Source organism: Hippopotamus amphibius, chromosome 1, assembly GCF_030028045.1.
Source record: "Hippopotamus amphibius kiboko isolate mHipAmp2 chromosome 1, mHipAmp2.hap2, whole genome shotgun sequence".
Taxonomy (NCBI): Eukaryota; Metazoa; Chordata; class Mammalia; order Artiodactyla; family Hippopotamidae; genus Hippopotamus; species Hippopotamus amphibius.
The window spans coordinates 96166869-96228088 of NC_080186.1; the positions used below are offsets into that span (position 1 = coordinate 96166869).

Here is a 61220-nt window from a genome sequence, read left to right on the forward strand (position 1 = left end):
CACCAATACAACTGTGGTCCTAGCCCAGGCTTCATCCTGGTGGAGGACAAGCTAGGCAGTGTGTTCGGGACAAGGCAGCAAGGGCAGTGGTCAGACACTTCACTGAGCAAACAACAGAGGTCCTGGAAGGGCAGGTAGATCTGAGCAATTCTAGAGGAAACTGAAGGGAAAAAAATTTTTACATATATAATAATTTTGTATATAAATATATATACATATAAAATTCCCTCCAGAATTGCTTAGATCTACCTGCAGTATTAAAAATAATTATATATAATTATATATTAATAACATAATTACATATTAAATTATATATTACTATATTAAAAGGGTATTATATTGTCCTTTCTGCTGTCATTAAGTTTCAGATATACCCCGCACCCCATTTGTTATTTTACTTTGACTGTTTACGGTGACTTTTTTTTTTTTTCGCCATGCAGAAATGTTTGATTTTCATGTGACTGAATTTATCAACGCTTTCTACTATGGCTTTAGCCCTTTCATACTCTAGGATTATGAAAAGGAAAACAAAAACTCTTTTATGTTTTCTTCTGGTGCTTCTAGGATTTCAGCTTTCAAAGATTAAATATTTCTGATTCATCTTGATTTTATTTTGGTATAAAGGCATAGAGTATGGATCAAATTCATTTTTTCCAAATGGCCAACAGCTGTCCTTGATATAAAAGGACACCTTTATCATATATTAAATTTGCTTATTTATGAAAACTTATCATTGAATCTTTTACCTACAGGGTCTGAGGTTCAGTAGGTCTAAAAAATGATTCATGAAAGGAGAATCATGCAATTGGACAACTAGATTTTGTCCTGCACTGTTATGCACTCTAGAAAGGGCAATGGTGGACAAATAGCAGCCAGTTAAAACACAATTAATACTGCATTTTGTAATAATGTGGTCAAAGTTTCACCTCCTTCATTTTGCCAAGATGTTGTTGGTTATGGAGACATTGTCCCATCTTGACATATTGTGCTTTGAATTAGAGCTTCCTCCTCTGGAGAATATCATAAAATATAAATGTAGCTTGGGATGGCTATTTTTATTTGGCATGGTCTGTGGAATATCCTCAAGCGTGTTTAAAGTGCCAAAAGACTGGCATGAATAGGAAAAAGAAAAAAAAACACATTTAAAAGAAACTGAAACAACCTCTGAAACAACCCTTGGCCTACAGCATCGAGCATTCCTTGTGTACCCCAACACAAGTTTAATGACGTTGAGTTTACCATCTATCCTTCCTGGCTAGACTGTAAGTTTCTTAGGGGCATATATTAGATGGAGACCGGCCTGTGATTAATCCCAGGGCTTAGCCTAAAGCCTGAAACACAGTAGTAGCTTAAAACACGTTTTAAAATAAAGAGCAGGATAATGAACCAACTCAAAGCATTTCCGTTGAAAGCTTTATCTGACACCATCACTGCTCCCTTCAACCTTATCTGGATTCTGGGATCCCACTGTGCCCTTTTATTTAATCATTGATTTTCCCACTTATCCATTAGTCTGTCTTCTCCATGACAGTGTGAACTCTTTTTTTGTTTTTAAATTGAAGTATAGGTGATGTACAATATTGTGTTAGTTTCAGGTGTACATCAAAGTGATTCAGTTATATATATATATACTCTTTTTAGATTATTTTCCATTTATAGATTATTATAAGATATTGAATATAGTTCCCTGTGCTATACAGTCAGTCTTTGTCATTTATCTATTTTATATATAGTAGTGTGTATCTCTTAAACCCAAACTCCTAATTTCTCTCTCCCCCTTGTTCCGCTTTGGTAACCGTAAGTTTGTTTTCTATGTCTTGAGTCTGTCTCTGTTTTGCAAATAAATTCACTAGTATCATTTTTTTAGATTCCACATATAAGTGATAGCATATAATATTTGTCTTTCTATGTCTGACTTTGTTTGGTATGCTAATCTCTAGGTGCATCCATGTTGCTGGAGAGTGTGAACTCTTTAAAGACGTGGACTGTTTTATTCAATTTTATATCCCTAGCACCTAGTGAACACTCACTCAACATTTGTGAAATGAACGAATGAATGAATTGCAGTTACAGAGGCAAATTATTAGAAAAGATCTGAAAGTTATTAAGGGGTAGCTACTGTCTCTGGTCTTCATGTCCAGAAAAGAGACGTCCTCCCAGAAGAGAAAACATGGTTGGGTAGAAAGAGCGCATGCTTCAGAAAAAGACGAGTTCTGATTCCAATTCTGGCACTCTGGGACAAGGCACTTCTTTGCCCTGAGCTTCAGTTCTCTGCACTGTAAACTGGAAATAATTAGGATTGGAGACAAAGTTTGGAAAGTCCTACCACAGGGCACAGCATGCAGTAGGCCCACTATAATAGCTGGGTTGTTGCTATTGCTATTAATATCTACTATTATTGTTATTAAGAGGTGTAAAGGAAATACAGAGGAAGCTGTTAAATTTAGAGTTTAGGTAGCTTTGGAGGAGAATGTTTGGGCATAGAATGGAGTAGGGCAGAGGGGCCTCCAGTAATCATCAAAGAGTGAACACCTACTCTGTCAGGCACTCCACACATGTCATTTCATTAAATCCTTACAACAAACCTTAACATCAGTGGTATCATCCCGACAGTCAAAATGAGGAAACTGAACCACAGAACGTTTCTCTGAGTCCCAAAGTCACAGATCTAGTAAGTGATTGAGCATAACTCTTACCGTATTCTGAATAATCCAGGAGCTGAGACTGTTCTGGGAATAAAACCTAGATTAGAGACCTCAAGAACCTAGATACTGAGTTAAGCTGGGCTAAGGTCTTGAGTAAAATTACAAGGCTACACACGCTCATTTTTTCATTAACCTGAAGCTTATCACTCCTACTGTTATTAAAGATGCCTTAGCATTTTAAATAACTGAGCTTGTGCTGAACCAAATGACTGCATTTGCTGTGGGAAGCTGGTCCTTGGAAAACATCTCCACCTGTAACCATGCCTTTAGCAGCACAAAGTTGCCAGTGGTTTCAGGAAAGCTGCCTTTTAAGGAACTGCCCTGGACCTGGCTTATCACATGAAGAGAGCAGTTCATTGGTTTGCATTTCCCCAGCACACATCAGATGTTTGCCTTAGCATACCATACATTCTCAAAGCACGCAGGACATGGAGACTCAGCCCAGGCATGGCTGTCGCAAAGCATCATCTGGCCGCAGCCTCTTTGACCCCTTCTGCAGTGTAAAGGCTCATCCTGGACAGATACTTCCCTTCAGCATTACAGAACTTAGATTCTGATTCTCAGTTCCCATGCATTGTCTGCCATTGTTGCACAAGCCTTCTTTCTACCAACCAGAAGGTCTTAAATGTGCTCTGACCCCCAACGTTCCCAATAAGTTGCAGAGCACTTGGTAGGTATTCCAAAAATATGCTCTGAATTGAGAGCTTCGCTAAAAAAGAGAACATGAGCAGTATTTCCTCTTGGCATCAGTTTTACGTGGCATCAGTATTCAGGAAGGGTGGAGGGGGTTGTGGAGTAGGGGTGATTTCTTTAAAACCTCTCTGTTTGTATCTATGTCTCCCCCACAGAAAGTCCTGCTGAAAATAAACATAACCTCCCTGTGTGTCTCCACCACAGGAGGGTCATAAGGCATGGATAAGAACTGGATTCTCTGGAGGAACTTTTCCAAAGGATAGTATCTATTTACTCAGCAAATATTTGCTGAGCAAAATGGGAGGAGGAAGGGCATTCCAGGCAGAGGAAACAGCTTGAACAAAGCTAAAGGGGAAGGAAAACCAGGGGTATGTATGTGGTCCAGTGAGTAAAGAAATTCAGATGATAAAATCTGAGAAGGCAGGAGGGAACCAATCAAGGAGAGCTTGGAATGCTTGGCAAAGGAGTTTGGGCTTATTTCAACAGGCAAGAGGGAGTCAAAGAAAGATTTTGCGAGAGAGGTGGATAGAATCAAAACTGCTCATTAGGGAAATCAATTTGACAGTAGTGGCTAAAACGGACTGAAGAATGAAGAATAATCACATAAAGCAGCCAGCAATGATAGAGTACTTACTATGCACCCAGGCACCATGCCAAGCCCGTTATATACATTGTCTATTTCAAAAAAGTAACAGTGCATTTAAGAGTCAGTGCCTGGCACATTGTGTTTTCCAGTCCTCATAATCACCCAGTGAGTTGAGTATTACTACCTCAATTCTATAGACGATGCTTGACCTCAAAGCAAGGATGTTAAGAATATTACATTCAAGGTCAAAGACAGCTAGTGGCAAAGCCAGGATTTAAACTCAGGTCAGTCTGACTTCAAAACTGACTTTTTTTTTTTTGGCCGAACTGCACAACATGCGGGGATCTTAATCTTAGCTCCCTGACCAGGGATCATACCTGTGCCCCCTGGAGTGGAAGTTTGGAGTCTTAACCACTGGACAGCCAGGGAAGTCCCCCAAAGCTGACTCTTAAGGGAGGGAGATGTTAGGGAAAAATTCCTAAAGTCTTAACAAATGGTGATGAACTGAAGGAGGGGCAAGGGAAGGAGGAAATGGACGTACAGCTGAACTCTGAATACATAATAGACATGACATGGCAACTGGCAGACAATTGGAGAGAAAGAGTGGTCAAAGATGGCCCAAGGTTTGGAGCGTGGGTAACCAACAGAGAGGTGGCACTCTAATGAAAATCAAAAACATAGGAGGCAAAGTAAGTCAAAAGGATTTAAAACATGTTGAATCGGTATGTTGATGGCATTATCAAGGACAGACAGCTTGCCAGGATTTGGAAAAATCACCCATTCCGTACACGCTGTTCCTCATTTATAATTTCTTATTCTTTCCTTTTTAAAAAAATTTTATCCTTTAAAATATACATGATAGGGACTTCCCTGATAGCGCAGTGGTTAGGAATCAGCCTGCCAATGCAGGGGATACAGGTTCGATCCCTGGTCCAGGAAGATCCCACATGCTGTGGAACAACTAAGCTCATGTGCCACAATTACTGCGCCTGCGCTCTAGAGAGCACGAGCCACAACTACTGAGCCCTCCCCGCATGCTCCAAGTACTGAAGCCTGTGCACCTAGAGCCCATACTCTGCAACAAGAGAAGCCACCGTAATGAGAAGCCCACACACCGCAATGAAAAATAGCCCCTGCTAGACGCAACTAGAGAAAAGCCCACACGTAGCAATGAAGACCTAATGAAGCCCAAAAACAAATAAAGAAATAATTAAAAATAAATAAATAAAATATACATAATATAAAAGTTACATTTTAATCATTTTAAGAGTCCTTTCTTTTTTTAATTAACATAAAGTTGACTTCTGGTTTCTGGCTGGCACATAAGGAGCTTGGAAGTCATCACTCCATCCTAACACCAAGTAAAAAGCTGGACAAACTGGACTATCAACAACTCTTCTTAGACCCATCAGAGAAGTGAGGTCACAGGGCAAACTGCTGTTGCCCAAACTGGACAGACAGACAGGCAGATACAGCGTATCACTACTTACTTGAGTGGGAATTTCCGTGAAAACCAGTATTGGGGTAGGACAACCTACACTGTAATTAACAAATTACTAGAGTTTCAGTAGGGACAAATCTGAGAGTTTAAAACTCTAGGGGGATCAATCAGGGAGGATCCCCATGCTTTTGTTAGTTTTAGCTATAGGAGCTCTACCGGGTTCTCATAGATAATATCAAAGAAAAATTCCCTCAAGATTCTAGCAGGAGAGGGGAAAAGTGACCATTTTGAAATATGCCAGTGAATTCTTTCTGTTCTTCTTAACAAGGCCTGTTCTCAAGAGAAACTATTTTACCAGAGACTAACTTATTGGGGTTTTATCAGAGCTTAATCAACCTGGGGGAAGGGAAATACCCAATTCCAACCCACTCTAGACATTCTTTTTTTATTTTTATTCTTTTTGGCTGCATTGGGTTTTCATTGCTACGCGTGGGCTGTTTCTAGTTGCGGCGAGTGGGGGCTACTCTTTGTTGTGGTGTGCAGGCTTCTCATTGTGGTGTGTGGGCTTCTCATTGTGGTGGCTTCTCTTGTTGTGGCACATGGGCTCTAGGTGCGCAGGCTTCAGTTGCGGTGCATGGGCTCAGTAGTTGTGGCACACAAGTTTAGTTGCTCCATGGCGTGTGGGATCTTCCTGGACCAGGGGTGGAACCCGTGTCCCCTGCATTGGCAGGCAGACTCTTAACCATATGAAATTCACAGCCCAGGGGCACAGACTCACTTAAAGACCAAGGCCTAATCATGAGACTACAGAATGCTTACCCACCCCTACACCTTACCACCACACCTATTTACCAGAGTTCCTTTTATCCAGTACATCATTTCAGGCTTTTAACCAAAATTTTTAAAAGTTCCAAGGCATAATGAAAAGCAAAAAACAGTTTGAAGAGACAAAGCAAGCACCAAAACCAGATTCAGATATGGCAGGGAAGTTGGAATTATCAGACTGGAAATTTAAAACAACTATGATTAATATGCTAAGTGCTCTAATGGGGAAAGTAGACAGCATGCAATAACAGATGGATAATATAAGCAGAGAGATGGAAAGTCTAAGAAAGAATCAAAAAGAAATGCTAGAGGGACTTCCCTGGTGGTGCAGTGGTTAAGAATCCACCTGCCAACGCAGGGGACATGGGTTTGAGCCCTGGTCCAGGAAGATCCCACATGCCACAGAGCAACTAAGCCTGTGTGCCACAACTACTGAGCCTGTGCTCTAGAGCCTGTGAGCCACAACTATTGAGCCCATGCATGGCAACTACTGAAGCCTGCGCACCTAGAGCCCATGCTCTGCAACAAGAGAAGCCACCACACTGAGAAGCGCACGCACCACAACAAAGAGTAGCCCCCACTTGCCACAACTAGAGAAAGCCTGCACACAGCAATGAAGACCCAAGGCAGATGAAAGAAAGAAAGAAGGAAAGAAAGAAAGAAAGAAAGAAAGAAAGAAAGAAAGAAAGAAAGAAAGAAAGAAAGAAAGGAAGGAAGGAAGGAAGGAAGGAAGGAAGGAAGGAAGGAAGGAAGGAAGGGAGGAAGGAAAGAAAGAAAGAAGGAAAGAAATGCTAGAGAGAGAAGAAAATACAGTAACAGAAGTAAAGAATGCCTTTAATGGGTTTGTTAGTAGACCACATATGGCTGGGAGGAAAAAAAATCTCTGAGTTTGAGGATATGCCAATAGCAACTCCCGAATTGAAAAACAAAGAGAAAATACTGGGGAAAAAAATGGAACAGAATATCTAAGAACTGTGAGACAACTACAAAAGAAGTAACATTTGTACAATGGGAATACTAGAAGAAGAAAAAGTGAAAAGAACAGAAGAAATATTTGTAGCAATTGTGGCTGAAAACTTCCCCCAAATTAATAGCGAGACACCAAACCACAGATCCAGGAAGCTCAGAGAACACAGAACAGAATAAATGCCAAAAACAAACAAACTACACCTAAATCTATTATATTCAAACTGCATAACATCAAAAACGAAGAAAAAAATTGTGAAAGAAGCCAAAGGGGAAAAACACCGTACCTATAGGGGAAAAAGATAAGAATTAATTTGACCTTTCAGAAACCATGGAAACAAGAACAGCAGAGTGAAATATTTAAAGTATTGAGAGAAAAAAAAACATTGACCTAGAATTCTGTACCTTGTGAAATCATCCTTCAAAATGAAGGGAAAATAAAGGCTTTCTCAGACAAACAAGAATTGAGGAAATTTGTTGCTGCTGGTAGATCTGACTTTCAAGATACATTAAGTTCTTCAGAGAGAAGGAAAATTACATAGGTCAGAAACTAAGATCTACATAAGGAAAGGATAAGCAACAAAGAAAAATAAATGGAGGTAAAATTAAAACTTTTATTTTTGCTATTCTTAATTGATCTAATAGATAATTTGTTCAGGGGGAGAAATTAGGAATACTTCGCTGTTAGAAAATACAGCACTATTCCTGCAGTCATATAGTGTTACTTGAAAATGGACTTCGATTAGCGGTAAATGTATGCTGCAAACTCTAGGGCACACTAAAAAAGTTTAAAAGGAAGTATAATTGATATGCTAAGAAAAGAGAGAAAAATGGAATTATTGAGTACAAAAATGGAATTATACTCAATTAAAACTAAAAAAGCCAGGAAAAGAGTAACATATAAAAACAGGAACAAAGAACAAGGATAATAAAGAGAAAATAGTAACAAATATGGTAGAGATTAGTCCAACTATATCAATTATCACTTTCAATGTCAATGATCTACTAAAAGATAGAGATTGTCAGAGTGGATAAAAAACCAAGACCCAATTACATGTTGTCTACAAGAAACCCACTTTAACCATCATATAAATTCTATATAAATATAAATATGATTAAAACTTAAGGGATGGGGAAAGATATACCATGCTAATAATGATCAAAAGAGAGCAGGAGGGACTTCTTTCACTCAGCATAATGCCTGATGTTTCCTATATCAGTAGCTTCTTCCTTTTTAATCCAATGTATGCACGAACCACAGTTTTTAAAATCCATTTACTTATTGAAGGACATTTGGATTGTTTCAGTTTTGGCAGTTATGAATAAAGATGCTATAAATATCCCTGTACAGGTTTTCATAGGAACATACATTTTCATTTCTCTAGGGTAACCACCTATGAGTGCAACTGCTGGGTCATATAGTAATTTGTGTTTCATTTTATAAGAATTTATCCAGTTGTCTTCCGGTGTGGCTGCACCATTTTGCATTCCTACCGCCAATGTATTGGAACAATGTTCCACTGTAGGAGAGCACCCTCATCGGCACTTGGTATTGCCATTATTTTTATTTTAGCCATTCTAACATGTGTTGTGTTATCTCACTGAGGTTTTAATATGTATTTTCCTAATGATTAATGATGCTGAACATCATCTCGTGTGCTTATTTGCTTCATTTATCCTCTTTAGTAAAATGTTTGTCTTTTACTCATTTTTATTGGATTATTTGCCTTCTTACCGTCAAGTAAAAGACTTATGATTTGCAGATATTTTCTCCCAGTATGTAACTTGTCTTTTCATTTTGCTTAGTTGCTTCTTTTACAGCAAATGTTTTAACTTTTTTTTTTCTGGCTGTGTTGGGTCCTAGTCGCAACATGTGAGATCTTTCCTTGCTACAAGTGGGCTTTTCATTGCAGTGCGTGGGCTTCTCCCTAGTTGTGGCGGGTAGGCTCCACAGCACGTGGGCTCAGTAGTTGCTGAATGCGGGCTTAGCTGCCCCGCGGCATGTGGGATCTCAATTCCCCGACCAGGGATCGAACCTGCGTCCCCTGCCTTGGAAGGTAGATTCTTAACCACTGGACCACGCAGGGAAGTCCCAAAAGGTTTTAACTTTGATGAAGTCCAATGTATCCATATTTTTTTTTTTTTTTTGGATCATGCTTTTCGTGTCAGGCATGGGGGCTTGGTTGCAGTATGTGGGATCTTTTTGTTGTGGCGCAGGCTCTTCGTTGTGGCGCTCCTCTCTAGTTGTGGTGTGCAGGTTTTCTCTCTCTAGTTGTGATGAGTGGGCTCCAGGCCACGTGGGCTCTATAGTTTGTGGCACATAGGCTCTCTAGTTGAGGCACAAGAGCTCAGTAGTTATGGCGCATGGGCTTAGTCACCCCACAGCATGTGAGATCTTACGTCTCCCACCAGGGATCAAATCTGTGTCCCCTGCATTGGAAGGCGGATTCTGTACCACTGGACCACCAGCGAAGTCCCTATGTTTACATTTAAATTCATGATCCATTCTGAGTTAATTTTTATACAAGGTGTGAGGTTTCCTTTTCCTCCTAGGAATGTTCAACTGTTACAACACAATTTGTTGGAAAACAAAACAAAACAAAACTATCCTTCCTGCAATGAACTGCCTTTGCACCTTTGTAAAATATTGACTGTATTTGTGTGTTTACTTCCTAAAGTCTCTATTCTGTTTCACTGATCTATGTGTCTCTCCTGTTGCCAATACCACACTGTTTTGATTGCCGTAGCTATGAAATAAGTCTTAAAATCAGGCAGTGTGATTCCTCCAAATTTGTTCTTCTTTCGAAATTGTTTTATCTATTCTGGTTCCTTTACTTTTCTGTATAAATTTTAGAATCAGCTTATATATCTATCTACCAAAAATCCACTGAAGTTTTTATTAGACTTGAGTTAAATCTATTTATCAATTTGGAGAGAATTAAATCTATACTTTATATTTATATATATATATATTTATTTATATATAGTCTTCTAATCCCTGAATATGGTATGTCTTTCCACTAGTAGGTCTTCTTTGATTTCTTTCATCAGTGTGTTATCATTTCCTAAAACATACACACATAGATCTTGGGTATGTTTTAGGACAGCAGTCCCCAAACTTTTTTGGCACCAGGGACTGGTTTCATGGGAGACAATTTTTTCAGGATGGGGGATGGTTCAGGCGGTAATGCAAGCGATGGGGAGCAATGGGGAGCAGCAGATGAAGCTTTGCTCGCTTGCCCACTGCTCATCTCCTGCTGTGTGGCTCGGTTCCTAACAGGCTGCAGATGGGTGCCGGTCCACGGCCTGGGGATTGGGGACCCCTGTTTTAGGAGGTTTATAATGAATATTCCATTTTTTAACTATTGTAAATGGTATTGGTTTTAACATTCTTTATTCCAATTTTTATTGCTAGTATATAGAAGTATGATTGATTTTTATGTATTGACCTTACATTCTGCAATCTTGCTAAACTCACTGATTAGTTCTAAGTGATTTTTTTGTGCGTGTATGCAACTTCTTTGGTTTTCTCTGTGAATAGGGACAGTTATATTTCTTCTTTTGCAATCCACATTCCTTTTAGATCTTTTCTAAAATTATAAATGGATGTTGAATTCTGCAAAATGCTTTGTATGCATCAATTGCTATAGTCATGTTTTTTTCTTTAAATGGTAAATATTGGAATTACACTGGTTGATTTTCAGATATTAAAAAAGCCCTGCATTCTTTGGATAAACCCCAATGGGCTGGTGTATTATTCTTTTTTATTATATTGTTGGATTTTATTTTCTAATATTCTGTTAAGGATTTTTGTTCACAAGATATATTTGTTTGTAATTTTTCTTCCTGTGATGTCTTTTTCTGGCTTGTGTATAATGATATCCTATTAATGAGCCAATTCTTTATTTTAAAAAGGATAGAACCTAAGAAATGACAAAGATTCTGCAAACATACCATAAGCGATACTTCCTGGGTTCTGAGACAGTCGTATTTGCTGGCCTGTGAATTGGATATATTTTTTTCTATGTTTTGCTCCTGAATCCAAAATGCAGATGGTAGTCATGCTAGCTGCAGTGATAATTGACTTTTGTAGTCTCACTATCTTACTGCCAATTATTAAAATTGGTCTTCCCTGCTGAAGTGTTTTCAGTGATTGATGAAAACAGATGTTTACAAATGTTTAATGTGCAACAAATGTTTACATTTTCCTACAGCTGTACTGTCACGACCTGATCTCTCTTTTTCTTCCTCTGTTTTGCAGCCACAAAATCTACCAACCAGGTGAGCCAAGGTCACTGTGCAATTCACAACTATGCAGGTTTCCAGGAAGCTTAGGGCCTTCTGCTTCCTTCTCCTCCGGAAAGGTGTAAGTAGCTCAGATAAGCTCAGGCCTCTAGGTAAACATGGCATTTGTCTGAGTAGATTGCCCATCTCAGGCCCAGGGTCATTCAGGTAAAGGCCAGCCCAAGTTATCAGTGTGAAAGTGACAAAGTGGGAACTTTCCACCAGGCAGTCCATCTCCAAGTGATAGGAGGAACAGATGAGAAGATAGCTATTAATTTGTTTTAATTTTCAAAACATTTTTAAAATTTTTCCTAAGTATTAAATTGATATAGTCCTAATATAAAGGGATGTCTATGAAGTGGGATGGGAAATTAAATAATAAATACACTAAAATTGTTAAAATTCATGTAGTGCTTTTTATATGCCAGGTAGTGCTCTAAGCACTTTATATATAGTAACTCACTTAACTGTGATAAAACCCCCAGTAAGATAGGTATCATTGTTACCTCAGTTTTACTAGGAAACTGTTGTAGAATAATATGGGTAGTCCTATTTGTGTAATTTTTAATGCATATATGAAAATACAAAAACTAACATATGGAGGTGAGGTTCCTCACTCTAAGCCTGGAGTGTGGAAGTGAACAGGGAAAGAGGACTTGCACTTGTGTTGCACATACATCTGTTTCTTTAGATCTTTTTACGAGTATGAATTACTTTTATCATTTAAAATTAAAGTTTTCTTCAAATTACTCACCCCAAAAAAGCAATACACACTCATCGTAGAATTTTTAGAAAACAAAAACAAGCTAAAATGAGAAAATAAAAATGACTTGTAATCTCACAACACAGAGGAAATAAGCATTTTGGTGTTTACCTTTTCAGTTCTTTATTTGTATAAACATAATTTTATGTTTATCAAAAATTGGTTCAAACTGTAACGCTATTTTAAAAGCCGCTTTTTTCAGCTGTCAGTTCTATCGGGAACATCTTTCCATGTTATTAAACGGTCCCCAGGTTGTGCAGTATCACCTTTACCATATTTTTAGTTGCCTACTGCTGAACTCTTCTTTGCTATTGGTGGTGGGACAGGGTGATTAATTGAACATTTAATGTGGCAGCATAACCTGATTGAGAAATCAGCCATATCTGGTTTTCCTGGCTGTGGACTCTTAAGAAAAGAATGTGAAGTATTTTTCCCACATCCTCCCAGGAGGGCAGCTGGGGCTTCCAGTCCTGGAGGTCACAGAGGATTGGGGCTGGTTTTCCAACTGAGGAATGGGAGTGGCCTTATCTGTGGGGCAATGACTTCCAGTACCTGAGCAGAGGGTGGGGGATCACGAGTGTCCACAAGTGGCAGAAGTTGAGATCAAACTGGAACATACACAGCCCCCCACCTCTCAGGATGGCGAAACCCGGTATGAAGATGGCCGTGAAGAGGAGGCAGGAAGAAAGACTACTACGTGGCCAGCTGTCGAGCAAGGCCGCTGTGAGTGGGCAGCTCAGCAGTCTGCCTGGAGAAGCAGTGCCCACAGACAGAAAGGACCAGCAATCAACACAAGGATCAGTGTCACTGTGGCCATCTACACTGAGCAAGGACCAGCTGCCGCAGCTCTACGAGATCAGGCTCTTTATTTGCATGTCCGGGGAATTTTGTTTTTTGTAAAACCCAATGAGCCAAGGGATGAAGCCCTAATAGTGATACTAAACTTCTCACCACCTGTTATGCGGCTTCAGACCAGATTAAACAAACTTGGAAAAATGAAGAATATTAGCCTTTCTTTCCCACCAAGTGTCGTGAGGCGATTCACTCCGCACTTACAGGCAACACCACGAACACACATGTGGCTAAATGTGTGTGTGTTCACCCTTATCAATGGCTGCTCATTTCAAACATCTTCTTGAGGCCCTAAGGGGTGGCGAGCTTGCTGGCTCAGTCAGCTTGCAGATTAAGTTCCTTGGCCTAAGGGACCTGAACTGGGCCAAGACAGATAAGGGTGGTAGAACCTGGTCCTCGTCCTCGCTCTATCACTTATGTGCTGTGCAGCTCCAAGCAAATTCCTTCCACCTCTCTGTGCCTCCATTTTCTGGTCCACACACTTCTAGGAACCAAAACGTCTTTGCCCCTTGGGAGCCCTCAGCCTGCAGGAAGGCTAGACACGCTCACTGGTAAATTAAATGACACATGCATGGAAACTGTAAACCTCTCAATATTCTCCCATGTGCTCCAGTCAAACCAGACTGTGGGCCATGTTCCAGAACATACTCCAAGTGTCACACCTCCATAGGTTTGCTCTTGCTGTTCCTTCCATGCAGAATCAGTGCCCCCTCATTTCTGCCTCTTGAAATCCTACTCATTCTTTGAGATTCAACAAAAACAACTCTCCTCTACAAGTCTGCTCCCACTCCTTCCATAGACAGCCCTCTTTCTCTCTTCTCCCACAGACATCCTACGCCTTTGACTACAGTTTTACAAGCTCCCTGAAGGCAGAGGCTGGGCCTCATTCATCTCTACATCCCCTACAGGACCCAGCCCGGGATTCTGCAAGTTATGGTGGAACTTAACAAGGAACTCTGCAAGTTATTGGTGACAGCAAAATGTTTGTGGAACTAAAATTGGGACCTGGGCCTAGGCTTGGATGAAGTTTCAGGCTATTTCAGGCCCTGGAATGGGTGGGGTAGTGAGGGGGACACTGGGGTTGGGAGATGAAAGTCCTGAGCAGGAACGTGGCCTGGGCCTTACTGACTGGAAGGGCCTCTCTGCATTCCTCCTGCCCCCGCCCCATCCCCCATGCCTCCTTGCCCAGCCCTTACAGGAACAGGGAAACAGTGTGTACTTGGGACTCTCCGCCATCAGACCTTTAGGCCCCTTAGTATCCTCGTTCCACCCACACCTTCCCTGGTCCCTGTAAAGACAGCAAAGGCCCGAGGAGGTCTGTGGGAAATGGCTAGAGGTGCTTTGGAGAGAGGCCAGTTCCAAGCTCCTGGATGCTGGCTTGGGCCCTGCTCTTCCTCTTGGTCTAAAACGTTGTGTTGACCCTTTGTCCGACTCTGTTTGGAGTGTGGAAGTGGCATGAGCTCATGATAGAGGCTGAGGAGTCTTTCCTCACTGCTGCAGAATGGGACAAATGCTGAGGGTGGGGATGAGGGAGGTTAACTCTTTTCCTGGGGAAGAGGCTAGGCGTGCACTGGGTAAGGTAGAACCTTCAACCCTCAAAAGGCTGCCTGGGCAGAACACCTGTGCATCATGAAGCAGAAGGGAGGTTTTTAAGGTCTGGACAGACAGGCATGAGGGGCAGCCTTGGGAATCCAGATCTGCTATAGGGAGGCCTAGGAGGATGAAATGGTTAATGGTTTGTTGAAAAACAGGGAGAGTCCCTCCTCCAGGGGCCCAGCTGGCTGCAAAGCCAGGAGCAGAGGCTCCAAGGGTGATGCAATGGGGCCCGCCCTGCACACCAGAGAGGGTGAGGAAGGCGGGTTCCCACCCAGCAGCAGCCTCCGCACAACTAACAGCTGACTACTCTCTCTCCTCCGGCTCCAACAAACTAGCCACAGGGCTGGGTTTGGGGTGAAAGGGGCAAGACCCTGGCCACCTGAGATGTGGGAAATTGCAGCACGTGCCTGTCCCACTCCATCCAGTCCCAGCGCCTTACCCATCAAGGCAAACCCCTCTACCAGCTCCCAACAGGGTATCTAACTGGCCTGGCAAGAAGCAGGCGGCAGGGGGTGGAGAGGCAGCACCTGTGAGAGGCACAGATAGGCACTGCAGCACCTGATCTCTGCAAACTGGCACCTCCACCTCCCCAGCCCACTCTCCATTGTCTTGGGAAAGGATATCTGCCAGGGAGACAGTATTCCAGAAGCTTCTAAAAGACTCTGGGCACTCCGAGGGTTGGTAAGTCAATCTGAACTCTGGGGATGGACTGCTGTCCTCCTCCTCACCCTGGGGTCTGGCACCACCTCAGCGGCAGGGAGAGGATGACTTTTACCTCCAGGAAGGCCTCTGCGGGTGGGGCACAAGGAGAGTAAGGGGGAGGGCCCCTCTCTGAGAAGGTATTGGAGGACCCAGATTTTGCGACAAAGCCCTGCTATTGACTCTAAGCCCCATGCGGACAGGAACTGTGTCTGTCTTGTTGACTCTGGGCTCCCTGGCACCTACCAGAGCCAGTGCTCAATAAATAACTGATCGGCAAAGACATGGGCAGAGGCTGAAGGCCAAGGCCAGTTTCATAACTTCTAGAGTCTGCTTTTTTGGTAAAATCCTCACCCCACACGCAAAGACACACACACACAGATTCCTTAAGCATTGTTTACAACTACTGATTGCCTTCTCAGGCCTTAACTTTTATGGGCTGAAGCTTTGGAAACTAAAGAAAGATACATCAGGTTCTCTGGTCCAACCCAGAAAAAAGCATCTGAGGAAGTTTCAAGGGGCTGCTAGACACACAGTAGCCAGACCCAGGGCCAGGTTGGGCCAGTGAAGTGACAGCTGCTCATGGCTGGGGCAGGTCCAGCCCTCCTTTTCAAGGAAGTACAATACCAGTGTAAACAAGTACTCAGGACCAACAATGACAATCCTTTTCTGCAGCAAGCAGGTTTCTGCTTATTCTTGTCATTCTGGAAAGCAGACCACAGGGAGGGTTCCAAATTCTTGACAATAACTCCTTTCCTCTCCAGATTTTTAGCCTGGATCCACATGTTAAAAACTTACATTTGCACAATACTTGCAACTTGTTCAAAGCTCTTTTATATTTATTATTTTGTTGGACTGGATCATCACAAACCCCAGATGGAGAGCTATCACCCTGTTTTGCATGAGGAAACAGAGGCCCAGAAAAACTCAGGATTCCAGCGGCCAAGTTGGTAGTAGAGTCAAGGCTTGAGGCCACACCTCCATCTGCCCAGATGCCCAGCTTCCCTCCACACCATGCAGCCTCCCCATGACTCAGCCAGCGTGAGTTCCAGGCACTGGACCTCACATGCCCTTGCGGCCCAAATGTGCCTTCCCTCAGGCCCTGTTTACAGCCAGGACAATTCACCCCACTGCTGAACATTTTTGCTCCTTCTCTCTGGCAGGACCTGGTGCTGCAACCCTAGCTTGTCCGTTTTGCTTGAAAGCCATTCCCACTCTGACTCCTACCTGGACATACACTCTGTTTATATTGCACTGAGTTGGAAACAACTCAAACAACAATAGAAGCACAGTTAAGCAACCTCTATGGCAATATGATGGCACCCTTGGGAAGCACTGACAATGACAAGTATGTAAACGATCTCTGTATGTGGTAACATGTTTTCAAAATACTGTAATCTGACCAAAGCAGAATGCAAAAGTGACACGTACATACCGATCACAGGTATGTGAAGCTGAGATTCTGTAAACTGAGAAGAACCAGAAGTGAACTTAAGGAGATCTAAAGAGATTTTTATCTTCACACATTTTTCTTTCCTGTAAACGTTATGTTCAAAGTAATAATAAATAGTAAAATGAATCATAGATATGATCATAATAAGCAGAGGAGGACACAGAGAAGGAGGAGCCTTTCTCAGCCCGTGGCCCTCGGGAGACTCTTCCCGACAGGGCTGGGATTGCACAGAGGGGAGGGAAGGAGGCTGGAAGCAGGGAACCGGGAGCTGTGGGAAGTAGGAGCCTGGCACGCCTGGAGAGCCAGCGCCCAGAGCTGCAGAGGTGCAGCTGGGAGCCTTGGCCCTGGGCATCCCTTCAGGGCCAGCAGGGCAGATCAGCAATCTGGAGTCATGTCCCTGGGGCACCCTTCACATCAATTACTGTGTCTACAGTGCCTCCCAGGGTTGTGCAACAAGGCAGCTCTGGGACGGAAAGAAGATGGCTAAAGTGAGGCCCGGACCACAGGAGGTAAAGGGTCTCCAGGGAAAGCACAGCCTCACTCTGGAAGGGTGCCAGGCCGGCAGGGAGCAGCCACCCTAGGCTCCCCTGGGCCTCTGGGATGCTGCACTCCACACGCATATCAAACTCAGCATGTCTCTAGCTCGCTCCTGATCTCGGCAGCCCCTCCACCTGACCTGCTTCTGCTTCTTCTCACATGCACCATCCTGGGGGACGTCACCACCAGCCATCCACAGCTCACCAGGCTCTGGCTGCAGCTCTCACTCCAGCCTGCCTGCCACCCTGTGCCCCACCCACAATGAAATCTTTATAGTTCCCGTGATATGCCAGGCTGTTTCACTGCCCTACCTTTTCTCAGGCTATTCCTTTAGCCTGGAATCCCTTCCCTGCCTTGTCCAGCTGCTTATCTGTCAAGAATCAGCTGGAGCAGCATCTTCTCTGCAAAGCCTTTCCTGCTCAGCCTCCCATCCATCACCCCAACATCACTCCCAGGTAGGGATTGGCACTTCACTTGTCTCTGATAGTCCCAACATCTAATGCTGCTTGGAGCACATCTTCACCACTCACTGTATATCTTATGAATTAAATACAAGTGAATGCATGTGGAGAGTAATTTAGGGGGTAGACAGAAAAGTGAATTTGATTAACCAGCCGCAGCCCACACATGATACCTCCTGCTACCATATTTCTGGTGACAGCAACTCCCAGTTCACCTCCCTCCTCAGGCTACTCCTTTCTAGAGCAGGATCCCCTCTGGTCTCTAGACCCTTTGGTGACTTTCCCCCACCACACACAGCAGGTCCTTGGGTCCCTGCTCATCTCAAACCTTGGCTCCTGGTTGCCGCATCTGTCATCCGTGTATGGATGGTGCCATTCGGGGGAGTGAGCCCTGACTCACCCACCTGACTGAGCGCAGAGGCTCAGCTCAGATAGGTGGGTGCGTGGGCTGGTAGCCAGACCCGGGGCCAGGTTGGCTGGGAAGGTCATTTCTTTTATCCATGAGCAGTCAGGCCCGTAGCTGGGCTGAGTGGGGCCATCTGGGGGGTGGGAAGACATGCAGTGGTTCTCACCGATGTCATGTCATCACACTCTGACTGGGTGAGCTCTTTGATCTCCAGCCCACACATGGCAGGTGGGATGGCAACCATCCAAGTCCTCTGCAGCAGGCTGGTTTCCAGGAATGTCCTTGGCTCTAGCCTGACATGAACCACCTAGGCCTGCTGCCTTTCCACCAGGACAGGGAGTGCTGGGCCTCCTGCTTTCAGTGTAAGCACCCTGACTCCCCTCAGGTGAGGCTCCCCGGCCTCCACGTGGGCCAGGCACTCAGGTAAGTGGAGTCATACCTGCTGATCTCCTTTTGGCTCGGACTGCAAAGGTGCCGCTTCCTCTAGGCCTGGCCCTGTTGTTGCCATTGTCAGCAGCCGCAGCAGGCACTTCTGTGAGCCTAGTGTGAGGGAAAACCTGTTACTTTGGTTCAAGTGGAATCAAAGAGAGGCTGAACTCCAGTTCCCAGCCTTCTTGCAGTCTGAATGCTAACATTCACGGCACCGCTGGGGGGCCGACACGCAAAGCTCTCAGACAACCGAAGTTTTAGATATCAAATCCAAAACACAGAAACACCTATTTTTTATTTATTTTTCCAATAAGCTAACCTAAGTCACATGTTTTCCTATTCAAGGGATGTGGAGTTCTCACCTCTGTTCCAGCTGGCTCTGCCTTTGTTCTCAAAGCAGGCAGCTCTGATCCCGGGACTCTGACAACAGTTTGGACAAACCCACAGGATGAAAGCTACTTCAGGCCGTAAGTCCAAAGAGTCCTGGGCGGGCAGGTGTAGCTCCTGGCCCCAGCTGGGAAATAAGAAGGAAAGTGCCAGTCTGGCAGCCTTATAGAGCAATACAGTGTTCTGCTCCCTCATCTCTGTCCCTTCTGCTGCAGCAATACTTCTGAGAGGGAAGTCGAGGGGCCTGAAGGAATGGGCAGAAGAGAGAATTCTAACAGTTGAAGCTCAGCAGAAGTGCATCCTTCCAGGCCACTCCTACAGCCTACTTCAAACAGACGGCCTCAAGGGGCTGGGTGGTTGGAACATGGGATTCTCTAAGACTGCTGGGGCCCCAGAAGCAAGTATTTCACACTCTTCCTAAACTTGAATATAAACCAGAAAACGTTACTTCAAATCACAACTTCTTTCTTGAAAGAGTTGACCGCTGCCCGAGACCTGCTGGGTTTCTGGATACAAGAAGGTGGGATGGGAGGAATTTAAGAAAAGGGGCCTGGGAAGACTTCAACACTCGGCAGAGTAGAGAGGAATCTGGCTTCCCAGAGTCAGTCAAGGAGGGGAGGGTGAGGTGGAGGGATGGGAAGGGAGGAACAGGGGGAAGGGAGGAACAGGAGGAAGGGAGATGAGACGGCAATGGGCTAGGAAGCCTTGTGGGGCGGTGTGGCTAATGAGAAGTCCCAGGTGACAAGATAGCCAAAATAACTTTTCAGAACATTTCAGAAATGTGACTTCAAATTGTTTGTGGTGTGATGTAACCTCTCCCTTGTGGCCCACAAACCTTCATTAAAAGTTCTGCTACAAGTTACAGCATTATTTTTGTGGTTGTTTTGGAATAGGGGTGGGGGTGGGAAGGAGAAGGGACTGTTTTCCATATCTGAATTGACAGCAGGAACTAAAGAAACAGCCACAAGACCAGAATAGTGACTAAAACTTCAGATGAGTCAGAAAACTAGAGCCAGAGGTAACCTTGAAAATCTAAGTCCCCCCCAGTAATTCACAGAAATCGGGGAGTGGGGGGGCATTGGACTTTCCACAGGACGTGGGTGTTTGAGCCAATGTCACTTGAATGTCAAAGGACAAGCAACCTCAGCTAACCTAGCCTCGCCAGCTGGATTAAGCCTTACAAAACAAAATGTATTACACACATCTGTACTATCCAGGGTCTCAGCACAGGGGTCGTTGGGCCCATGAATGCCCTGGTGCTGCCCTGCAAGCCGGCAGAGTACAATGCTCGGCCGGGCGCTGGAAGGGGGGACTCCATGACTTCTCTTCCCCTCCCCCACCCCTCCTGCTCTTCACCCTCTGACCTGTCATGAGTCCTATCCTCTCAGCTCTGCGGCATGATGGTCTTGTAAACAAGCAAGGCCCAGCAGAGACGGTGGTGGAGGAGGTCACAAAGTGTTGTGCAGAAACCGCACTGCTCTGCGTCTGTTCCACCCACCCTTGCGCTGTCAAAGAGGCAACCGCTGCCTCTTGGGAAGGGGCTTCTGGTTCAAAGGGTCTGGGGAGGGGGCAGTGAGTGGGCTACCTTGGGCCCCGGGATCTTCCTAGGACTGGCCCTAGGCTGTGTCGTGTTGGGCTCTGGTCTTTGCTCACAAGCATCCCTACGCCCTTCTGAGGCCCGGCCTGGAACCCCGCAGTCCAAAGGCCCTCCAGTTTCGCAGCAGCCTCGCACGAACCACGCGCCGCTCATAAGGCTAATGGCGCCACCTGGCGGTACAAAAGGCCCGGCTCACGCCTGGAGCTTCCTCACCAGCGAGCTAGGAAGAAGGGGTGGCTTCGGCGGCCCGGTCCAGCGTGGTGACGTCATGACAGCGCGCCGTTTCTTCCCGCCTCTCCCCCGCCCTCCGGGAGCTGCCAGTACTCGACGTGGCGTCACCGCCCTCTACCCTTACTTTGCGTGCGTGTTTGCGTGCGGCGGAGGTGGCGGCGCGGGCCGGTCGGAGCTCCGCGTTGCTGCTTCTGGTGCTCTTATCGCCGCCGTCGCTGTCCGACTGTCTTGGACCGCCGAGCGGACGAGCGCCGGACGCAGGGACATCAGCACCGGACGCGGCTCGGCGCGGGGCCCGGCGGGAGGGTGGGCGAGCGCGTGTCGGAGGGCGCCGCGCGGGCAGGCGGGCGGGCGCCCGTGAGGGAAAGAGGCGGGGGCGGCGGGTCAGCCGCGGGCCGGGCCGGCCGGGGGATGTCGATGCCTGACGCGATGCCGCTGCCCGGTGTCGGGGAGGAGCTGAAGCAGGCCAAGGAGATTGAGGACGCCGAGAAGTACTCCTTCATGGCCACCGTCACCAAGGCGCCCAAGAAGGTGCGGGGGGCTCTGGGTGGCGGCGGGGGTCCGGGCTGGGCCCTCGCGGAAGGGGCGCGAGCGAGCCCCGGGTCCAGCTAGTTAGGGACTTCAGGGGCGAGGTTTGGGGGGCCCGGGACGACGGAGGTGGTGTGAGGGGTGGAGGGTGAGCGGCCCCAGGCCTATCCCGAGCTGGAAAGGCCGACCCTGACCTCACTTTCCTTTGTCCCTTGGCTCAAGTCCTCCGGGATCTTTTCGAAACCCGACAGGGCCGAGCTTTAAATTTGTGGCAGACTTTTCCTGGATGAAAGGCCTCGAAGACGGGAGTGGGAGGGGGTGAACAAAGTCAGATGACCCCAGTGACCAGCCACGGGATGAGGGTGTACGGGAAATCTCCCTTCAGGTGAGCGGGGAAATCTGATAGTGCTTCTTTGGGAGTAGTGGCCAGCTTATCCAACAACTGCGTGATCTTGGAGGCAAGATGAAAAAAATGCGTGGAATTATTTCTTTTATGCAAGCGAATACCATGAGGGCAGCATGAAATTGAAAACTGTGATTTTCGTCTTCTGTGGTCGTCTAGTTGCTTCGACATATGTAAGAAATTAACATTTGGAGGTTGGTGACAGCAGACACTGTCATGGTTACAGGTTGATTGTAGAGTCATGTGAATAGATCACTTAGGCATCCCTTGAGAAAGGAGCTTGGGTGGGTTGGAGGGGTGGGTGGTAAGGAACGATTGCTCATTCTTTACTGCACTTATTGAGGCAGAACGAGTTTAGTCTATTGTGCTGTGGGTTGAACTCAAAGGACATCCTTCTGATTCTCTTATCGTGGAAGATTAAATGGCAACCTTTGGAGGTTTTCATCTGACTAGCTCTCTGAGTGGTGTAATTGGGATCCCTCGTGTTTTTTGAGTAGTTGCTGCCAAATACATCTTGATTTAATACATAACTGGCACCCAGTTGACGTAGACCAGAGAACCTTTGCAGAGAGGTGACCTTTCTGAAACTAGTAAGAACCTGGACAAATATTTCTCTCTTATATAAAGACAGTTTCAAGGTTGTCTCTTCCTGTGGTGTTTGATGGGATGCAGTGCTTGTATAAGCTGCACAAAGCAAGGGTTGCAGGAATAGTTACAGTCCTTCAGGCTGAACTAGGTAAGCTGTCATAAATGGGAGAGATGATTTTTTTTTCTTTTAAGGGAATTAACCTACCACTCCAGAAATCAAATGCAGGGTTGAAAAGATGGGTCACCATTGTGTGTTTTAGCTCTGTCTTCCCACAGAATTTAGATCTTACCAATAGAATGCCTTAAAAAATGTTGTAGAAGATCCCTTGATTCTCAGAAGTCTGATTAACCTTATTTTTGGTACTGCTTTGTTGAAGCAGTAACCCTTTGTAATCTGCACTGTTTGGAGACAAAGTCACAGTCTTTATAAGCAGAATGCTTAAGGATCGTACCTGTGATGAGTTAGGGGAAAGAATGGGAAGGCCCTGGTACCCTAATTTCCTGAACTCTTCCTCTCCCCATTAGCCTAGTGTCTGTCTAGTTGCTTCAGGAATTAGGCGTCTTTATTCTTTCTTGCTTTTATTTTAGGAAGGCTTTGTTCCTGCAGGTGCTACTATTAAGACAGAGTTTATATTGTAGATTGTAAACTCCATAAAGGCAGAGACTTGTGTTCACCAGTGTGTCCATCGTGCCTAGTTCTGTGGTTAGCATGTTGTAGGTACTCAATAATTGCCCATCTGGCTAACTAGCAATGTTTATATGGGTGCCTACCAGGAATAAATACTCTTTTTTCCTCTTTTCTTCCAAAGAGGAATGTTACTAATGTGTATTATCTTCAGGCCAAGTGCTAATGATTTTAGAGACTCATATTCCATTAGCTGAAAGGAGTGGTCTCTGCTAGGAATGTGGGAAGACCCTTTTGTAAGTTTCCATTTGCTGGTAAATGTACTCCTGTGTTTCTTATTAATCTCGCTCTTTCTGAGCTTTGTTGTTTAGTATTTACACAGCACTTTGTATTAAAGTGCTTTATGATGACTAATTACCCTTACCCTAGTGATGATAAAAGGCATTTATTTAGTTAATGAGTTGGTTGAGGACTAGTCAAGGTCACATTGCAAGTCCTAAGTAATCTGTTTTTTCATAACTTCAGCTGAATTGGGCAGTATGACTTCAGTCACTTTTGTACCTCTGCCATGTGTTGATAATGTGAGAAAGCATGAGCAAATTAAGAGGAAAAAATTTTATCTTGGCCTGTATTGAATGGTGTAAGAAAAGGCCTCTGCAAATAGTGCTGTCCTTTGCCTGTGAGGATTCCAGCATGGCTTTAGACCAAGTAATCCTTGAATCATTCCAAGCCCTGAGGCCCCTCAGGAAATGAGGACATTTCTGGTGCCAGTCAGAGGCCATAGGTTACTTCAGGGTGACCTTGATGGTCTTCAGTCAGATCAAATTCCAGTGTAACTTGTGGAGTTTATTCACTTTAGGGAAAATTGGATATCCTTCAATTAAGAGCACAGATAACAAGATTCTTCAACTATAATCACAGCTTATTCATTTTTGTATGCCCCGGGATCTACCTGCTACAGTACTATGTAGATAATAGGACTTGTTTTGGTTTGATTCAAAGCTTGATCTGGGTGTCAGAAAGCCAACTAAATGGGTACCACCTTGAGCAAATGAGCTTCTGTGCCTCGGTTTCCTCATCTGCCAAATAAGTGCTTTTTGTTTGGAACAGGTGCAGATAGGTGTGTGTTGGGAGCTAAGATAGCAAAAGCGGTTTTTAAAAAGAAGTCCATTAATATACTTAAACTCCGTGTCTTTAATGAGCATTTGAGATGGCTTATAACACAGGACACATACAATATAGATGGGAAGTCCAAACTATAGAAAAAAGGAAAAAAATATTGTTAACCCTGAGGGCTAAGACAGTTGATGAGGCTGATCATTACATGCAGCTCTAAGCTTCCTGGGAGCCAGAGGATAAAAGGAATCAGAATTATAGTCTCATTAGCAGACTAGGAAAGTAATACATACCAATTCCTCAGGGAGACAACTTGTGCTGACACTAAGTTCTAAGCGAAATTTTCATGAGATAGTATTAATAGCTATAGTATGATTCACATGTTAAGGCTTGTTCACAACTGTCACTGGTGATTTCACATGGGATTGCCAGGAAAATTTGGGAGAGAAGAGGAGTCCTTGAGTTGTAAGGGCAGTGTACGTTGTACCACAACTGAAGAGGATTCTTGTTTAATGTTGGCAGTTATCAGTCAAACCAAACTAGTCAGCTAGTTCCCCCATCATCACTGGGTATTTATCCCTCTTTTTCTGCTACTTTGTGTTGCAGAGGTGATATTTGTCCTTGGGCCTTTGGAAATTAACATTGTGTCAACTTGTTTTCTTGTTTTTGTTTTTTTTTCATAGAGTAAACCCAGGCGTGTTGATGAAACCTCCTAAGGTAGACATGTTTTCTCTGGAAGGCCCATCAGAGCATCTGTACTTTTGAACATTTGGGGTGACTCTCTAGAGTGATACATTAGGCATTTGACCTAGGATCTATACAGTCAGACCTTTACCACCAGCACAATAGGGGAAAGGAGAAAAAGAACACAACAGAACTACCTTTGCTTGTAGGATATTCTTTGTAGGATATATTTGAGTAAGGCATATATAGCACTAATTCACCAGAAGGGTCAGCTGAGACTTAGGAAGCATACCAAGTAGAGACCTAGTGGTAATGCTTAGATGTTTAACCTGTTGGGCTGAATCCAGGATGATCCTATTTCTATCAGGGTTATGTTGTGGCTAATTCTTGGTGCAGTTTTATAGAATTTACACCAGTACTTCTTAGATTCACTGAGAAGTGATTTGATAGGTTGACATTTCCTATCTTCTCCACATCATTAGTATCTCTTACTTCTCTTTAGAATGACTACTGTTTTAGTGCCAGTATTTGAACAGGAGTCAGAAGTGTAAGAAGATCCTATCTCTTAGATTTCTCCCCAGATATTGATTACCTCACTTTTTCTTATTTGATTTTGTTTAGTTTGTTAGGCACAGTTTCCATATTACTTTGTTGTAAGTTCCTTTAGAGTTTTATAGCTTGTAATAGAAATCTGTTCATTGCCTAGATACTTGCTGGCAAGATTATAAATGTGTACTTTTTGTTTCATCAGGAGGGTATCATTTGGATGCAGTGTGTTACCCAATATAATATTCTTGTAAAGTTGTTTATAAAGGACATTTTGATACATAGAATCATATAGATCTTTAGTTGCCTGTGATTCCTAACTAAAAGTTTACTTACTCTGCCACTTCAAGTAGTTATAATCTGTAAATAAGCGCTTGAATGCTCTCTTGGGGCTGTTACTTAAAGAAACTGGCCAGTAAAGGAAAATCATTTATACCTATCTGTTTCTCAGGTTTGGAAATTTGAATATTAAAGTTTTATAAAGAAGGGCCACCCTTGTACGGGGTGTAATAATTCAGAATACATCACAGTGAGGTGGGTCAGAAGCATCCCCCTCATGTATGAAGAACAGTACATAGACCCGAATTTTTTCCTGAAATCCAGGAATCTAAAGTTAAAGACAGATTCTTACCACACATTTTCCTTTCAGCTCTTGTCAGCACTGTCAGTGCCTTGCATATGGTAAGTAGTTAAAAATTCACATTGAATTGTGAATTCTGTTCTGATTCCATATTTCCCTTTGACTCAGGTAGTTCTCTTGCTATCCCACTGTTACTTGGCTGTTACATAAGACCTCTTCAACTTCCCCCCTTTTATTCTTAAAACTGTGAAGAGTAGTAGTAGTATGATGTAAGTTAAGCACTGAATTTTGGGAGTGAGGTTTACCTTCAGCCTCTACCATCTCAAAGTTGTGTGACCTTTAGATAACTTGTGTGACTTAACCTATTTGAGCCTTCATTTTTTTATCTGTGAAATGAGGAATAATGATAGTACTACAAGATTGTTGAAGAGATTAGCATTTAAAATATTAATTAGTGTATTTATTCCTTTATAACTAGAGTGACCTAGTTTGCCTAGTACAATTCAGGTTTATGCCTGTTATCCCAGCATGCTATTCAGTGAGTGCCTTCTTACACTCTGAAATGTGTCCTGCTTTATATGGAATTTCAAAATATTCTCAAAGAGCCAAAACAAAGATGTTTCTGTTGGAATATCTTTTCAATAGGAAAATGTTACTATATATAGAGCTTACTCCTATTGAACACTAGGCTATTTGTTGATTTCTAGGAAGTACATAGACAGTGGGAGAGCTTGTGATGGAAATGAGATATGTTCTACCTGACCATTCCCTCACCTCATTCCCCATAATACATAATGTACCCATAGAATGTAGCTGTTTGTCAGACATTGGCCTAGCTGAGTCCACGAGTTTATTTCCTCAACCTGCAGTAGCTTGGGAGTCTTCCCAAACTAGAATCCTTGAATCACATGAAGCAATTCCAAAGGCTCTTCTGAACTGTGACCTTATCTTTGTATATAGTCACCTTCAGATCCCATCCCTATGTACTCCAGCTCCCCCATGCCCACTCAGGTATTGTTTCTCTCTGCTCTAAACAGCCTGCTCTTAATTATGTATAACTGATTTTCTCCTGCAGAAATGTGTGGCCTTTGCTCCACTGCAATTACAGATCTAGGGTGGAGCACCCTTTGCCTTTGTTGACACTCATACTGGTTTCATTATTTTCCCCTATCTCTGTTCAGTTTTTCTAAAGGATTCATTCAGGTGCCTTAATCTCAGAATGTATGTAATGATTGGTACTGCTTAGCAATATACAGTGGGGCTTAATCATTTACTACCCAAACAGCACACAAAGTAAAAAAGTATAATGAACTACTGATGAAAGGTAGTATTTGGAATGCTGGGTAGAGATTGGGAAAGGACTTTGACAGAACCTCAAATCTAGGACTGCAAAGCATGTTCCTGCTTTCTTGTCTTGAAAGCCCCAATGTCTCAGCTAATGTGCCTCTGTGTTTAACTTCTGCGGCTTAATGAGCTTAAAGCATTCTCCTTTACCAGCCCAAACCAGTTCAGTTTTTTTAAAATGGACACCGTGTACTTAGTTGTGTGCTAGCAATGAGGCTTAAACAGGAGGGGTTTGGGACTGCTCACTGTTCCATGGTGTTCATCTTGGACCTGCCTCAGGCATAGTTCAGTACAATCTGAAGAACTGCCCAGCTAGAGCAAGCCCTGCTGTTTGTATATTTTTCTCTACTTCCCTGAACCTATGTGTATACAATGGCATCAGTGGAATCCCATTGCACCTGTGTGCTCAAGGTGCCAAGGAAAATGCTAACATGCTAATCTGCAGTGTGCGCAGCTCTATGAGCTAGACGGTGAACTGGTGAGTAGCAGAATGAAGGTTCTGAAGACCTGGAGCAGATGAGTGTAACCACATTTCATTCATTTTGGCCTCCTGAATGAAGCTATTCATATCACTGTGTTTTGAGCAATGTTGGGATTTTGAAAGTTCTGTTTTTAATAAATGGCTCCTACTCTTCTAGTACTTAATTGTATTAAGGTGAACCTTTGGAGCGCAGGTTTCTGTGGGCATAATGGGAATTACTTTATCCCATTACTCCAGAACTGGCTTAACTGCAAGTCAAAGTTTTGGGGCTATGACCTATTCCTATTATGGTTTTAGGATCCTGAAATCAAAAAAGAGACCTATCAGGAAAGTTAATAGGACAGATTCTGCTCTACTCTGCTCTTTAACCATCCCCTTGTTTCCTTACTCAAAAGCTTTAAGGAAAACCTTTTTGGGCTCTAATGATGCTTTATTTTAGCTTTATTTTGGAGATGTAGAAAAGAGCTATTCGCTTTGAATTCTCAAAATTCACCCCCCCCCCCCATTTCTAAATTCAGAAGAGAGGTCAATAAGCAGACAAATCTGTGTGAAAGGTAGATAAATAGGTTTCTCTTTTGCCAGTTTGAGGGAATGCTTCTGAGATAGTGGATTAGAGACTCTAGAACAATGGTTCCTAATCTTTTGTTCCTAATCACAGATCCCTTTAAAAAAATCTTGTAAAAATCACTTCTTTCCTCGACAGAATTCTGGAGCACAAAAACTTACTTATACTTTCAGAGGATTTATGGGACTCCCTGAAACTCATCTCTGGATCCTGGCTTTAAAAGCCCTGATTTAGAAGGATAGGCCTATAAGCCATAGTATCTTTCACCCTTACCATCTAGAAACAGCTGAGAATAAGTTTCCAGCTTGCAGTTTGTCCTTGGAACAAAGCTGAGGTTGTTGGTGTTCCTTTCACCCCCCTCTTTGGGATGCTCCTCAGCTTCCCAAGAGACTCATTATCATTACCTTGAGGATGCAACTCAGGAACTTATGCACACTGAAACCAGCTTTTCAGCAGCTTTGGGGGGTTTTTGTACTATCTCAGCCCCATTGCCCTCATATGAACTGGTGGTACCCCTAAATTTCTAGAGTTGATTCCATAGGAGTGTTTAGAATAGGGGACTCACATACTAGACTGAGTATCAAAACTAAACAAAATAATTTGCTCCTTTGTGTCTCTCAAAAATAGGTTTGATTTCAGTGTAGTACTTCTCAGACTGTTTTCAGGACTGACTTGATGATATTTGAATCTTACTTTCCATCTGATTTCTCTAGACCAACTGTGTTAAGGACAAGGACCATATCCCATACATATGTATAGTATGTAGGGCCTGGCACATAATACTGTCCATAATTATTTATTGAGTAAAATACTGTGGGATGATTGTCCCTAGGAGAAAGTGAGTTGGACTCCCATGGTGGCTTTGGCTCATTTTCCCCTTCAGCTGGCCACATTGTTTTTCTAACTTAGACCCCTCCCATGTAAATGATAATGGAGTACCAAGAACTGCAGGTGAGAAGTTGATGAGAATTTCCAGCAGCTTAGTAGATCCCTTTATAATGGCAGAAATAGGTAAGAGAATCTTTGGGCTAAGACTTGAGAATCTTAGCCCAGTAGCATGGGAACCACAAGGCAGTAGGCTAAAAGTTTCGAGGTGTCCTTAGACATAATGGGGAAGGTAATTTGAATTTACCACTAAGTTTTAAACCTTAGCATTAGGGGCACTCCCCACAGTTGAAACTGGTATTCTTGTTTACTCTTGATTTAAGCTTACTCTCAGGGTGTTTGAGATTGGGGGCCAGTGATGAGTTGAACAGTTTTGTTTTGGAATCTGTGTTGGAATCCTAAAAGTAATAAACAACAGGTCTGCCTGGCAGTGCTGAGCAAACTTCTGATTCTTCTCATTCTGCAACCCTGGCTGCCTCTTCTGCACCAAAGGCTGAGTTCAGTGCTCAAAAGCTATATGTGCCCTTCTTTGAAACACACCTTCTTCAGAGTCACAGTCTTCAGGAAACTGGGCCAGTGTTTGCCATAATCAGGTACTTGGGCTCTAGTTGGCACTGACAATTCTGTGTAGGTTGTTTCCCTAAAGTATGTAACCTAGGCAGGATTCAGGGAGTGGGAGACCTCCAGAATTTTGCAGCTTTGGGTAGAAATCTGTGCTTTGTAGGAATGGCAATTCAGTTGTTCCAGTAACTAATTCAGTTTCCTGTGGGTGGCCAGGTGGCATCCAGCCTCTAATTCAGTACTTGAGTTTTTAGTGTCCAGAGCACCAGACTTCTTTGCAAGCAAGACATGAAGATTCCCAAAGTTCAGCTCTTGTGGAGAATAGCCCAGCTGGCTTGTCATGCTGGACTAGATGAATTGTGAATGTTAATTATACTGATCAATACAGTGGCCTTGGTAACAGGCTTGTAGCTGCTGTAGAATCTGTTTACTTCAGGTTTGTAAAAGAAAAGAGACCAAGCTGGTTGGGAACATGGTGTTCTAAGTGTAAGTCCAAGGAAAACGCATACTGGTCAGACTGACCCTATGGCACCTCTTCCCCAGGATTTCCCAGAGGGAAACATTACTCTGGTGGTGGTTTCTGTTGTTACTTGCCAGTTGAGAATTAATTGAGGTTGGCAAAGGCTTGGTTTTTAGTATGGTGGGGTAAAGAATGCTTACAAATCATAAAGGTTAAGAAGGAGAGCACCCATGTTGAGAGGCACCTTATTTCTCTACCTAGTTTGTAATTAGGAGTAGAGAGTTGATGGGATTAGTTTCAACCCTTGCATTCAGGAGGAGCCCCTCCTCTCTGGAGAGTAGAGGGTTCAGAATTCTGCACATTCTTTTCTGACTCCACAGGGAGGGGATTAGCTGAGCGCTGGGCATCGTTGGAATGAGAGCACCTTGCCAATATTTACTGAATTTGGACCAACCCATTGTAAAAATACAGTCTGTCTTCCTCAGATAGGCTCTTTGTCACGTTCTCCTAAACCCTTGTGGATCCGTCTGATGGGTTGTCTGTAGCTGACAGATCGAGTTGGTATTAAAAGCAGATTTTCTACCTCTTTGGCTTTATTTGTTTTATTTCTGAACAATACTATCTATCTAACTCATTTGTTGTGTGTGTTCCTTGAGTCACTTTATCCAGAGCCTGGTAAACTCCATGTGCCTGTGTTTGCTTTTTCAGATCCTGCTTAAATTGTCTCAGATCAGTCCTTCTCATGGAGGGGGAAGTAATAAAAGGTATCAGGCACCTGGGGAGTGTTTTCAAAATATTTGTTACTGAGGCCCTAACCTGGACCTACTTAATCAGAATGGGGAGGGGTTGAGAGTAAGGGGCAGGTAGAGACTGGGATGGTATATGCATTTTGGAACAGCTTCCTCAGCCAAACTTGAGAGATCCCAGATTTAGAACCACTCTTTTAGATTATCTAGCAAGGCTAGCCAAAATTGTTGTGAAATCTGATATTTGGATGGAAATGCAGCTACCACCTACCTTGGATGACTTTTGGCCGTGAGGGAAATCTTGTGCCCCATGAAAGAGGTCCTGAAAATAGCCTTTACTTACTCTTCTTTTCCAAAGTATACAGAGTAGGCCATAACCAGAAGTCATGCAGCCCTATCAGCTCAAGGCTGAGTACCTATTGTGTCCCCAGACCTCTGCTGGCCACTTAGGATACAACAAACAAGACAAAGGTCCATGTCTGTCCTGTGGCATTTACATTCTTATGAGGTTATTATTTGGGTCAGGTGAGTGGTTTAGTGGTTCCAACCGTTTGGAGTTTAGAGCCCTTTCAGAGCTGTGCTTATCTTCCAGAAAAATTACATGTATGTAACAATTTGCATATAAGGGGGAGTTGGCAGCCTGAAGCCCATCCATGGGCCCCAGGCTAAAAACCTAGAAAACTTGCCTATAATTGAGAATGTCGTGATTGGGATAAAGCAAGCCCATGAGTTTGGGTGTATGGGCATTTTATCTCCTAGCCAGACTGGGTTGTGGTTTCTTCATCTGTATAGCCAAGGCAGTTTGCCAAGAACTGAAGGGTGTCTCTAGAAAAAGTATGAGGAATGGCTAGACCTCCACTAAACCAGTAGCATTTCTTAAGCCGGGTAGCCAGGAGAGCAGCTTCTTCCTTAAGCCAAAGTGAATGGATTTGAGACCCAGACAAAAGATTCCTTTTTAGTCCTAAAGGGATCTGTCACTATCGCTTTATTATCGAATAGAATTCAGGATAAAAAGGGGAGGGCAGATAGGACTTTATTTATACCAATATTAGTATGTCTCTATCCCTAGAAAGTTGGTGTTTGACTTGAATGAATGGCCAAACCATTCCTCAGAGTTAATACAGTGTGTAACATGTACTACAGAAATATGAATGAAATTTCATTTGGGGCAGTGGGAGAAAGAATTATGTAGAAAAGACACAGCCAGGTTTAGAGACTGGAGCACAGTGAGCATGCAGAGTCCTGTGCCAGCTCTGCCCTTAGCTCCCTGAAATCTGACTTTTAGTATAACCACAGCCCGAGACCTCTTAAGGTGGTCTTTACAGGGATATTCTTGTTTCTCGGCCTAAGGTCTAAGGGGAACTTTTCAGACCTACATTGAGGGATTGCTGAATAAGTGCCGTATTCAAAGTCTTCAGGCCAAACTTCTATAAATTCAGAGCCCGTTAGAGAACAGAGCTCACAGTCCTCCCCAGTGGAGCCAGGAAGCTCTAGATGGTTCCAGTTGTAACTGCTCTCCAGCATATGGAAAAACTGTTCTGCTACGAAACCTTACAATCTGCTATTTAATATAAAAGGCGTCTCATTTTTTTTGCCCAATGATGCATTAAAGCCAAAGCTACCTAATCTAGTAGAATATAATTATATCACCAATTATCTTTATTTTCTGTTTTTAAAGAAGCCCTTTTAAATGATCAAAGGAAATTCAGACATCACTTCCTGGGTCTGTTTAGATTTATTTTGAGGTTCTATTCAGCTTATGAAGTTACATAGTTAAAACCTGCTATTCAGTTTCTGGGAAAATTCTATCCTTAAAAAGCATATAGCCAGGATCTTTTTCTTTATTCATTAAATGAGTACTTTAAGTAATGTCTACCATGGATATGAAAGATTCAGTAATCACATATTATGTCACTTAAGTCCAGAATAGGTCAATAAAATTAGTAACCTTGGAAGAATTTTTTTAGTTGTAGTAGAGTCAGTAAAAGAAGTGGTACCAGAAAGTGGGAAGGTATCAATGACAAAATGTATCTTTATCTAAAAATTTTACTGGCAGTTTCCCAAATTTATTATGGCTCATTTTGAATTTGGAAAAATTCAACCTCACTAGATCTTTCAGACATGTTGGAAAGTGCAGATGACTTGAAGTGGGTATTGTTGGAGTGGCACACCACAGTTGAGAAAGGAACCTAGTAGAATGTTCTCAATTTAAGGGCATGTTCCCTAATTATACTGTGTTAGTGTGTGAAAGTTCCCCCACCACCATTCTGCACAGGATAAATAAACACTGATAAAAAGCACATTTAAAATATATTCTCTATTGCATATTTTAAAGCATGATCATCTTATGAAAATAGCCAGTAGGTTTTCAGGATAAGAGAAAAAAAAATTGGTCAGTTTTAACCATACCAAATTGAAAACCTCCTTGTATAAATAAATACAGGTGGAGTTTTTTTTTTAAAGAAAACACTTTTAATCTTACAGTATAGTACCTTGAAAAGTACAGTAGTGCAGTACAACAGCTGGCATCCAGGGCCTGGCATCGCATGAACAGGCAAGAAGAGTTACTGACTGGAGGAGGGAGAGGCGGTGGGAGGCGGTAGAGGTGAAGGAACATCAGCATCAGGAGGCGGAGGGCAGGCTGCAGTTTCACTCACGCCTGACATTGATGGTACAGTTTCTGGTCCCTTGCTGGATTCAATTCTGTTTACCTTCTTGAAAAAAAACAATCCATTGATGTCTGGGTAGTAGCTCTTTTTCTCATCATAGATGAATCAGTAGGACTGGATTGCATTCTGAACTTTCTGAAGGCTGCTGCAACCTTCGTTTACCATTCTATGTTGGGGTCCTCTGCCTCAAAAAATAACAGTGCCTCCTCTAATAAAGAAAATCCCCTTGCCATTTCCTGCATTGTGAATCTTTGATTCTTCAGTTACTTCTTCCTCTTGTTGCTCCACTCTCTCAATTATTTTCACTTTCATTTCAATCATTATTGCTTGGTGCTTCTTAGAGCTACCAGTTATATCACTGCTGCTTTTACACTTGCTTCTGGACATCCTGGGCTTGAAATAAAGATACTGTACTACTGTACTCTATACAGTAAAGTACACAAAAGCACAGCCACTTACAGAGGATGCATAATGTACACCAGACCCGTGAACTAACTTGCGTGATTGGACATGTGAACACATGTTCGCATCTTTGAAAGTTGGCAACTTGAATGTTCATATGTAGGGAACTTACTATATTTTAAGAGGCTCTGAAAGACTAGAGAAACTAAGGATTGGAAGGTTTAAGAGTATCTAAAATTTAAATATTAAATCTTTCACGCAAACTTTTCCTCCTTACGTGAAAGGTACTAAATAAGTTACATTTAAATGTCCTACTTACATATTTTTTAAAAGATCAGACACTTCACATTTAAGAGAAAGCAGAAATTATTTAAAATATGATCAGTAGGGATTTCCCTGGTGGTCCAGCAGTTAAGGTTCCGCTCTTTTGCTGCCGGGGGGTGCAGGTTCGATCACTGTTTGGGGAACTAAGATCCCACATGTGCCACAAGGTGCGGCCAAAAATAAAGGAGGGGTAGAGGGGTAAAGGATGAACTCTATATCCAATCCAAATTATGTTAAAACCCAAATATAAAATACCAACAGAAGGGGCATTTTTCTAAAATGAAGTAAATATTCACTGTTGGGAGAAATCTACATGTGGTAAGATACTTTCTTGTTTTGACAGCTAAAAAAAATAAAAATGTCTAAATTTTTAGGCTTATATAGTTAAAATATATAATTCTACTTTATAGGTAGTTCAACTAGAGGAAATAAGTTAGCACAGTCATTTGAACTGGTTGTCTGCATACCAGGTGGAGTTTTTAAATTGCTTTTGATTCCAATGGGAAGCTCTGGGGCCATTTCTTTCATCCTAGTAAAGTGTCAGGATTAGATTGCTTGTACATTCTCCTCCTCCCCACTCCATCCCCAAAAGACAGTTGGAAGTGTATGCCAGCGTAGAGCTTTTTGCTTCCACAATGTTTGGGCGCTACTATTCTCTCTTCACCCTTTCCAGGTCTAAGGAGCAGTATCTCTCAATGGCAATTCATTAGCAACTCTAAAACATTACTTTTCTTTGCATCATTTCACTTCTCCCAAAACCAATCTGAATTTTGGAATTGAGAGTTCTTTTCCATCCCCAGAGCTCACCATGCACATCTGGTATTGTAAGTTCAGAAAGCTTTATTTAGTGCAATAGTAGACTGTTCTATAAACTAACCCCTTGAAAATAAAGGGGAAAGCTGATGTTTTTCCCCCAACCTATTACAAAAGAAGGATAATAGTACCATTTTTGTACGGATTTTTTTGTTGTTGTTTTTTACCTTTTGGATTTGTTGTTGATGTTAATCTTGATGTTGGTAGCACATTGCCTTGAGCAAGTCACTTAACTCCCACCCCTATTCTGTTTTGTCATCTGTGAAGGGTTAGATCTAGCAGTCAAAGGAATGCAAAATGTTTTGAAAATGCACCAATCAGAATGGCCATCATCACAAAATCTGGAAACAACAAATGTTGGAGAGGGTGTGGAGAAAAGGGAACTCTCCTGCACTGTTGGTGGGAATGTAAGTTGGTACAGCCACTATGGAAAACAATTTGGAGGTTCCTTAAAAAACTACAAATAGAACTACCATATGATCCAGTAATCCCACTCCTGGACATATACCCAAAGAAAACCATAATCCCAAAAGAAACTTGTACCATAAGGTTTATTGCAGCACTATTTACAATAGCCAGAACATGGAAGCAACCGAAATGCCCATCAACAAATGAATGGATAAAGAAGATGTGGCATATATATACAATGGAATATCACTCAGCTATAAAAAGGGATGAGATGGAGCTATATGTAATGAGATGGATAGAACTACAATCTGTCATACAGAGTGAAGTAAGTCAGAAAGAGAAAGACAAATATTGTATGCTAACATATATACGGAATCTAAAAATGGTACAGATGAACTCAGTGACAAGAACAAGGACGCAGATGCAGAGAATGGACTGGAGAACTCGAGGTTTGAGAGGGGGCGGGGGGTGAAGGGGAAGCTGAGACGAAGCGAGAGAGTAGCACAGACATATATATACTACCAACTGTAAAATAGTCAGTGGGAAGTTGTAAAACAAAGGCAGTCCAACTCGAGAATGGAAGATGCCTTAGAGGACTGGGACAGGGAGGGTGGGGGGGACTCGAGGCGGGGGGGGGAGTCAAGGGAGGGAGGGAATACGGGGATATGTGTATAAAAACAGATGATTGAACTTGGTGTACCCCCCCAAAAATAATAAATAAATAAATAAAAAAGAAAAGAAAAGCTTAGCCATAGCCACTAATGTTGAAACAGGTGCTTAAACTAGAAAGTCATAGAAATCTAGGCATTCAGGACCTCGGTTTTCACCATACTTGTAAGTGTGGATTTCAAACTTCTGATCAGCTTTAAGTAAAAGTCCTAATTGAGTGCTCGAGCAGTTTTACTTGTTTTTATATGCCAAGGTTTAAACAAAAATGGTTTGAAAAACATTTAGGTCAGTGATATTCTAGCAGTATTACTGGTAAAATTTGCTGAATAACTTTATACAAAAGTTGATTTCAACTTTTGGTTTATCATACAGCCAAAAGCAAGGGACCTTTATCCTTGTGCATCTGTCCACTCTGCTCATTAGAAAATGGCTAATCAGAAAGTCATAGATCAGGAAAATCCAAACTTTTGTCTTCTGGTCTGGGAGGCAGAGAAAGTAGGGGGGTTGTAATTCATTCTGGGACACAGGTAGCTCTTATTTTTCAATAGCTTTAAAGAAGTTGCAGCCTACAATTTCTTTCAACCAGCTTGTTTCTTATAGGCTATCTAATGTCATGATTTTATACTGAGACGTCTGTCTAAAATTGAACATAAACATCTCAAGTTAGAAAGTCAAGAAGGACGGCAAATACTTCCTCTCTAGAATGAAAAATACAATTATGTTTTAGATGTGACTGATTATCATTGATAGATTCTTGTCCATGTATTATGTCTCTAGTCTCTCCTAGAAGCTTAATATTTTGTGTTTTGTTTTTAAGAGCTGTGGAAACTGAAGCTTGCTGCAGCTGATCTTTAAAGTGGTTTCATCTTGTCCTTTGAACTTGAAAATATCCAGTTTAACTACAGAATGGATTCTGAACGGTCCTATTGACCCACTCATCTTTAGAAACAATACCTGTTACTACATATAATGTTAGGTCTTTAAAGTCAGATTATGTTATTTAATATTGAATTTTGATGGCTTTTTCCTCCATTGAGCCTATATTTGATAGGAAGCAGTGGATGGTGACGAAAAAAAAAGTCTCATTAACCTTTGTTGAGTATTAGTCTAGGGTTCTGAAAGTTGACCCTTGTAGACTCAGCTGCTACTTATTGGGAGCTATTTGTATTTCTTCTGCCGTGTCACAGGTAGGATTCACTAACTCAAGTGAACATGTGAAGAGGATTTGAATTTCTAAGATGTAATTGGCTTTCAACTTTATTTAAGCTATACTTCAGATCAAGGAAGGAAGAATTGTTCTTATAACAACTCCAATCTTGTTCCAACTTGGTAGGCTAAGAAATTACACAGATGGCATTTACTCAATCTATGTGGCCCCTTTCCAAGATGCCACAGACTCCATCTTCCTTCTAGAACTGTCTACTGATTACTTGCTTCTAGTGTTAACTTTTCTTCTCAAAGCAATTTGTTTGAAGAATACAGATTTGCCTAATTTGTAAGCAGTTGACAAATTTTCATCTTAAAGAACATCCCAGCATACTTTGCAGTAAGGTTTGCCGCTTTTAACATCTTGTGAGCTTCACTTAAAATCAGTATTGGCTTTAAAGAGGACTACAAATTAAGGCTAATGACTTTTTATTACAAACATGTAAAATTTGTATATACATGTAACCAGGCTTGGTCTTTCCCAGCATTCAGGAATTGTTGATCCTTGTACTCTGTGAACCAATACAAAGTGATTTCCAAGTGAAAAAAAGATAACGAGGTGCAGAATATTTTAGCATTCTACCCTTTGAGTAAGAAAAGAGAGGGAAAATAAGAAAAATATATATTTGCTTTTCCTACCTCAAAAAATGAACATAAGAAGGATAAACCAGAAACTAATGAAAATTGGGGAGAGTGGACGAGTTGGGGGGATAGAAATGGAAATGAGACTTTTCTAGTATACCCTTTAAATTTTTGAGATTTGTTTTATATGTCAAAAAATAGAATTAAGAGAAGAAAAAGGAAACCTTAAAATTGCATATATACAGAAACAAATGAACCTAACTACATATCAGGAAGATTATACAATCACCCAGAAAAAAGTATTTTGACTCTGCATACTCTGTGAAATATATTATAAGGACAAAAAGAACTTCAATGAAATGTTGACACTTCACTGCATAGATTATTGTTAATAATATTAGTCTTGTAATTTTGAAATTGTTTTATATGTATTATAGACTAAAGCAAATTAGTAAATATTTTATTGCTATTAGAGACCAAGATTGTCACCATAAAAGAAAAGAGATACAAGTGGGTAAATTAAAAGTTTAAAAAATAGTAATGTTAAATTTGAAATAGAAGTATCAATGTGAACTCATGAGTAAAAAAAAAAAAGATTAATTTCTCTCTGTACTAAAAGAACCTAGAAGCACTGACACCTCTCATAGCAATAGGTAGACCTTATATCCAGATTTTAGTTTCTCAATACCTTTCCCCTTTGAAAGAAATCAGGGCTGCTTAGAGAAATGACTGACTCTATATCTGAAGCAGAGAAAGAAGAAGATGAGCCTGGTATATCTTCTTATGTCAGAAAGAAAGGAATCATTTAAATTGGATCATGTCAAAAGAACAGAAGAGTCAGCTTGAGGGAGGCTCCCACTGGCCCAGTTTGGGACAATTGGAGCATTCAGTGCACTCATGCAATCGAGTGTAATGTATCGGATAAGTAAAAATGTGAATGACATGTAAAAAAAATGAGTGAAAGAGAAAGAAGAAAAGCTTTCCTTTGCCAAAGAATGCCAGCTAATATATGTGGAAGGAATGATAGAAATCATGATTCTATAGCCCCCCTCCTCTCCAATATAATTGACTCAGGCAAGGATTATGAACAGATGGTAAAGTCACTAGGGAACAGGACATTCACAGACTGACAAGGATCACCCCACAAATTAACCTTTACTTGCAAAGGATAAAATATTCCTTCAAAGACTGATGTTAATCACTTTAACCAAGGGTTCAAGTTAGTGTCTCTAATAATGAAACAACCTGACTTTATGTGCCTCCTGATATGCCACAAAGTAAAGTATATAACATCAGCTATGAAATATTCTTGCCAAATTTGAACCTCTTTCTAATCAAACCTCAAAACTGAACTTCCAGTTCACAGGAAGGAAACAATCTGAAAAATTCAAAATGTGGGAGATTCTATAAGGCAACTGGCTCAGACTCTGGGAGGAAAAGTCAGTATGACAAGGGGTGGGGGGAGGTGGGGAAGCAGGAGAACTCTTCTAGATTAGCAGAGACTAAGAATGTAACAGGGACTTCCCCGGTGGGCCAGTGGTTAAGGCTTTGCCTTCCAATGCAGGGGGTGAAAGTTCGATCCCTGGTCAGGGAGCTAATATCCCACATGCTTCCCGGCCAAAAAAACACCAAAACATAAAACAGAAGCAATATTGTAACAAATTCAATAAAGATTTTAAATAAAAAAACAAACCTAACAACCAAATGCATTTAGTAACCTTGATTCCATCCCGGGTTGGAAGAGTTGGGTTTACAACTATGAAGGATATACTTGAGAAAAATTAAATGAATTTGAATACAGACGGGATATTTGGTGATATAGAACTATTGTTAATGTTCTTAAGTATTATAATGTTACAGTGGTTTTGTAGGATAATATCTTTGTTAGAAGATGCATTCTAAAGAATTTATTATGAATTTTTATATTTGCAGGGGTTTTTTTGCAGGACTATTTGAAAGTATGTATGTGTATATACGTATATATATAGAGAAAGAAATCCAGAAAAGCTTCAATCTAGGTGGAAGGTATACAAATATTCATTATATTATTTTAAATTTTTTTATGTTGAAAATGATCATAATAAAGTTGGGAAAATAAATAGGAAGTGCAACAGTGGTGCTGGGGTGTGCGGTGAGGGGAACTTTGATGTATCAGTAAAGTCATGGGTATGTTCCAAGAACCTAGATTTCTTCAGTCACCTGTACCCAAAAAAAAAAGTTAACCTAATGATAATTCAATGTCAGGATAAAAAGAAGAATGACTGTCATGTTTTCATATAATATTGGTAGACGGATTGAGGATGAGGAAAGGAGGGACTGGCAGTTGGACAGGTAGATAGCTAAATAGGCTTTGAAACATAGTCTGGATGCTCGTTATGTTCTGCTGTAATTTGTGGTTTTCAATAGATTAGGAAGCCTTTCCTCCTTACTGTTGCCGTTTTTTAAACCTCAGTTTTACCTCTCCTGGCAGCTGGAAGCCTAGATCACTCATTTTCACTAGAGCACTTTAGGAGATAATGGAAAGCCAGTGAAGTGTGCTGTCTGACATGAAGAGAGGGGGAGTAGCTGATAAGGGTAAAACCACTCTTTGGCAGTGTTTTTCAAGTTTCATGTTATTTCCTCACCACTTAAGTGACTCAGCAGCGTGGGCCCTGGTGTTGCCTCACCCCTTGCTCCCACCAACATTGAAGAAAGATCAGGTTGGGTCCTGTTTTGAAAGGAGTGTTTCTTCTGACTGTGGAGTTGGATTCTAGCTCTGTGTGTGTGTGTGTGGGGGGGGGGGGGGGGGGAATCCTGTTACTGTTGAGACACAGAGCCGGATAGGGTGGGGGAGGGAGATGTGTGCTGTGATTAGTCAGCTTGCCTACCCCCTCCCTCTAGAAACTCAGGCCCCATCTGGGGAAACTGAGAACTTAAGAAACTTGAGACAGGGAAGGACAGTGAGCAGCCAAAACTTGCTGAGTCTCAGAAGACTGGTTTCTGCACCAGGGAATAGAAGAAGTGAGTGGAGGTGGCTCTGGATTTGACTCTGTGGCCTGAGATTGGTTCCCTTTAGATGAGTTGTTTTCTGGTGGTGTACCTGAGGGCCTCGAGTTGAGAAAGGGATGCCCTTCATCTTTGGGAAATTTCTTTTGCCTAATTGAAAGTCTGAAATAGTTCTTGTATCAAGAAATGGTGTTTATTGATAACTGTTTCTTTGGATTCATCTGAAATGGGAATCAGACTGATCAGTGGTAAGTATCAAGAACAGGTCTTAGACCTTTTTATGTTGACAGCCATACTCTCTTCTTTTCGTCTGAAAAAAATAGCAGGTGAGAGTAGAATCTGTAGAAGAAAGAATAAATTAGCCAGAAGATGTGTGAAAAAGGGATTAGAAGAGATGTGGTAGGAATCCTGGAAAGTGTTCTAGCACACTGCTTAATAATTGACTTGGTTAAAATTTCTAGCTTCTAATAGTCACCTTTTTGCTCAGTTGCTAAGTGTTAACTAAGAGATGTGCTGACCATAATTTCTAAACAGAAAAGATTGCACATATAATATGCTAGAGACAGTGGGACATTATGTAAATTTGAAAATGTCTCAGAAAACCAGTGGTGTGCCAGGAAAGGGATATTGGCCCTTCAAATAATCCTCAGCAGTAAGGAAGACTGAGCCCTCTATTCACTTCCAAGCTATGCTTTCTTAGTGATTTGTTTTCCAAATAATTGCTGTTTACCTTTGGGCCTAGTTCTTCACCCTTGGGAAGAAACCTTTCTGAGGAAATTAAAAACTGTTAGATAGGCATGTGAAATAACAGGTTTAGTAAGATGTCTAGCCTAACCTCTGATTTTTGGGGGCCTAAATTAAACAATATCCAGATAAGGCTGCGAAGTATCTAGCATGTTCTTAAAGAAGCAGTAAAATTCTATGACTAGAGCTATTTGTGTTATTATACCATAGGTCAGAACACATCTACAGATTGAAAGGGACCATATTTCCTTCCATAGATCTTTCCTGGAATAGCACTGAGTACTTAGTTGGTGCCTACTAGATGTATCGACTAAAAGAATGTGATACTCAGTATGATCCTGACCACCCTCCGTTGGCATTGGCCGTAGTGTCAGCGGAATTCTGGTGGCTGTTAATCCTCTGATTTAGCAGTAGAAGGCAAAATTGGGTGGGACCTGGGAAGGAAGTGTAACTAAGCTATTTAAACATCTGAGTAGATAGACCATGTGTTTGTGGAAGTAAACTTCTCAGCTCTAATGGTAAAAAATATCAATTAAGATCAACTAAACACATAGTATACAACTGTTTTTCTTCTCTGGAGTCTTATAATTGTTTTTGATTGCCTATGATTCCTTTTTCTTGCTTAGTTCTGTAGAGCAATTCTTTTAGCTCACTCTGTCACTAGACTTAGCACTAGGTGGTAGATGTACCGTACCCCAAATTGTTTCTTCAGTAGAGTTTTCTTTACCATTCTCGGTATCACACAGAAGACTCAACCATTGTACCCACCAAGCTATTTTAAAAGATACTCTAAAATAGTTAGCATGTAAAGTTGGCCTGACATTTAATTGAGATGTTAAGACACAGCAAGTAGACTTCTGTATTTGGATGTGCTATTTGGAGAATGGGTCAGTCTGATATTCTAACCTTTCTCAGATGTGATTGATATTAGTTCAAGAATAGAACACTGGTGGGAATTCCCTGGAAGTCCAGTGGTTAGGACTTGGACTTTTCACTGCTCTGGGCCCGGGTTCAGTCCCTGGTCAGGGAACGAAGATCCTGCAAAGCTGTGTGGTGCAGCCAAAAAAGGAAAATAGGATACTTGTGTGTTGTTGTGGGTGAGTCTGTTTATGGAATGGTGAGTATCGAAACACAGAATAGTTCTTTAACATAGGACTTTTTGATTTTCAGATCCTTTCTGGACTTCAACTATTTTCTTTTCCTTCCCCCTCATCCCCATCCTGCATCTTATTTAGACATGGTATTCTTTACAGGTCTAGATTTGAAGAAACACGAAAGCATAACAGTTAAGACTTAATAATGATTGGAAGAAATCATAAGTAGAAAGTAATGTAAATAGAACAATTTAGTAGTCATTTTTTGTATTTTGTTTTCAACTAAATGACCATGTCTAGCTTAAATGCAGAGTCCCACCCAATTAGAATGCTGTTATTGAGATCTGGTTTCACTAGAGAGAAAACTTGTGGTATCTATAAATTGCTTTTGGCAACACTGCCTGTATTTACATTGTGAAGATGAACAACACTTCAGAAGGTACTTCACCAGGGAGAAGACAGAGCTACTGGCTCTGAAGACAGCCAGTAGAGCTAGCAGGCCTGGTGGAAACTATAGCAGAGAAGCTGCATTTCAGAGCAGCAGTTGATATAGATTCTTTTTTGCAAGTAGTTCGGGGTAGGAGAGAAGACAGGGTTATCATGCATCTTTGTGTAGCTGAATCATCTTATTTATAAACATTGAGATTATCAAAATGCTGCGAGAATAGACAGCAACCCATGTATGTCATGGCCTGAGTTAACTTTCTGCCCACTTCAAATATGGACCATATCCATTATTTGAGAGATGAGGTGCTGCAGTGATTAGTAAGCTGCTTGCAACAGTCTCATATTTTTAGATGGGAAAGATTTTGCTAAGCTTTAGGCTACTAAAGCCTAATCCCATCCTACAAGGTGGGATTATGACTATTAGTTCTGAGGTTGCTAAAGAAATACATTTCTATCTTGACACAGCAGGCTCTCTATATTTTTTATTTTTAAAAAAGTACAAATGTTATTGCATTTCTCTCCCCTACCCTTCCACCCCCATGTAGGTGGTATCTAGGAATATAACCAGAACCTTTGGGGGAAGGAAATGAAGAGGGGAAGGAATTGTAAGAGCCATTAGAGGAGAGCAGCTTCCGAATAGGCTGCCTATGCCAGAAGCATTAAACAGTGTTGATGGTCTCTTGACTGTGTTTTTTCTGCCACTGAGAGAACTGCATATTGGGTTGAAAGTCATTACCTTGGTCCTGGATTAATCCCTTCAGTAAATCTAGCTTTGCTGACTGCAGAAGTCATGTGAACATGCAGTGGGAAATCCTATCTAGAAGGGCAGATGCTGACTTGTGACCACTTCAGTAAGTGGTTTTGGTTTGGAATGGTTTGGTTTGGTTTGGTTTGGTTTGGTTTGGTTTGGTTTTGAAAAGCAGTTGGGTTTTTGACATTTAAGCTATTTAAAGTTTTAGCCCCTAAACTAAAAAAGCTGCTTCTTCAGATATACAAAGATACTTGTTAATCAAGTTCAGGTGTAGTGTATGTGGTTTAACTTGAGTTTTATTATTTACTTATTTATTTTTGAATTCAATTGATCTTATAGAAGAAAGAAATTTGAAAGATTCACTCATTCTACAAGTAATTAATGAACGCTTTCTATATGCAAGACCCTGGTCTAGATGCCAGGATATGTAGCTCTCTTTCCCTTCCATGCCTTTGGGATCTGTCTTTAGACTTAAAAAAAAAAAAAAAAAAAACAGTCTGTGGACTCTGCCTCCTCTCTATTTCACAAAGTAACCTAAAGAAAAAATGCCCAGTTGGATGTTGAGCCAAGGTGGGTTTAAAGTGAAAGTACACTGAAGTTTTTCTTATAATCTATGACATCAGTATTCTCTGCTTTGATTCTTGTTGTAAAAACAAAAGTCTGTGTTCCCTTGATTACTGCTTCACTACCTGTAGAATCCTACTAATTCAGTAATATTCATATTAATGTTCATATTAGCTGCCTGTGCCTAGGCTGCACATTTAAGTCTGATTCTTATACTGCCACCAGATGCTACCCTAGCTGGAGGGTGCATATGACAAAGGAGGGGAACGTTTAACAGCTGTAGCTAATAGGCAGTTTACTATTCCTGGCTTCAAAATGCTTATAACCAGGTTGCTAGCATTATGAAGAGAAGATTTTAATCTGTAATAGGTTATATTTCCAGATATTATTTGCTGAAAACTTAGCTTAATGAATTCTCCATGGGAACATTTTCAGATCCAGTCAGACTGTGAGGAGAAGCTTGATTCAGATTCTCAGACTGTTCTATTTTTCAGGGAGGTTGAGGTTTATTTTATAATTCAAAGAAAGGGTTCATCAGAGTTTAAACAGGAATTCAGGAGGAAGGTTTAAAGCATTTAATAGAAGTGTCTTCCTATACTTTAGAAACACTTATTAATTTATCTATAAATAATGTTAATTGTAAGCTATTTGCTATTTATTAAAGCCAGTCTTCCAAGTATCCTTCAACAGTTATCTATCTTTGCTTCATTTCATTTAAGGAATGTTTTCATATAGAATTTACCAAGTCATTATTTTCTCCTTCAAATTAGTCCTAATTAGTTGGAATTTACTATGGGGTGTGTGTGTGTGTATTTAAATTTTTATTAGAATATTCTGGTATTTTACCGAATATGGAAGGTTCTGGAGGTATTCCATTGGCTTTGTGAAGGATAGATATATGATTGGACTCTGACTATTGGCACCCCAATGCCCATCACCATTTAAGGCATCTTTTCATAATTCTTTCAAAAAACAAGACTGTTGCTAACTTAAGGATAAGAATGTGCTACAAGAGAATATTCCGAAATAAAAAATAAGCAGAAGCCCTAAGAGATGATGCCTGTTTTTTGATAGAGTTGGGAGCAAGGGTAAAGAGTTTAATGTGTCAAGGTTATAAGAGGAAAGAAAACCTTATGAAATGTGGAAAGGAAGACCTGTGAAATTAGACAAATGCTAAACAAAGTTGGGTCTTAAGCTTTCTCTCTCTCCTCCCCCTCGCCCCCCAAAATTCTGCTGAAACCATTGGGAAGAGAGTAATTGGCATTTTGGGAGGAGTCAGAGGATAGCCTCTGCCACCCTCATTTCTGGTGGAAGAATTGCTGGCTTAGTAGGAGCCACATGATAATATTAGCTCTTAGGGGAGGCAGCCTATGGCCTTTAAAAATGAAACATTTCATAGAACCCTTGTAAGTTTCAACTTTTTGTCTTCCTCTTATAGCAAATCCAGTTTGCTGATGACATGCAGGAGTTCACCAAATTCCCCACCAAGACTGGCCGACGATCATTGTCTCGCTCTATTTCTCAGTCCTCCACTGACAGCTACAGTTCAGGTAGGTGTGAACTTCCTGTTCTCTCTGATCTCTCTTCCCTATTCCAGAGCCTTGAGCTAGTGCTCTACCCAGTTCTCTTCACTTCTCTAGGATCTGAAAATACCTCATGTCAGGACTGCCCATCTTTGTGCTGAAGGCTGATAACTAGTGGTTGGGCGGTGTGAATGTTCTCAGCCAGGCCTGTAGCTGGAGAAGCTTTTGTCATCTTGAGACTCTCCTCCCCTGATGGTCTCTGTGTGTGGTCTGTGGCCAGTGCCTGGTTGGTGGTACTGGGCCGGTTCCCATTCCCACGTTTATCCACGCACATTGACAAAGGAGAGAATCAGTGGTATTTTGGCTGACAGAACTGGCCTTGAAAAAGAGGTGTACTTTGGAAGCATAATTTCTGATTTCTTTGTTTAAGCTATACTGTGCCACCTATTTTTCTTTCTTGCCTTAGCTTGAATTATCACAATAAAAATTAGTATTTGGCTCTTTTTTTTTTTTGCATTTTAAATCTTTTTTTTTTTTTATTTTTTATTTTTTTTGGGGGGGGGTACACCAGGTTCAATCATCTGTTTTTATACACATATCCCCGGTATTTGGCTCTTTTTATTTACTAGGTTACCCTTTATGTTGAAGTATCCTCCCTTGTTAACCTCTGGAGTGGGAAAGCCAACTAATGTGGCTCCAGCTGTTTCTTTTTAGTTCTCCTCTCCAATCTTAACCCTATATAAGTTTTTTTTTTTCTGCTTTGAATTGTGCCCTTCTCAAAGGGGTATTAGAAAATTAACATGGAAAAGGATATAGAATCTTAGTGTGAGTACTGGAGGAAACAGGGCATCTAATCCAACACCCTCATTGTTCAACTGAGGAAACATTGTTAAAAGATTAAAAGGCTTGCCCAAGGTCATAGATTGCTATGAATGTCAGCAAAGGAATTGATACCAAAAGCCATTTATTTTTTTTTGCCAGAATCTTGTTTGCATTGTATTAACATTAAGGACTGAGCTTGAGGTACAAGAACTGTAAAAAAAAAAAAAAAAAAGTACACAAAGTAACTTTTTAAAAATGTATTCTCTGCCCTGTGCCACTGATAACCCATTACGGACAAGATAGGCAGACAAGTACAGATGGTGGTAAACGGGGTTAAATACGGAAATAAATGAAGATGCAGACTTACTGTAGGTATGTGTGCAAGAAGAGGTTCCAAATATAATGGCTGTCATAAATGAAAAGGTGTTTTGGAGTGAGACAGATACAAAAAGTGATAGGTGACAAGCAGGCTAATTATAGCAAAGAAAAAAAAATTTGAAAGATTGAGTTAAAAGAGAAAGAAAGTTGGGATGAGTGATGAAAGCTTTAGGCAGTCTTTAAAGATCTTGATGACCATGTTTTATGGGGACCTATTAGAGCATTTTTAAAAGCTTAGTGATAGAGTTAAATTGTCCTAGTGAATAAATAACCTTTAGTAGTATTTGTGTTAGCTGGACAGAGGAGGATGTGCATGTGGAAGTTAGTGAGAGACTTGGTACACGGGCAGGGACGGTGATCAGAAAAATATTCAGTGAGGGAGAAAAAAAGTGATTTCAGAGATGAGTGATTATTATATATCCTCCTGCATATCTATCTGAAAGGACATTTTTGGCTTTTTGTGCAGCTGCTTTTTAAAGTCGAACATCTTGAGTGATCTCAGGGCTGGCAATAGAATCAGAGCTGCTCATCTTTTGTGTCATTTCTGTGTTCCTTAGCATGACCTAGTGTAAAATCTCTTTATAAGATTTTATAAGATTGTCGTATTGTTTTTATCCTTTTACATTACATTCTCAAAGTATGATCTTCTAAACAGCAATATCAGCAACACTTGGGAAATTGTTAGAAATGCTAATTCTCGGGTCCCATCTGAGACCCACTGAATGGGAATTTCTGGTGGTGGGGCCTAGCCATCTGTGTTTCAGCAGACCTTCCATGTGATTCTGATAGATGCATTAGATACTTATGTTTGAAAACTAGTGATCTATAGAGATAACATTCCTTAGTTATTCCATTTTTGCCTTGTCTGGTTGCAGTCCTGGTTGAGACCAAGTGCCGCTATTTTGAGGGATTCTCTTGAGCTGGTGCAGGTTTGAGATCAATAGCTCCTTCTCACAGGCACTAATGGCAAAGTCATCAGGGTGGGTAAAAGGGCCATAGCACTGAAAGATCTACAAAGTTTCATTGATACAGTTTCCTAGACCCTGGAGGAGCAGGACGGAGAGTGACGTAGAAGGTGGCTCCAATTACGAGTGCTTGCTTAACTTAAATGAGAGTCCCTTGGGGCCTGCACTCTGTGGAGTTGGGGCCATTGAGGTTTTTCTTTCCTCGTTTCTTTCTTTCTTGGCTCTAGCTGCGTCCTACACAGATAGCTCTGATGATGAGGTTTCCCCCCGAGAAAAGCAGCAAACCAACTCCAAGGGCAGCAGCAATTTCTGTGTGAAGAACATCAAGCAGGCAGAATTTGGACGCCGGGAGATTGAGATTGCAGAGCAAGGTAAAGAAAGGGAGTGGGTAGGGGACCAGAAGCAACCCACTTGCTGGTCGTCAGGATGCACAAACGACTTAAGGCTTGAAAGCTAACGTGAAGGTCTCCTGGGAAACTCCAGGATCCTGGACTTTTGTATAAACAGATCTCTGTTGGAGCTTGAGCCTCAGGATTCTTGTTCTTGTTCTCCCTGCTGCTTCCTGTTCTCCGCATGTGGTAATTACACAGAGTAGTTTCTCTTTTCCTCCCCCATGACACCGTATTCAGAGATCTGCTTGTGGAGTCAGCAAGTCCTGAATCAGTACATGGTGGTTAGTTCTGCAGGATCCTACCATAGCTGCCAATCTCAGAGACCCAGATTTCCCAGAAGCAGCAAGTGTGGGAGGGTTTTCAGCTAAGAATGGTGGTGACCTAGGGTTTCTTTGGGTCTTTGTCCTGAGCACCCTCTGCTGGAGCAAGAGTAAAAATGACTGACAGTCAGTTCAGTCTTGGTTTTCTCTGCCCAGCCCCATCCCAATAATGTCTCTTTACTCTTGTTGCTTTCACATTGAAGGCATGTTCTATATTGAGCGGGAGTACAGAACTCAAACAAACTGACAGAATAGGATTAGACAGCATATAAAAACAGAAGCATGTGGCTTCTGCTGATGTAAAGTCTTTCTTCCTGGTCTGATGATTGTAGTATATAGGAATCCATCAGCCAATGCCATAACTACTTACCTCTTCTCCCAAATGAGTGATGACACCTTCCATTTTGATCACATTTGAGAATTTGACTACATATCAGCCCTCTACATATAAGCCTGAAACACTGGAGGAAGAGAGAAATTCCAAGTGATTAGATGACAGCTCCCCGCTGTTGTTCTGCATTTGAAGCTGCCAGGCATCAAATATGCTTAGAGGGAATTCCCTGGTGGTCCAGTGGTTAGGAGTCAGAGCTCTCACTGCCAAGGATCCAGGCTCAATTCCTGGTCAGGGAACTGAAATTCTGTAAGCCGCGTGGCACAGCTGGGAAAAAAGTATATATATATATATGCTTAGAGTTTTTCTGCCTTACCTCACCATATCTCACCAGATCCAGATCAGCCCTAGATGTTGTTGGGGCAGGAATTAATGATATCGCTAGCGCAGACCTAGCTCAAATCCTCTGTTCTTTCACAGACATGTCTGCTCTGATTTCACTCAGGAAACGTGCTCAGGGGGAGAAGCCCTTGGCTGGTGCTAAAATAGTGGGCTGTACACACATCACAGCCCAGACAGCGGTGAGTTTGTTGGGAGAAAAGTGATGGACTTCTGATGCATTTCCTTCCCTATCTAACCTCCAAATGCTAACTATTAGGTGGAACCTCCCAGGTACACAATAATGAGGTCTTCTACTTTGATTGTATAGGTATAACCTACTTTTAACAAACCTGACTTAGGAGATCTAGATTTGCAAAAATATGATTGTTATAAATATGTTATTAAGACTTTTGGGACCATTTTTGGGGGGGAGGTAAAGTTAGATTCCAGTGTACTAACTAGTGGATTGCACCCTTTTGTGACTTCCCAGTGTAGCACCTGTTGCTGCTGAGTTGCTGGGTATTGTTCTCTTAATTGCCACTCCTGTCTGGCCCTCCTCTGTCTCACCCTGTCTTCCTATACATCTACATAGGTGTTGATTGAGACACTCTGTGCCCTGGGGGCTCAGTGTCGCTGGTCTGCCTGCAACATCTACTCAACTCAGAATGAAGTGGCTGCAGCACTGGCTGAGGCTGGTAAGTTCAGCTTTATTCACCGACTTTGCCTCAAAATAATGATCTAAACGTAATTTTTGCATATCAGAATTATCTTTGCAGTGTCCTGTATGTCTAGGGCTATAAAATGCAGAGGGTAATAAAAATGTCAACAGGAAGGAAATGGATAATAAAGGTCTATATCCATAATGGAATACTTTGGAATATTCTTTACAAAGGTTGTTTTAAATGACTGGAATATAGTCAGAGAATCTAACATATGGGGAAATGCTCAATTCTAATGTTAAATGAAGGAGAAAGAATTTTAAACTATATGAGCTATATGAGTATGAGCTCAGCTGGTCTCCTTTCACAGAAGTCTCATCATTTTTGAGAGAACACAAGTAAGAGGTACCTTCTATTTGATAGTTCATTAGATAATGTGGTATTCAATATTGCATTGAAAATACATGAATTACTTATGAGTTCAATTAAACATAAAAACAATTTTTATCGTTAAAATGTTCAAAGGAAAATCACTCTGAAGTTTCTTTAAGGTTCCCCCATTTTCTTGTAATCCTCAGAAAGCAACTGTATAGTACTTTTGTTTTTCTTGTTTGCTCTTTTCTGATGTTTATTGCAGAAAATTTAAGAGGTTCCCCCCAAAAAAACCTAAAATCCTGCTGCTACACAGAGATAATATTTGACATATTTTTCCATTTTTCTTTTCACTTTTTACAGGAATGAAATAAGTCTCAGTATATATACAATTTTATAACCTAAATATAACATTTTCAGAAGTAGTTTCCATGTCACTGAAAACTTTGACAGCATCATTTATAATAGTCACATGGCCGTGTGATTTTACTTCACTGTTTTCCTAATATTGGTCATTTAGGTTGTTTCAAGATATTTGCTAATATAAATAATGTTGTAGTAAATAACTTTGTTTTGGTTCCCACTTCATTTTATCTCCTTAGAAGAAAGTTCTGTGTCTAAAATTGACCAAAGAGAATAACATTTTAAGATTCTAAAATACTTTTAAAAACAAAAATCCCTTAAATCCTTAACTAATTTCTGTACTAAAGATGCTCTTTTGACTTTTTGCCCTTCTTAAGCTGTTTCCTTTCCGGCATAATTTCTGTAGCCTTTGTCTCGTCACCTGGATCTCAGAGAGTGATGTGGGTATAGAACAGTCCCCAAAGGAAGAATCAGCTGATGTATTTCCATCTCTACAGGAGTTGCAGTGTTTGCTTGGAAGGGCGAGTCAGAGGATGACTTCTGGTGGTGTATTGACCGCTGTGTGAACATGGATGGGTGGCAAGCCAACATGGTAATAATGCATATTCATCCTGCACTTTTGACAATGGATTTCTTTCCTTTTTTCCCGCAAAGCATGGTTCCCTAAATATGTTTTTGGATGTTTGGTCTTACTTACTTCGTTGCCAAAATGGTTAGCTTGATACCTATTCAGAATGGGTCTGAGTACTGAATGGAAAGGTGGGGGAAGGGTAAGACCAACTGAACACATGTGGCTCAAACACAGCAGAATGAAATAGAAGAAAATGAGATGGTACCTTTTTGGAGTAGAATTCTGATTTCTTTCCTTCCTGCCCCAGCTCTCCTTTGGCGTTCCAAGGGGCTATATTTCAGGGCTCTAGACTAAAAATGAGTCTGTGATTAGCCTACTACTCTTCATCGTAGCCTAGAACAAACTTAGGAATCCTTTTAACCATTATACACCAACAAGTTTGACTGTGTTTCCACTGTCTAAACCTGCTCTAAGGAGCTCTGAGGAGTGCTCCTCCAAAACATACAGGGCTCTCTTACTAGTGCAGAAAGTGGGTTCAAAGTTCCCCCCAGCTCTAGCAGCCTGAATGCCCATAGACGTCTTCTGGCTGTTCTATAGATCCTGGATGATGGGGGAGACTTAACCCACTGGGTTTATAAGAAGTATCCAAACGTGTTTAAGAAGATCCGAGGCATTGTGGAAGAGAGCGTGACTGGTGTTCACAGGTAACAGATTCTGGAGTAGCTGCCCCTTGTGTCCTTGCCTCAGCAGACTCTTCTGGTCTCTTTTAGGCTTTGGGGCTGTGTTTCAGACCTGTAACTAAATGGGAGTGTTGTCATTAGAGAAAACTTTTGAGTTTTTTACCTTTGAAAAATCAAGGAGACCCTGAAAGGAGGTTATTTCAGATTCTAGTTCAGACATTTTCTCTCCCATTTATTCCACTGTGATTCTCAGTGTTGGGAGGTAGGAAGCGAGTATAGCTTGAAAAACTGTATTCAATTTTGGATTATAATTTTACATTTGAAATAAGGAAAAAATCTATTGTCAAACAATATGTTATACACATTACAAAAAATAAAACTGGGCAAAATATTATTTGCTTGTTGGAATACCTAAAAAATATCTGAGGGAGTGTTTCTCATTTGGGGTACCTAGCACATGCTTAAACAAACACACACACACATGCACACACGGAACCATATCAGAATCATTGATAATCTTTATCAGAAGTAGGCATGGGTTTTTTTAAAGATTGAGAAAATGCTGGTCTAAGGAAATATATCCCCTTTTGTGAAACAGAAGTAAATTTCTTCAATTAAAAGGTTGTTTTTTTCCTTCCAAAAAAAGGAGGGGTGGGGAAGGTGGATGTTGGGAAAGAGAACATGAAAAAAAGTCAGGAGGGATAACAAGGAATTACCTTGTTTACTAATATTATTGGGCAATAAGTAAGACTAGGGAGGGCAGCATAGAGCTTGAGGAGAATTAGGCAGACTTTGCCAATTACTGTGTTTTACCAGCTAACTTTGTTTTTGTTTGTTTTTGTGGCTTTCTTCTCCCTTTAGGCTATATCAGCTCTCCAAAGCTGGGAAACTCTGTGTTCCAGCCATGAACGTCAATGATTCTGTTACCAAACAGAAGTTTGATAACTTATACTGCTGCCGAGAATCCATTTTGGATGGGTAGGTTGAAACGTATAATTATTCAAATTTATAGGGGGTCAATTTGGGTTGGGTTATTTACAGTGTTAGTTGGGTTATACTGTTATCACTCCAGTTTTGTCCCCTGGTCTTCCTGTGGCTTTAAAAGTTTATAAGAGGGGTTCCATCTCATACTGAGCCCAGCCAGCTTCAAGTTGAAGTTCTTATGGGGCAATGCTCCACACTTTTAATTTTCCGAGGGACTGTGTTTGAGCTAATAATGTTTGAGTTGAGCCCTTGTCTGTTTCCACAGCCTGAAGAGGACCACAGATGTAATGTTTGGTGGGAAACAAGTGGTGGTGTGTGGCTATGGTGAGGTAAGTAGCTGGACCTCTGTGTCTGCGTTTTCATAGACTTATTAGATATGTTGAGTGAAGGAGACTTGTGCTGTCAGTGTAGAGTCACTGATGCAGGGTTTAAAATATGTTTTAGATAGTGTCTCAAAATAGTAGCAGAAGTCCTTTATTCAGATTTATGAGTAGTGACATATAGAATGGAGTTTTCACATTTCACTACTTTGTCTTATGGTATAGAATGTTGGCATCGGTTGCTGCCAGTTGTAACAGTAACCTTTTATGAGATTTAATTAAAGTAAATATGTAGCATTTCGGCCCCACAGGTAACACAGTGGAGTGAAGGGTAGAATCTGAAGTGCCATATAGTTGATTATCTCTAAACTAGAATAGACGACAAGAGATTTTATTTATTGTCATAAGCAGTGACCCACAGAAGTTTCTGAGCTGCTAGGCTGTCCTTGAGTTAGATGCTTCTCAAGTGACAGTTACCAGGTTCTCCTGAAATAAGAAACTAGAGGTTACAATTGCTCTTCCTTGGTCTTGTTTCCCTGATGGTTATTTCCTATATCTCTTTTACTATCCCAGGCTCCTGCCCTTGCTATGAAATGTCTGCTAAATCACTTCTCTAAGGGTCACAACATAATCTGTTTCTCCTCTGCTTGGATTGGAGCATTTTTGCAAGGACTTGCTAGATGATTGATGGTTTCAGGGGGGCGAATTCCCATCTCCCAGAGAGCCTACCTGCCCAAATACCCATGCCATAATGGATCTGATTTCTTTCTTATGCTCTGCAGGTGGGAAAGGGCTGCTGTGCTGCTCTCAAGGCCCTCGGAGCAATTGTCTATATCACAGAAATTGACCCTATCTGTGCTCTGCAGGCCTGGTAAGAACAGCAGTAATACCATTTGATTCACTTCAGGTACTTTATGGTTCTGAGAATTTGGTTGATTGTATGAACCATTCCTTGGAGAAATTTCTCAGAGGAGAAGGCTAGGATTGTTCTGTTCTCTCCGTTGTACTCATAGGGCACTCATAGAGTTTTTTGGTATTTTCCCTTCATGGATGGAGTCTTGAGGAGTCTGAAGAGGCCAGTGTATATAGTTTAGCACAGCTTATCACTCATCATTCCAGTGAGGTAACGCTGGATCTAACTTTAGAAAGGCATTTAATTGTCTCATTTTGTGACCAGCCTCTGTCCACTGCCTCCTTGCTTTTGCTCATAGTGTTCCTTCCTTTTCTTCCAGCATGGATGGGTTCAGGGTGGTAAAGCTAAATGAAGTCATCCGGCAAGTTGATGTTGTAATAACTTGCACAGGTAAGTATCAGTGCTTTGTTATACATGGAGGAGTATTAACTCTGACGTTCAATCTTAAAAATGATCTAATTGACTTTTATGTAAAGTAGGTAAGACCTGTATTCTGTGTAAAAATCTGAGAACTAGTGTAAGCTATCAGAACCTTAACGTAGTTTCCACAGCAAAGAGCCTTTTTCCTTCATGGCTCTTTATACTGCTTGATCTTAAAACCAAATAACTGAGCCTAAAGAGCTGTTATGCAACGCACACTTCTTTCCTCACAGTGTATACATGCTCTTTAGTGCCAGCAAACTTCTCTCCCATGTTCTAACTGAAAGCCAGTCAGTATCTCTCCCCGCCCCAGGATCTGTTTCCTCAGCCACTCCTCTACTTTTAGGAAATAAGAATGTAGTGACACGGGAGCATTTGGATCGCATGAAAAACAGTTGTATCGTATGCAATATGGGACACTCAAATACGGAAATTGATGTGGTAAGGCTTCTTCCATTGATTTTGTTGCTAGACCTTTTTTTCTTTTCCTTCCATTATAGCCAGTCAACTGCACTCTCTTCCTTTCAGACCAGCCTCCGCACTCCGGAGCTGACATGGGAGCGAGTACGTTCTCAGGTGGATCATGTGATCTGGCCAGATGGCAAACGCGTCGTCCTTCTGGCAGAGGTGCACACACAGAAGGGTCCGGGCAGTACAGCACAAGCAATGTGGTTAGAGCCAGCGGGGGGGGGCCGCAGGGTAAACATATTCGGCCTATGTTTCCCTGAACTCTGTCTTTGAATAGAGGCGCATTTCTCAAATAGTCTGGTCCCCAAAATAGATCACTCAAAAAATATCTACTTTTTACTAAGTAACATACTGTTTCCTGACCACAACTGATTCTTCAGTTTGTCAGACTCAGTTGGACTCGCAGAAAATAAGATAAAACCTAGAGTCCTGATTTGGAACTGTAATTCTTCTTCCACCAACTGAGTCTAGAGAGGTATAAAGTATTTTCCCGCATTTGCATGACTTGCATGACATGACAGAGGGATAACACAACTCATACCAGGGCTCTGTTTCAACTTTGCAGGGTCGTCTGCTCAATCTGAGCTGCTCCACAGTTCCCACCTTTGTTCTTTCCATCACAGCTACAACACAGGTATGTGACAAGATGCCGGCTTAGCCTGTACTGAGATGAGTGGAGCTGGGCCTAGATCAGAGCTCCATGAGAGCGTGCCCGCCTGTGTTCTTATCAGCCTGTTTTCTGCAGATTACAAGTTGTCAAGATTTAGGCTTTCTCAAATATAGAAAGTCATCGTTAGTCAGACAGGGTCAGTGTTTGTGTTTCTTTGAGTTGGCTGTTTTAATTGAGAATATAGTGTTCCAGCTCAGTTGTACTTAGTCTGTTCTTTTGTTGGGAACTAAACAAAGGCACCGATAAACCCTCCTATGGTGTGTGCTGCCGTTATTACAGTCCAAGCCCTGGCTGATGTCACTGTGGTAGATCACTAAGTATTTACCCCAAGACCCTGGTAAATCTAAGTTGTTTTTGTTTTTGTTTTTTAATGTCCCTAAGAAGTGTTTTTGTGTTTTCTGACCCTCTTTTCCCACATTAGGCTTTGGCACTGATAGAGCTCTATAATGCGCCTGAGGGACGATACAAGCAGGATGTATATTTGCTTCCTAAGAAAATGGGTGAGTGAAAACGGTAGGAACCTATACTGATCCCCAGACTGTTGCGTGATTTGGCAAAATGAGTATCTTAAAAAGCATCGGATTTAGAGCCAGGATTCTAATCCCTGGTCTAGCACTTAGTGGTGTTTGGGCCTCCGGACAAGTTCTGATTTCCAGGAGCCTCAGTTTCTTTATCAGTAAAGTGAGAATAATACTACATACATTGCAAAATTATAGTAAGAATTACAGCTAATGAGTAAAGGTGCTTTAGCACAATGGTTTAGGGTAGATGCTCTTATTCTGAGTAGCTTTATGAAGTTTAATAAACTTACTACCACTGATTACAGCCTGGGACCAAAATGAGAGAAACAGAAACAAATGTAGGTTTTATTGTCCATCTTCTTTGAGATATACAATCTTCTCTCAATCCAGGGGTCAGCTGTGTTGTGTTCATGTGACATAATGCATCATCTTTTTAGTTCTTTGCCTTTCTGAATATGGTACCAACCTCCCTTTTCATTGGTCAGCCCAAACACCTGTCCTCTTAAAGCTAAAAAACTTCTTGCTCTTGTCCTCTCCAACAGCTTACCTCAGATTGATTTTTGGTCTTGGTTTTTTGTTTTTAATTCATATTCATAAAGGTAAGAACCCAGGAAGCTTATCTATGGAAGACTAATACATTTGTGCCAGCTGCCTTAGAAATCCATGGTCCTAAGATTTGAGGCCTTTATGGGTCTTACCCTAAGTAAATGTTGTGACTTAAATAACTCTTTTGACCTTACTGGTGTCCACTTTGATTCATAATTTGACTATAATCCAGCTAAGGAAGTTGCTGCACGAAGATGAGAATAGTGCATGGTATGTTTGCCGTTGAGGTGAACCCAGAAGCTTTGCCAGAGAAGAATGGGGAAGTACAAGTCACCCCATTTTGTCACCCTAGTATATGGCTTTCTAAATGCACTCTGGGTGTACTGAGAGAAATTCCTTAAAGGCAACTTTTAGGGTTATTTTAATTAAGCAAATATTCTGAGTTAGATTCTTTCAGAGTTATTCCAAGCCTTGTCCTCTCTCCCAAAAAGCTTCAGGTGAAAATAGCGGGAGGTTATGCCCTGAGAGGCATATTTGAAACGGAGTCTGCTCCGCTGCCACTTTGTTCTTCCTAGATGAGTACGTTGCCAGCTTGCATCTGCCATCATTTGATGCCCACCTGACGGAGCTGACAGATGACCAAGCAAAATATCTGGGACTCAACAAAAATGGGCCATTCAAACCCAATTATTACAGGTAACTTGGGGGAAAGTAAGTGAAAAGCTCTTCTCCCCAGTATTAAGCCGCAGGCTAGCCAGATTTCTTAAATAGTGACATAGCTAATTTTGAAGAGTACAAGAACTCTGCACCACACTAACAAGGTAAACAGAGAAATTGTATATCTAGTAGTAGATATAAAGAAGTCAGCATTTTCTAAGATTTTGGAGCTTGAGCCTACCCCCCAGAGATTCTAATAGAGTTAGTCTAGAATGGGGCCCAGGCTTATTTTGTAAAACTTAGATTATTCTAATGTATTGTCAGGGTTGAAAACCACTGACATGTTATTAGAGAGCAGGAGATAAAGCTGGAGATGGCATTGTTGGAAACCCTTTAGAAGTGCGGGGAGAGAAAATCCCTGGGGAGTTACCACAGGAATCCCTGGCCTGGGCAGGGGAAGGACCCTGGACAGTGTTCTCTGTTTCTGATTCTTCTCTTGGAACTCTCATATGGAAGACACAAATACTAACCAGTCAATCTCTTTCTTTACAGATACTAACGGACCATATTACCAAGGACCAGTGCACATGAACCACACAACTCTAAAAGAAATATTTTTTAAGATAACCTTTATTTTCTTCTTAATCCTTTCCTCTTGATTTTTTTTTCTCCCCTATAATTTCTTTCTTGTTTTTTCATCTCATTATCCAAGTTCTGCAGACTACACAGGAACTTGCTTCGTGGCTCTTTAGATGAAACTGAGATTTAAGGTTTCTCACCCTAGTCACTAAAGAAGGATTTTACTCCCCCAGCCCAGAAAAGTGATTCTTTCTTTACCATTTCTGGGGACTTTATAGTCTTAATTGGGTACCTTATTAACAGGAAATGCTAAGGTACCTTCTATGTGGAACAATCTGCAATGTCTAAATTGCCTTAAAAGAGCCCATTTCTTAGCTGCTGAAATCAGTGCTCTTTCACTTCTTCAGAGGAGCAGGGATGGTACCTACCAGGCAGGTAGGTTAGATGTAGGTGGTGCATGTTAATTTCCCCTAGATGTTCCAAGCCCTGTTTCCTGTATAAAGGTGGTATGTTTGGTTCAGAGATGTGTACTAGTGAATGTTGCTTGTTAAGATCCGGTAGGCCCACTTGGATTTAGTACAGCCCTTCCTCCACTCCCACCAGACCCTCTCATTTTCCAAGTTTTTAACCAGATTGTACTCTATTAAGTTGAATTTTCGTCCCCTAGCATTTATTTCTATTGGGTTTTGTGTTTTTTGGTTTTGGGTTTTTTTTGTGGTTTGTTTTTTTTGTTTGGTTTGTTTTTGTTTTTTTGTTTTTTGTTATTTGTTTGGTTTTTATTTTTTTGTTTTTTAGTAAGAAAAATGTTTAGTTTTAATACTGAGGAGCTGCTTGAGTGGTTTGTTGTTATCAGTTTATCTTTTGAACCTTTGGAGCTAAAAGTGCAGAGTTGAGTCTAGAGAAATGCTGATCTCAAACTCTGATGATCCCTCTTTTTCTAGTCCATAGTTTATAGCATCAGTGAACTGGGGTCATAACAGCAAATTTTATCAACCCATCTCTGCCCCATCAGCTTGTGCTGAAAGCAAATTTCTTGAGCCATTACTCAGTATACAGCACTGAGCTCTATCTTTAGGATTTATCCTTTAAGAGCAAATTTCTAATCAGCTGTGCTTCTGCAATTTAAAGTACTTAAAGGGAGGTAGATGGTGGATGGGAGGAGGAGAGATAAATTGGGTCAGGATGAGGGAAATTAGCTCCATATAACTTGTCTGGGACTTTGGGCCCCATATAACATTAGTTTTACAGAAGCAGTACCACTTTTGATTGACACATGTCACAGAAAGTTTTTGAACTGAGATCTTAAAGGGCAGTTTGTGCATAGAGAAAGTAATCAGTATGTCCTGGCTCACGCTCTGAAAGAATCCCCAGAGAGGCTCTCTCAGAGATCAGAGAGTATATTCCCATGCCATGCACCCTGCTTACCAGCGTTTCTGCATGGTCAGATGAGCTTTATGCTCGTGAGCTTTAAGTGTATAATTATCCAGGATGCTAATTCCTCAGCTTGTTCTAGCTGGTGATCCTTCAAAGTTGGGTCAGGCATTAATGCTAGATACTAGAAATTTTCATTTCCCTTTTGCCATTGTTCAGAGAGACAGACATTAATTAAAAGCAGAAATATAAGAAAGGAAAGCTTTCACCCTGTGACTTCCTAGCAGGGGACAGTGATCTTGCCAAAACTTTTTCCCCTTTCCTGTTTTTCCCTAACCAGCCCCTTCCCACTCCTTGCCAGTGTAACCATGCTTTCTTCTCTGTAGATGCTAACGGTTCAAGCCCTTTACCCCAGGGCATTTAACTATCCAATCAGAACAGCACATCCTTTAGGGGAGGTAACCTGGCCAACAGTGGTATCCATCGTGTCAGCTCTGCTAGAGGGAAGGGGCCCAGGTCCTGCTGCCCGCTGGCCTGCCCCCTGCTCCCATACCTATTATTGTGTCCATAGGAGTACTAGGTAAGGGCTCCGTCTCTGTCAAGCCATGTAACAAAGGACACTGTGGGAAAATGTCTGGCATCAGAGGGAGCATGTGGAGAGCAGCTTGGGAGGAACAAGTTTATTTTGTATTGAATGATTTTTAATGAATGCAATATTAATCCTTGCAGATGAGCAATAATCATTAAAGTCAATTAAAATGATAAAACCTTATTGGAATCCTGTGTCATTCTTGGTTGGACAGCAAAACTTTCATTAGAACCTGTTCTCTAAGATGGGACAAGTCATGGGTCAGTTAGCAGTATCTAAGAAAGATCTGTTTAGGACCTCATATGCACAGGAACCGGCTGGGTGCAGAGCTCTTCAATAATATCTTAAATTTTGTATGCCTGCTCTGTGCCGAGCATTGGGCCTGGACACTTTCACTCTAACTTCTTTCAAGGAGGAGACATTGCCTAAAATTCAGGCCTCCTCACTTACGTAGTCTCCTTATAAGACCCTGTACCTAATTCTTTTCCTTAAAAAATACCTCCAAAGTTATGTAAGCTTCAGCCAACCCCCCCCCACCAATACATGTATCCATCTCTGAAATTGACTCCATGTTTTCTGATTTAACAATATATCTGTTAATATTGTTCAAAAGTAATACCTTTTCTAGTTTGTTAAATCAGTCCCAAACAATGTTGATATTTTCAGTGCAGACTGGTAAAATGAGTGTTTTTAATTCTGTGAGGTTTTATCCATCCACATAAATTAAATTTAATACAAACTTCA

The 61220-nt window shown here is 41.6% G+C and overlaps 1 protein-coding gene across 4 annotated transcripts; it reads left to right on the plus strand.

The window, feature by feature from the left end:
• The first annotated feature begins 21048 nt into the window (after positions 1-21048).
• Positions 21049-60665, plus strand: AHCYL1 (adenosylhomocysteinase like 1). Of its 4 annotated transcripts, none has more exons than XM_057728732.1 (17): positions 21049-21442; positions 46120-46231; positions 48597-48740; positions 49893-49993; positions 50386-50488; positions 51685-51779; positions 52356-52462; positions 53300-53416; positions 53688-53751; positions 54525-54613; positions 54975-55045; positions 55422-55516; positions 55604-55702; positions 56109-56177; positions 56635-56713; positions 57856-57976; positions 58490-60665. In XM_057728732.1, exons 1-17 carry the CDS (start codon positions 21323-21325, stop codon positions 58494-58496), a joined length of 1593 nt encoding a protein of 530 aa, XP_057584715.1. In that variant the 5' UTR covers positions 21049-21322; the 3' UTR covers positions 58497-60665. The 4 variants fall into 4 exon arrangements, with proteins under 4 accessions (XP_057584715.1, XP_057584796.1, XP_057584551.1 ...); XM_057728568.1 differs by lacking the exon at positions 21049-21442 and adding an exon at positions 35543-35638; XM_057728639.1 differs by lacking the exon at positions 21049-21442 and adding an exon at positions 41239-41329.
• Positions 60666-61220: the final 555 nt, after the last annotated feature.

What these genes read in the sequence shown, in the direction of transcription:
- AHCYL1 (XM_057728732.1), top strand. Translation starts at nt 21,323, where the DNA reads ATGTCGATGCCTGACGCGATGCCGCTGCCCGGTGTCGGGGAGGAGCTG. An exon ending in CACTGACAGCTACAGTTCAG is followed by an intron (nt 46,232 to 48,596) that starts GTAGGTGTGAAC and finishes TCTTGGCTCTAG; the next exon opens with CTGCGTCCTACACAGATAGC. An exon ending in TTTGCTTCCTAAGAAAATGG is followed by an intron (nt 56,714 to 57,855) that starts GTGAGTGAAAAC and finishes TGTTCTTCCTAG; the next exon opens with ATGAGTACGTTGCCAGCTTG.